Genomic DNA, 72,089 nt, shown 5'->3' with positions numbered 1-72,089 from the left:
CACGGGGGGTTGGGCTCGGTTGAAGTTGTTTTCATACAAAAATCAATTTTCTTTCCGTTTTTAAGTTTTAATGGTGCTACTTAATTTAACTTGAATAAACTTTTTTTATAATTTATTTACTGTTCGCGGTGAGATGGGCACGGTTGAAGTTGTTTTCACGCAAAAAAACGTGAATCATTTTTCTACTCGTAAACCAATTTCTTAAACTAAATAGTTATCCCGTCCTCCTCTCTCAGAAAGTTCAGAAAAAAAACAAAATAACCTTATCTGTAGTGAAGCATTTTTCTACTCGTAAACTAATTTCTTAAACTAAATAGTTACCCTCTCCTCCCTCAGAAAGTTCAGAAAAAAAACACACAGCCTCTACTCTCTGTCCGTTATTAATTTTTGATGTTGCTCCTTACTTTCAGTTGAAGAAACTTTTTTTTATAATTTAATTTCTGATCGCGGGGGGGGTTGGGCACTTTTGAAGTTGTTTTCACGTAAAAATCTATTTTCTGTCCGTTTTTAAGTTTTGATGTTGCTCCTTACTTTCAGTTGAAGAAACTTTTTTATAATTTAATTTCTGATTGCGGGGGGCTGGGCACTGTTGAAGTTGTTTTCACGTAAAAATCTATTTTCTGTCCGTTTTTAAGTTTTGATGTTGCTCCTTACTTTCAGTTGATTTGGGAGCTTGGAGGACCTTTGAGGACCGGTGGCTTCCTTCGGGGTTGGGGTGGGGGGTGGGGTCGGAGCCCTTTGGGGTTGTGGTAGGGGACCTCACAACACTGTTCAAATGGAACTTGTGTATTATAACGACCACCGAGTTTCACCCTCAAATCCTCTTCTAAAATCATCTATTAAATCATCTTTTAAATTGTCTCTAAGTGTTTCACCGAAATAATTCCCTAAAATAATAATTTGTTATGAAAAGCTATAATAAAGCCTTAAAAGGTATTATAACGGGGGCTCAGGAGCCATTGGGGCGCTGGGGGGCCCTTTGGGAGCCCGGAGAACCTTTGAGGACCGGGGGGTTTCCTTCGGGGTTGGGGTGGGGGGATCGGAGCCCTTTGGGGTTGTGCTAGGGGACCTCACAACACTGTTCAAATGGAACTTGTGTATTATAGCGACCACCAAGTTTCATCCTCAAATCCTCTTCTAAAATCAACTATTAAATCATCTTTTAAAATGTCTCTAACTGTTTCACCGAAATAATTCCCTAAAATAATAATTTGTTCTGAAAAGATATAATAAAGCCTTAAAAAGTATTATAATGGGGGACTCAGGAGCCATTGGGGCACCGGGGGTCCTTTGGGAGCCCAGAGAACCTTTGAGGACCGGGGGTGTCCTTGGGGGTGGGGGTGGGGGGATCGGAGCCCTTTAGGGTTGTGCTAGGGGACCTAAAAACACTGTTCAAATGGAACTTGTGCATTATAGTGACCACCGAGTTTCACCCTCAAATCCTCTTCTAGAATCATCTTTTAAATCATCTTTTAAAATGTCTCTAACTGTTTCACCGAAATAATTCCCTAAAATATTAGTTTGTTCTGAAAAGATATAATAAAGCCTTAAAAAGTATTATAATGGGGGCTCAGGAGCCATTGGGGGGGGCGGGGGCCCTTTGGGCGCTCAGAGAACCTTTGCGGACCGGGGGGCTTCCTGCAGGGTTGGGGGGGGGTATCGGAGCCCTTTGGGGTTGTGGTAGGGGACCTCACAACACTGTTCAAATGGAACTTGTGTATTATAACGATCACCGAGTTTCACCCTCAAATCCTCTTGTAAAATCATCTATTAAATCATCTTTCAAAATGTCTCTAACTGTTTCACCGAAATAATTCCCTAAAATAATAATTTGTTCTGAAAAGATATAATAAAGCCTTAAAAGCTATTATAATGGGGGACTCAGGAGCCATTGGGGCACCGGGGGCCCTTTGGGAGCCCAGAGAACCTTTGTGGACCAGGGGTTTCCTTTGGGGCTGGGGTGGGGGGATCGGAGCCCTTTGGGGTTGTGGTAAGGGACCTCACAACACTGTTCAAATGGAACTTGTGTATTATAACGACCACAGAGTTTCACCCTCAAATCCTCTTCTAAAATCATCTTTTAAATCATCTTTTAAAATGTCTCTAACTGTTTCACCGAAATAATTCCCTAAAATAATAATTTGTTCTGAAAAGATATAATAAAGCCTTAAAAAGTATTATAATGGGGGACTCAGGAGCCATTGGGGCGCCGGGGGGCCCTTTGGGAGCCCCAGAGAAACTTTGAGGACCGGGGGCTTCCTTTGGGGTTGGGGGGGGGGGATCGGAACCCTTTGGGGTTGTGGTAAGGGACCTCACAACACTGTTCAAATGGAACTTGTGTATTATAACGACCACAGAGTTTCACCCTCAAGTCCGCTTCTAAAATCATATTTTAAAATGTCTCTAACTGTTTCACCGAAATAATTCCCTAAAATAATAATTTGTTCTGAAAAGATATAATAAAGCCTTAAAATGTATTATAATGGGGGGCTCAGGAGCCATTGGGGCGCCGGGGGCCCTTTGGGAGCCCAGAGACTCTTTGAGGACGTGGGGTTACCTTGGGGGTTGGGGTGGGGGGATCGGAGCCCTTTGGAGTTGTGGTAAGGGACCTCACAACACTGTTCAAATGGAACTTGTGTATTATAACAACCACAGAGTTTCACCCTCAAGTCCTCTTCTAAAATCATCTTTTAAATCATCTTTTAAAATGTCTCTAACTGTTTCATCAAAATAATTCCCTAAAATAATAATTTGTTCTGAAAAGATATAATAAAGCCTTAAAAAGTATTATAATGGAGGCTCAGGAGTCTTTGGGGCGCCGGGTGGTCACACAAAATCAGAAAAAATGTTCAATGTTCCTTTAGTACCTACGCAATTAGATTAAAAATGAAGATATTTATGCAGAGTTTCAACTAGCTATGGCTAAGTTTGCTAAAGACCAGCTATTTTCTTGCGAAAACACAAAATCTTAAAAAATATTCAATGTTCCTTTAGTACCTACGCAATTAGACTAAGTCATCGCCCAGTTAACACTAAGATGTAAATTGAGTAACCCTTCTCGCAATAATGAACCAAACCAGATTATACCCACCTAACCAGATCAAAAAATGGCAGTCACACTAACTTGATTAGTAATTGGATTCAGATATACTACGAACGGACTTTCAGTCCTACATTCACAGGTTTCTGCAAAGTGTTATGGGCTTCATTGAAAAAATACCAGTTTAAAAAAAAATAAAAAATAAACTTGTATCCATGATTTTAACCTCCAAAAAATGAGTGTCATATTAGAAAACCTGTCTGCCAACCCATGTAGGGTTCATAGTAATAGGTCACTGGCCCGTGGTAAGGCATATTACGCAATCACTGGTGAAACCTTTATATGACTTACTACTAGGGTCACCGGTGTGTGCACACATTTCGTGAGTTACAAACCTTCTCCCAGTATTGGGCTACATTCCATACTCACCCAGAACACCACCGTTGGAGGATCCTCTATAGGAAGACAACTGAGGCGGGACGTAAGATCCAAAACTATAGAAAACGGCCTCTGCAAAGGGCTACCTAGACCCTGTCGGTGTACCTGCAAGACTGGGGACCTTGCGGCCAACTCTATTCCCACTTGAGGAGTGGCACCCCTTGAGGAAATTATAGCCTAGTAAATGACACAGCATTCGCACGGGATTCTGATTAATGGATAATTCTTCTGGGCTTGGTCTGTAACAACTGGTTAGGGCTAAATGGAAAGTAGGTCGTCCGTGTTTAAGGTGGGAGTATGTCGTAAAGAAAGATTTAATGGAAATGGGAACTTCCTGAGAGGATATAAAGAGGGAGGCTTTGGCCTCAGGCGGCTTGGTTCTTTGGTGAGTTGTTAATAGTAGCGTCCACTTACAATAAAAATGCAAAAAAGCGGAGTACCAAATGAAAAACAAAAAAAGAAAAACTTATCCAACACTAAAACTTAATCACAAAGTGTGAAATCACACAAACAGTTGAGTCAACTGTTTGTGTAATGTTTGTTTCCTGAAAAACGGCCAAGAAAAGAAAAAAGTAAAATGCACAAAGATTTTTGTTTATTTTGGGTTTTCCACAGAAAGGAGATCCAGCTATTTGGTGTAACTCCTTCCCTACAACGCCTTTGCCGAAAATTAATTCGATTAATGTACACTTTGTAGTCACAAAAATGCCTGTAATTCAAAACATTGACTGATAAGAGAAAATTTTTAAAGCGGGTCCAAGGCAGATATGGCAAAAATTTGGCGTGATGGACAATTGCAGCAAACTTAAGTGGCTGTGCTCCGCAAAAAAATCTTTTTCCGAATAGGTCAAGTTCGGATTTAATTTAGACTAGTTTGCACTAGTTTAAACGAGGTCTGGACTACGATAGTAGGACAATCAAAATCAAATATACTATATTCAATTAATTATCAGTTGTCTACTGATAATGGTCAAGCAATTGTAATAAATATTATTTGATTGTAACTATGTATTTAGAATCTTTTAAATACATATGTGGACAAAAAGGAAGGGGGTTGAGCCAGGCTTACTACCCTCCCTGAAAGACCTGAAATGTACAAAAGTGCAGAATTTGGTTAAATTTAGATAACGTACAATGCTTTACTGCCAAAATGTTTAAAACTTTACCTTCCTCCTGTCCAACGTTTTTGCAGGCTTCCCTCCCCCCCCCCAAATGGACAGGTTCTTATGCAATTCCACGTATTTTCACCATCAGCGAACTTACTTTATACAGTCAAAAATACGACCACCATAAACTGTATAACCTGCTACGAATTCAGACCAAAATAATTTTAAAATCTGTTCTGAATATTTAGACGTAAGTGGTATGTCATATTTTATTCTTTACATGCTACAGCCATTACTTGTAAAAAGTGCACACTAAAAATAGAAACTAAATTAAGTGTCTAATTAGTTTCTTTAATCCAGAATTTGTGAAATTACCATTTTGAGTAATTAACTCTGATCAAACCAGTAGCTCGACCTAGATAGGAAATAACAATTGATTAATAGTAAATAAAGACAGCATGACTGACTGAAGATCAAAGTCAATTAGCTTTAAATTTTCTCGAAAACTTTCGTGCCTGAAAGCTGTATAGTTTAAAAGCCGTAGGGCATAACTACTTTTAAATATATAAACTTTCATCTGTCATGTTCAGTAATAGTTTTAAGTTTTGTCTTGATAGTGAAACAATGGCTTACTTGGTTAGTCTAAACAATTCAATTTTTAACTTTCTTTCTTGTAAAAAACGCCAGCAAAGAATTTGCTTTCACTCCCCTTCAAAAAAAAAATATACGTGCAAATAAATACTCTTACAGAAAAAGATGATAGTTTTTTTCAAAAACCTGCTTTGCCTTGAATTTTTTTTGTTCTTTGCACGCAGATCTAGTAGAAAGAAAAGTTTTTACAATCTTTTATAGCAGTATTTTGACACCCCTGCACGGTGCAGGCTGCACAAGAATCCAAAGATTTTGTAGCACAAAAACACTTTTCTAATATATCAATTCCACCTGAAGAGACACTATCCTGCACCTTCTCCTAAATAACACACCTGAAATTAGAATTAACTGCCCCAGCAGTGTTTTTCTTTGTGATATTTTGCTTTTCTTTATAAAATTTTTGGAAAAGAAAAGCTGACCTTTCTTTTGTTATAGGTTATTCCATAAATAGCTGTAGACACCTTACAATAGCAAAATTTTCTCCTTTTCAGGATACCATTATTCCTATTTTTGGCCGTACCACAAAATATGCACATATTTTTTTTTAATATTGAATTTTAATTTTAGTACCTGTCTTGGTATCGTGTTCTATGTTTTATCAAAGATATTATCAACCAATATTTTTGAGGGTTACTAAATAATTGACTTTAAAAATTGGTTAATTTCTCTTTCAAATCTTCATTTAACTCGAGCAACAAAAATATAAAGATTTAGGTTTAAATATACTGCATTCGATTATACAATGACCATACAAAGATTTCCTTAGTGGCATGTACCCTCGTAAATGGTTTGAATCCCTCTGAAATGAAAATTGGGATTCTGCTTCTCTACACTTACCACTGTAAATGGGTTCCAAAGAATGTGTCAGTTTTGTTTTTGTTTATATTCGGAAGACTTCAGTGCATGTCTGCATAAAAGAACACATGCTTGTGAAGGGGCCTATGGACTTCCCTTAGCAATCTCGAAGTTTTGATGAGCCATAGCCTAATTTTTTGCAATTTTCATAGTGTTTATCATTCATTTCAAGACCAGCCCTTTCTCATTTTAAGACATTTATATAAAGAAAAAAAAGTTAATTACTTAATAAGAGAAGAGGAAACATAAGTAAATGCGTTGGAGTTAAAGAGTATTTTTTATATTCTTATTTTTCTTATTCAATACGATATCTAACTTCGGTACTTGTATGATAAATGCCCTACCGCTCAAGTTGTTCATACATTGACGCATTATAGAACCGCTTTTTTTTTGTCGTTAGTTTCTTTCAGCCTAGCGTGAGATAAGACAAAGAGAAGTGACAGAATAGATGGAAAATATATAATTTAGGCTATATATTTGCACATTAGGGGGGGGGGAGTTGGTACAGAATTTGGACAGTGTTAGTTAGAAAATAATTCTTACTACATAATATGCAGAATAATTGTACCTACCACATTAAGTACCTACCGCTAGAAACCTCATTCAGGAGACTAATAGTTCCTTAGTTATACCATTACTTGATCTTGAGTCACTATACATTCTTTCATGTGCATGTTTTACTTTTGCTCAGCTTCATGGTGATTTCCCCCGGCCCCTAAGTGTTCCACTATCTTTTACTTCGGATCAAAATAATTGTAGTCTTCGCAATATGACAAATCATTTTCAAGTTCCATTTACTCCTTGCATAAGGTCAGATTTTAATCCTCTAATGGCGTGTCATATTGTATGGAATAAGTTGCCTCAATCAGCTCGAGGGTGCCGCTCATTCGGTTTGTTTAAAAAAATTGTTGAAAATTCTTTGGCTTCGTAGAATTTTTTTTGAGTCTTTTTAATCTTATTAATTAATTTAGTTTATTTATTCTATTTTTTTTATAGTTTTCATTTTATCTATATTTTCTTTTCTTCTCCTTCATATGTGAGTAAGTGATCATTTTAAATTTTCTTTTGTTTTTAATCTCTGAGTAAGCAATTCATATGTCTTCCCCCTTTGTACAGGCCAATGAGCCTTTGTGGGAGTAATAACATGTAATATTGTATGTGTACTAATGAAGAATAAAACTTATCTTATCTTAGACCGTTATACTTTACTCCCACCCCAAACCCCTAATGTGCAAATATAGGCTATAGCCCAAATTTGCTTTTAAAGTATCATGTTTTTATCTTACTTTGGTATATTTCCTTAGATTGAGCTTCAGAGAAACATATTAGAAGAACATTAGGCAGGGCGTTTATCACACAAGTACCCTAATTTCTATCATTAATTTATATTTTTGACCGTACCACAAAAGATGCACATACATTTTTTAATATTGAAGGCTGTGAAAATAAACGGCAGACTTTGGTTTGGAAATGCTATCTAACGAAGTAATGAGAAAAAGAAGTATTTCTAATGAGCTTTCTGAAACATTTATAGCAGAAGTTCACTAACATCTTTTCTTGTTGATAAATTTTACTCTTACTAATCTTCAAATTTTCGATAGACACAGGTAGGCATATACAATGGGAGAAGGGGAAATTTCGTGTGGAAGTTGTGTGGTTTGGTGGCACAATTCCTGGTATTTTCCTATGGTGTGTCCCATTATGTACTATTTGTAACATTGTGCAAAAAACTAAGACGGTTAACATTTATCAAAAGTTAGTCAAATATTCTCCTTCGTGTTTCTTGCATCAATAGAATTAGGATTAATCAAATTTTAGCCAAATACTAATTGTTTACTTCTCTTTTAGAAGCTTGTTGCCCTTTGTCTTTTGGGTGCTGTTGCCCTCTCCTCTGCCCGCCCTAGATTTGTTGCTATTCCAATTGAAGATCTTCAATATCTTAGTTTCAATGGTGTGCCGCTTCAGCCATATCCCCAGCTCAATCACCGTGTGAGAAGGGGTAAGTAGTCTTTTATTGTTTCCAAACTGTCCATCATAGGTCATACTGTTAGGGTTCAATAATAATGCGAACTACGGAAATTTACCAAAATATGAGCTTTTAACGCTAAATAGCTATGGTATACTCTATATCACTTAAAAATTTTCTGGCAACACAATACAGTTTCGTATACACTCGTATACAATTATTTACCAAGCTATAAATTGTAATGTTTTGTTTAAGTCACAAAAATAGATTTGTGTCATAGTAAGTCCTACATTTGTGAATACGAACATTGAAATAGTTAAAAAAAAAAAACTAAAAAAAAAAACTATGGGTTAACAGGAACAGGCACTTGCGCAGAGGTGGGGTGAACTGGGTCTTTTTTTCACCCCAAAATATCAAGATTTGTAAAATTTACCTCAAATTTTTTCTAGATTATCTATGTTGGCCAGTTTTTTCCTTTTTTGAATTTTTACTTTCCCCGGAACGTTACCATCTCCCAAAATAAATTCTTTTCTCAGACCAGGAAAGCTTTTAATGAGTAATGGACACTTGAATTAGAGTAACAAAGCTTCTATCGATTATGTTTCTTCTTGGTAATGATGTTAATTTTATTTATCCATTAGCCGCTTTTAGAGTGGTATATAAGCGTAAGCGTAGATAATGGAGGAGGGGGAGGTGAGGCTGGGTAGTTAATCCCTAGAAAACCTTGACCTCTTATAAAAAAATCAAGCGAGCAGAAAGTTCTGATAGAAAATGCCAAACTGTTTCTTATCCTTCCTTAGATGACCATTTGCCCCCTCCTTCCAAAACAATTACCAGATACACTCATTTTTGTTATAGTCGGGTTTAATTTTAATAGGCACAGTATATTTACAGAGTAAATATAAAAGTAAAGATCAAATAAAGTGGATATTATTTACTATTATAAGTTGGAATTATTTACTAATGTAATTTCATTTCCTGGTCAAGAATGACTTAGAACTGCATTAGAAAGGCCTTAGTAATTCTTTCAATTAAATAAAATACAAACTTCAAATACAAATAGTAGCAGAACAATACGGATAGAATCTTATTAAATTCATTGTTAAAAGTGGCTCAAGTACAGTGGCGTGGATAAAGGAGGGGCAAGAGGGCATGTACCTCCTAGATTTTTTTTTGAAAATTTAGAGAAAAAAAAACTTTTTTGGGGTACATGTCGATTAAAAAATGTCTTTTTGTATGTTTATTGAATGATTGGAAACAAATTCCCCCCACCCCTAGATTTTCAAAAACAGACTACCCCCCAAAATCATTTTTTAAAATTGGAGCTGTTGCTCAAGTATCCGGTTTCCTAATTTCACAGATCACGATTAACTCTACCCTTACCACATTTTCTTCTTTTCTGCTTATTCTTTGAAAATCATAAGGCTTTCTTCATCAATTTTAACCTAGATAAATGTCAATTTAACAAAATTGTACAAAATATTTCTTTTCTAGCTGCCTTCCCAGACGATGCTGATGTTCCTATTCGTCCCCGTTCCGCTGGAGACTCTTCTTATGCAGCAAGTGGCTATGGCGGGAACGATTATGTAGACTATGGTGCCTACACTGGTGGCTATGGAGCTTTTGGATGGTATTCAGACCACCCTGTTGGAGGCGGATATGGCGGTTATCATTAAATTCTAGTCGAGCCACATTAATTTATATATTTGCGTGCAACTGAAAAAAATTTCTACATAGCTATTTTTTCAATAAACAAAAGTAAAATCAAGACAAGTATTATTGCTCCTTGATAAAATTAGGAAACATGGGCGATTTGTATTAGCCCGTTAGGGAGTAGAGCAGCATTAACTCACTCAACTACTTAAAGTTAGTAATAGCTTGTGCTTCAAGTAGATACCTAAGAAGTATAGTCAAAACCAAATCGAATTTATACGGTTGGATGCCGAATCAAATTTGGAATACACTAGGAAATAAAAGCTGAAATCTCAGAACTTGTTCAAGGGAATGAGATAATTATATTCTTAATTCTGAAAGTGCAGTGGCGGACCCGGGGGAGGCGAGGGGCGCCCGCCTAACATAGTCTAAATTAGTGTAATTTATTTAATTAACGCAATTTTGCGTTAATTAAACTTTCTCCTAACGCAAGTTTATCGGATCAACCTATTTTGCCCCCCCCCCCCCCCCAAAAAAAATCCTGGATCCGCCCTTGTGCAAGTGTGACTTCAGCTAAACACTTGAAGACTAACAAAATTCAGATGCTGTGGCATCTTTTGGCTCATTTTCCTGCTTGTCAAATAAATTCCAAAGAGAAGAGATACCTATTAGTTTTTTGTATGCATCAGCATAGTTTATTGAGATAAGCCTTGGATAAAATATCGACCGTCTTGGATTTGAGCTTTTAAGCAATAGCGGTTTGTGGGCTGTTTCCAATTCTTTACAATATGTATCAAAACTATCCGTTCATCAAGGGCATCACAAGCAAAAGTATCGGAGGGGGGAGGGGGTCCTGGAATTTTACCAACTCCTTGGTCATTTTTACTGACGGATATTATTCCAAATATAATTAATGTGGTGCCTGTTTTTTTTTCATACCCTATACCTCGGAGGAGGATTGCTTCTTGTGTTGTTTTACCGCAAGAAGCGTTTACACAACTAAATTGTCACTTAAAAGTGTGGATAGTTTTGAGTAGAGTAGAATGAGTAGAATATTTTTATTTATAACACGTACATAAATAAATGTCACAAAACAGCGCACATGCCTGGTGGCATACTTTAGCGCTGAAAATATTGCCAACAAAAATACACAGCCATTTTCTAACTAAATTTTACAACAACGAAAAAGAAAACCCTAATGAACAAAATGCTTAGCATGTCATAAGATATTTCTTCACCAGTCTTAGAAAATGTCGCTTGTTGCTGCATTCTCGAACTGATGCAGGAATTGAGTTCCTGATTTTTGGGCCAATGTGACGGATGCTGAATCCCGCTCTCGATGTCAGGCGAATTTCGCACGAAAAGTCTGAACGATACGTAGTAGGATAATTATGAAATTGAGAATTAGTTGAAAAAATGCCGGAGAAATTTACAGGTAAATTACTATATTAATAATCATGACAAATACTAGAGATAGAAATTAAATGAAGTTGGTCCAAAGAGAAAATTCCTGAAGTCCCATATAGGTGTCTAACTGAAGTTCTGCAATCAACATTAAAAAGAATCCTCATTGCTTTATTCTGAAGTATTTGGAGAGGTTTGAAAACAGACGGAAAGGTAGATGCCCAAACCGAAATGCAATAGAGAAAATATGGGTGGACGAAAGAATAATAAATAGATTTTAGAATAGCTTTAGGAAAAAAGTGACAAAGATGAGTTAGCATGCCAATATTTCGGGAAATTTTTAACGACAGTGTTTTTACATATTTATGAAACGACGAATTTTCATCTAAAATAATCCCAAGATATTTAAACTGATCTACCCGTTGTAATTCACGACCATTCAAAAAAAGAGAGAAGGTATCTGACACTACTGATCCAGTTCGCGAAAATAACATATACTGGCATTTTTTTTCATTAAGAGCTAGTAAATTCCTTGAATACCAATCAGATACAGTTAGTAACGTACTTCCGAGGTTCTGGAAAAGAACTGATAGGTCCCGGCGAGAAGCAAAAATTACTACATCATCAGCAAACATTATAATTTTACAAAGAGGCAAAACTTCTGGCAAATCATTTATAAAAAGAATAAATAGAATAGGCTTCAACGGTACTGGATAATAAACTCTTGGATTGGCTGAGAAAAAATGAGAGAGTTTAACTAGTTGTACCGTTCGTTATCCGAAGATTTTCCTTATTTAACTGAACCAAATCCACTTAAAGAGACCCATATTTTATACCTTATATTAGTCTTTGGTGAGAAAACGGTCTTTGGTGAGCACTCTCGCCCTACGGAATGTATTAATAGATTAAAAGCGTAACAGTGTGTTATATATGCTATGTATATTTATATTATAAAGTTATATATATATATATATATATATATATATATATATATATATATATATATATATATATATATATATATATATACCCCAACCCCATGATTGATACAATGAAAACCCAAAAAGTATTTTTTTGTGATTTTCTTGGTTGCTAGTTTTAGGAGCTGAATCAGTCTTCTCTATGAATTGCCCAATCAAAGGTTTCCTTTAAGGAAATACTAGTTCACAATGGAAAAAACTGTGACCAATTACAACTAATTTCCACACGAAATTAGTATTTATAAACCTTGTGATAACACAGTTTTTAACGCTAGTCAAGGGTCAATTTGAATCTTTCATGTCTTTTGGAGTAAAAAAACAACTCTAAAACTTCTTCGCATGTTGACAATGGTCTGCGCAGCGCAGGTACCGATCTCTTGATTTTCTGTCTTTGGCCGAGAGTGTGATGCGTGGTTAGGGACAAATCATCAAACACTTCCTGTGTTTTCCCCCCAGATGTCTCCAGGTACCCGTTTAGAGCTGGGTCGACTCTGGCTGAGCTTACAGCCACACCCTTGACCCCCGTTCCATCCCTACAATTTAGATCTGGTGTATTTGCCAATTCTTTTTTCACGTTGTCTCATTTTCATAACGAACTACATGCATAAAACTGAATTTTCAATTCGCTACTCTTAGTTTGGACGTAGCATATAACGGAGACAAGTTCTGAAAATAGTAACCACAAGGTAAGGCGTGGCGCAACAGTTATTATAAATAAGGAGTTGCAGTAGAGGCCAAGGCCGTACCAAGGATTTTTTTCGGGGGGGGGGGGGTACAGAGGAAACCTCAAAAAACGTATACAAAATTTGTCTATATCGATTTTTGTTACGTTTTTACGAGTCAGACAAATATTTTGAGGGAGGGGGGGTCCTGGGTACGGCTTTGGTAGAAGCTAGTATTCTAGGGCTAACATGTTCTGAAATTTGCATGTTGTGGCCATCTGTGAGTAAGAAAAAAAGGTTATGAACGCATTTGAGATATCAGAATAAAAAAAAGTCACCAAGATTGTAGGGCAGCTTAGCATAACAATTGTGCACTTGGTGAAGAAAGCATGAAAAGCGCTACTTTGCGCGGTAAAAACACGTTTTTAGAGCGCGTTTCTTCAGTTTGGCGGTAAGTGGGTGAAAGAGGGGTATACTAGATGCGCAAATCTCTGCTGATTCTGAATATCATACTTGTTTTTGTGTAGGTGCAATAATGGGCATGGACTGTCCAAAATGCTTACATAAGTGCTAATGTCGGCAACAATACGTCTGTCCGACAGAGAATTTTTTGCTTGATTTGAAAATGTCATCACGTTTTCTCTAGGTTGAAAAATGGGAGCGCTAGGATGCTAAAAAGTAATCAGAAAGCCCTGAAAATGTTTTTTTTTCATTAATTTTTTTTTTAACTTCTTATTGTTTGTCCAAAATGTCTATACGATAGAATTTTTTTTTGTTGAATCCAAATCCGTCATTGTTTTTTACTAGGTCCAAAAAGGGGCGCCAGGGTGCAAAACAAAATCGTCGAGCGCCGATTTTTTTTTATTCGCCAAGTATGTAGGATGCATTGAACGCGTAAATAATCTGTTTGGGACTTCCTTCTCTAGAGGAGACGACCATTGTTTCAGGTAAAAAAAATAAAGGCAAGACCCTTTGCAATTACACAACTTCAAACATTATAGTTGGTTTGAGCGGCAGGTACACCTCATTTTGCTTATACTTTTGACAACCGCAGCGCAGGAGTTCCCGACAATCAACAGCAGCTTCTGGCAGTGGGGTCCAATAAGGTATCCACCCATTGTTGGACTTCCTCCACTCATAATCAGCCGGGTTACTTTTAGGCAACAGGGTCTGGCTGCTGTTAGCACAAATCTGGCTTTGCAAGAATACCCGTTTGGTATGCTCAACAAGCGATCCACGGGACGGAGGAAGTCTGTCCATGGTTGTTGACCTCTTGGTAAACAGGTGCCTCCGAAGCTGATCGACAGAATCTTTATCACTGGTTTTGTCGTACATTCGGACAACGAACTTGTCGATGATCGATAAATGGTTATCTGTCAACTCAGCATCAGGTATCGAGAGCTTGTTGAATGTCGCTGTTATTGTTGGATAGTCTTTCCATGTCTTCCAGGCGTTCACCTTACCGTGCCATGCGAAAGCTGATGTTGTGTCGCAGTCAGTAAATAAATGCATGACGAGAAGAGCTTTTGATCAATCACAGCCGAGCGCTTGAGCAACTTCATGGACTGGGATGTATCTAAAGCTCTTCCCAGAGCCGAAGGCTACAACCAGCTCATCAACGTCAAGAGCAAAGAAAAATGCTGTGAACAGATTTGGATTCAGCAAAATATTTATATCGCAAAGGCGTATTGGTACCAACAATACGAACTAAAAAAAACATTTTAAATGAAAAAAAAAATTTTCAGGGCTTTCTGATAACTTTTTTGGCATCCTAGTGCCCCCATTTTTCAACCTAGAGGTTGAAAAATTCAATATGATGACATATTCGGATGGAGCAGAAAATTCTCTATCGGACAGATGCATTCTTGCTGACATTGGCAGCATTTTAGATATTTCATGCCCTTATTCTCTGCGCCCCCAGGGGTGCATCAGAGAAGAAAAATGGTTATGCTGCACAGAAATGGGATATCCAAACTGACTGGTTCTATTTGTACCATCTTCTGCAATGCACCCTAAATGCTAGACGAGTCAAAATCCACTTTCAGCTCTCTCTGCTTTCAGTTTTGGCACCCTAGCGCCCACATTATTGCACCTACACAAAAACAAATATGATATTCAGAATCAGCAGAGATTTGCACATCTAGTAGACCCCTCTTTGACCCACTTACCGCCAAACTGTAGAAACGTGCTCTAAAAGCGTGCTTTTAGCGCCTAAAGCGCGCAAAGTAGCACTTTGTTAGAGTGGCACTGGTTCCCATTTGGTTCCCCATAGTTAAAAGCCTATTCCTGGGAATTTTCATGCTTTCTTCACCAAGTGCACAATTATTATGATATTTGTCACTAAGCTGCCCTACTAAGAAAGCATTCAAAAGTTTAAATATGTGAAAATATAGTAAAAAAAAAAAATATTGCTCCTAAAAAAATTCTGATCAGCTATTTGATATCGGTGTTAAAAGTTACTTTAGAAACACAGCAAAATATACAACGATAAGAGCCATTTTAATTCTAAAAAGAATATAACTGCAAGTAAAATACAACAAAATCAATTTAAGCAGTATTTTTGCGAACTGTGGATGCAACGAAGAAAAATACAATTGTATTCCTAAAATAGGCAAAAAAAGTTTAATCCAAGTTAAATGCTGTTTACTCCAACCGCATAAAACTCCAATTTCGCTGCTTAGTGTAATAAAAAGTTACAGATAATTGGAAAATAATTTCATATTCAACCTCGTTAAAATAAATTGAAAGGGATTGTTTTAGCAATATCAGATGTTGATTAACTAACAAAAGCAGGGAAGGGGGCGAGACCAGGGGCAGAACCTGAATTTACAATCCTAAAAAGACCAAAAACATACGAATATTTTTTAAGGGTTTGGATCCAATCATATTTATGTAGAACCTTTTCTATGAATCATTGCCTTTTTTGGAGAGTATTTGCAGATTTTTAGGAAACTGTCACGTGAGTATTTAAGTATTTTTATGCATGGATTCATTGAACCAGATTCAATGATTAAACTAGCAGATTCCACTACCAAAATTCAATAAAGTTAAAACCATTATTCTGAACGACAATTCAATTGAAATTAAAAAATTTTGGTTTTTGGAAGAAATGCGTAATTACACTTAAAAAAAAAAAAAAAAAAAAAAAAAAAAAAAAAAAAAAAAAATTCGCACTTGCATAAGAAATTATAGCCTAAAATCTAGCAAAAGAAAACATTCGTCTTCAGATAGCACACATTTGAAAGCAGCACGAACTGAAATATATATAAAAATATATAGAGAAGTTTTTAATTGAAGTACATCTGAACTTCAAATCGGTGCTTCTATATCCCCAATAGGGTTTCTCCGATTCTCCAAAAAAAAAATGGCTTTTCTAAAAGATCCACGAAAATTAACGTTCGTAAATGTATAACAGTTAACGTAAAAATACAAAAAGTTAATTTCTGTTAACGCTAATTTTCGAGGAACCCAATTTTCTTTCGAGAAAATTTGGGTATAGCGGAAGCACTGCTTCGAAATGCGACACTTAACAAGCCCCATATTCTCAATTCTTTGAACCGTCCATTTAATGTTGCTAATTTTGTCCTTAAGAAATTCCTTTTTCAAAAAAATCCGAAATTCTTCTAAGCAAGTCGTAATTAAGCCAGCGTTCTCGAGAAGAAGACAAAAACGACGAAAACAAATATTCCAGTGAAAATGAGTGGATTATTCCTTGATTGCAAGATTACCCTTTTGTAGTTCTTTTTAAACCATAAGCAACATCCTCTCTGATACAATCTTTTGTGCTTTTTACATAAAGTTAAAAATTAATTCTTTTTTGGCTTATTCTCGACAGTCAAGTTTCTCTACTTCAGAGAAGCTTATTTCTACGTTTTCAAGACTGTGCTAAATAACAAATCCAACCAAAAACATCTTATTTGATATCAATTAGTCCGTTCAAGGTCAAATTGATTATTTTTTCAATCTTAGTGTCAAAGCACTCGATTTTACTTATTCTCTAAAAATTAGACTTAAAATCAAAATAAATTTGACAGTTATTTTATGGTGAAATAAATTTTTCAGAATCCAATTTCACCAAATCTATACTAAATTGTATTGAAGCCCATTCTCTATTCTCAAATACAAACGCTAAATATTTTTGTTTCTACCAAACGACGGGTATTTAAATATTAAAACCTGCGAAATACCCCTTTCACTAATTTTCTCGGAAGCTTCACGAGCTCTTATAGTTTGGGATATGAACAGGTTAATCTATCAAAAAAAAAAAAAAAAAAAAAAAAAAAAAAAAAAAAAAAAAGAGGACCGTTAGTACGTTTTCGACTATAGTCGAATAACTTCTATCGAAAAACGACTATTCGTACGTCCGACATAAGGACGTTGCCACAGCGTCATTAATTCCAAACGGTATCATTCATACTACAAGGCCCAAACAGAAGAAGTTTTCCTCGCACGTTATTTTTGCGCAATCAAGTTTTTGAAAATTTATTCTGTCTAAAAAGAATAGGGTGTCCCCCCCTAAGGCTAAATAATTCAATCATATTTTTGTAATGCAAATTCTAATACTTTGTCCAAAAGCGTAATAAGGTTGCTGCTAGCTCGCAGTTTTTATTTTACCTGAAACACTAGTAATCCCACAATAACCATTTTTGTCAAATCTACAGGTGATAGAAATAATCCAGTCAAAAAGCGGAACTTAAGATACAATTTTTAGATTTAGCGTACAAACATTTATTCAGCAAAAATTCTGGACGAGTTCGGTATAAACATTTTTACTCATTAAAGTTGTTCTTATTATTTCCAGAGCCGAGGGTTTTTATTGTTTGACCGGGTAGATTAGAACGGTTGATGGTTACAGTGCCCTGACAGTCATGCAGTGATCTAAGAGGGCGTCCCCATCAAATAAAGGCATAAAGGCATTAGCCTAGGTTATAGCACAGGAAAATTGACATTACAGTGGATATGTGAACATTATCAACAAAGAGATTCGACACCTTAAAATCATGATTTAAAATCAAAGTCGGCTGACCGTCTCGAAGACAAAGGGCTCATTAACAAATTTTTGCCAGCACCACAGGGAACTCCCAAAGCAATTTTATATTAAAAATTCTATTATAATCACTCTAAGGCCTAAAAAAAGTCAACTTAGTTTCTCTGCATAATTAAGCATGCTAACAGGTCTAGAAGCTCTAGAAGAAAGGACTAGCTAAATCACAAAAAGTTTAAAACGGTTCAGATCTTATAGTACACAAATACTAGCAGAAGAGACAAAGGATCCAAAAACGTAACTCAAAAACACTTTGAAATAATTGCACAAATAGTATCAATATAAACAGGAATTGTATCGAGAAAGACAATTGGTTTGTAAAACCAATGTAAAAAGCTTTACATCTGATATTTGCGACTAACAGAGAGCTACCAAACAAAGATTTACTAGACTTGGAAAACAAATCCATTGCGCTAGTGGAAGGTGTTTCTGGTTAATGATTTTAGCGGCAAATTCAAATTATTTCACTCATGGCTTTAAAGCAATCTACAAATTTCAGTGTTGTTTTTTTTTTATTTTGTACACAATATAATTTTTGAAAACCCTACAGAATCAGCAGAAACCCTATACTAATGCCAGTTTTTTTCAGATAAGTTGATGAGGGCAATGGAAGCGTGGTTAGTTTTCAAATTACTTTTATTAGTCGATTGTCGTGATAATCCCCACTAGTCAGTTTTATAAATTCAGCTTTGCTTTCCATTGAATATTAACGAATGCCAGTTTTTGACGTTAAGACACGGCTTTTCGTGAACAACCCTCTATAATTTCACAAGTCGAAGTTGGAGGGAGGGGGAGGTGCGTAAATGAAGATAAGGAGTAAAGACGGGTAAGGTACATTTTCAAAATCAACTTGTATTGGTGAAATACTTCAATGGAAAGCAAATTTATCATCCCGTAGATAATGAACGTTTTTTGTTTACTCTAAAATAGAACGAACATACAAAATCTGTAACAACACGCGAAACAGCGACTTAAATAAGATAACAAAGCTTGAACGTTTAAGTTTCGCATCTGCAAACCCTTATCGGAAGAAAAAAACAAGAATAAACAACTGAAGCATACAAGAAAACGACATAAAGACGAAAAAAACAAAACAACTAAAGTAAACATTAAAACGTTTACAAATTTTTGCCACAGGCGCTGAACGCTCCTTTAACGACTCGACATAGTATGCCAACACAGCTAAAGATGAATCAAGAGAAAAAAAAACAATCGCAGCGAAAGAATTGAAACAGCTAAAATACATAGCTCCAAAACAAATGTGTTTTTTCCCAATAGGAAATTCTAAGCCCTCCTTGCCTTTCCCACACCTATGCGTCTTTATTGATTCAGCTTGAGTTAGCTTTTTCTAGAATAAAAATATAAATCTCTAACAGCGGGCGAAACATTTAATTAAGGCAGTGAACTAAATAAAATAACAAAGCCTGACTATTTTCGTTTCACATCTGGCTACCTTTGTAAAAGAAAAACAGTAGAACAAACAACTGACACATACAAGAAACAAAAACACAAGAACGAAAAACTATAAAGAAACAATCAAAAAAACATTTCGCCAGAAGTGCTGAACACTCCTTTAGCGACATAGTACGCCAACTCAGCTATACATGAATCAACTGAAAAAGGCTCTCTGTGAAAAAACTAGAACACAGGTCCTACACAAGGAAAATTTTTCCCCCCATACAAAATGATATTCCCAAGTTACCTCTCTCCCACATAGGCATCTTTCTTTATTCAGTCTGACTTACGTAGCATTTTCACATTTTCAGCTGCAGTAGTTTACATCATTGTATCATTAATAGGAGTATTCAGGAATTCTTGTAAACAACCAAAGGCGGATCTAGAGCAAAGTCTTGGGGGGCGGAGAGGGGGGATAACGTGACAAGGACAACAATAATTGACAAGTTTATTTAAAAAAGAGTAAACAACGAAAATAATGGAATGGAGGTCCCAGAGAAATCTTGGGGGGGGGGGGAGCCCTGCCACGGGTCCTTATCGATCCGCTCCTGTAAACAACTATAAAAATTTTCAGATGGGAGTTCTTTGGATCTTTTTTTTATAGTTTTACTGTTTCCTTTGGCTTTTGGCTTTGGCAATATTTTGGCTTTTTGTTGCTATTTCTTTTGGTTGATCAAGGTCTCCAGATGTGAAACACAACTGTCAGATTTTCTTATTCTATTTTGAACTATCTTGATAACATGTTTCTCCTGTTATTACATATTTCTATATTTTCATTTTTTTTATTAATGGAAAGGCAGTGTGAGCCAAGAAATTATTTAATCTTTCTCTGAGTTAAAAAAAAATGACAGACATGGATATGATCCACACAACAGAATTTATACGGACTGCTATACAACGGTGGCGTAATTACGTCAAAATCCCGGGGGGGGGGGCGAGTTGGAGCCAATTTTCCCAAATCAAGTGAAAATTATAGTAAAACTAAAAAATTGGCCATTTGGTACTGTATAGGTACTATTTAGTACTATAAAGGTAAATATGTACTAAAAAATACTGATCTGTTTCTGTTGATGCTTGAATTATGCAGGTTTATCTTAATTTTGACAAGATTTTGGAAAAAAACTAAATTTCAGCTCGGGAGGAGGGGCAGTTGCCCCTCTCCTGTCCCATAGCAAATTACACCCCTGTACAAATGGACATCTACCCATTTCATCAATTCCCATCTATAATTCATATTTACAAGTGGTCCACATGCTTTATAAATAACATCTTTCATATATTTTTTTTTAATTTTTTTTTTTTTTTTATATTTCTGGCATAATTCTAGGGGCTTAATTTGCTCTAGGGCAGGGGGGGGCAACTGACCCTTTTAGACCTCGCCCCCCAGATTCCAGTTTGACCCCCAGCTGAAATTTAGTTTATTTCAAAATCTTGTCAAAACTAAGACAAACCCGCATAATTCAAGCATTAACAGAAACAGATCAGTACTATAGTATTATAAGTTATCTTTATTTAGTACCATAAAGTACATTTATAGTTCTGTTAAAGTACTAAATAGTACTTTTATGGTACCAAACGCTCATGTTTTTTTTAGTTTTTAATGTCATCTTAACTGGATTTGGGAAAATCGGCTCCAACTTTGCCCCCCCCCAGGATTTTGAGGAAATTACGCCCCAGCACAATTTCAAGAATAATTTCTGAAACACAAATGCATATTTGCTAGTTAAAAACACTTCAAGTTAATGATAAAAGCTCAAATGACAAAAAAAAAAACACACAAAAATATCAGTTTTGAATAAGTAAAACATGCATAAGAAAGACGTGTCCCAAAGGCAGGAAAACAAATATTTCAAGCTGTTTAGGGACCCCCCCCCATCAAATCTTTATTCAATGCAATTGCCGGAAATTAATTTTAGAGTTAACCAAAGAGTACGAGAGACCTATAAAAGGATAACTGAAGTTCGTCGCCTAGAAAGGCATATTTTTTGGGGAAGGGACAAAATAGATACATTTGCGTGCGTTCTGCGGACTGACCCAGAATGTGAGCTAGCCAAACTGAAATTTGTATTAGCCTATATTCTGCAGACTAGCCCGGCTCCAACCATTTTATATTCCACATGGAATTTGCAATGATAGAATTTGCCAACCTTCAGCTAGGATCCAATGTAAATTCAACCATTAAATGAATATATAGATATTTAGCAACTTTAGATTAAACTCAATCCTATAAGCTTATTTTGATATTTGTCTCTGGTTTTCAATTAAAAATTCTATATTAAAATTTATTATTTATAAAAAATTTTGGAACGATGTTGGAATGAGTCACCCTACTATCTGTCTTAATTGGTTTCCTTCGATACATTTCCGCGAATTTCGGTGCATGAGTGACAAATGCTTCATCTATTTTACTTTTTTTCTTATTGATCGCGGTCTCTTGGTCCGCAAGGACTTCTTGGTCCTTGCGGAGCTCTGCGGACCAATTTTGTTTCGCGTGATTTTTAAGTCAGTCTATTATTTGCTGTGGCTTGTGAATTAAGTGTGAGTTCTTTTTGATATTACAAGAGTTATTTTACTTAAAGTGAATTGGGTTGGGGGATTTTCCAGAGAGGATTGGTTCGAACCCTGGAGTGTGGTCTCCAGACTTGGTAGCAGTATTCCTAAAGACAGGAAATATCAGAGAATTGGGCTTTCACGCTTTGATATACAAAGGCCTATTATAGGCAATAGGTTAGCTAATATTAGCGGTATTTAGCTATTCTGAACTTGGATGGTGGTGTAGGTTATTTTTACCGGTACCCACTCACATCATTAATTCTACCGGTACCCACTTTACCGGTATCCACTCACATCATTAATTCTATAGGCATATTATTAATAGTCAAGGTTGCCACCCGGTGAAAAGAAATCAGTAGATTTTAGTGATTTTTTTGTTGACTTAGTGATTTTCTTCAATCATCTAGTGATTTATGTGCTGCTTTAGTGATTTTTTTTTTCAGGCAGTATAAAAAATCCCAAGAAATAATGATAAATCACTAGGGGTGGCTACCCTGATAATAGTCATGGATTATTTTCTATTCCGTCTCCCATTAAATTTGAAGTTTATGTTCCTATGATTACAACATATGAAAAGCAAGCATAAAAAAATAATATCATAGGAAGGGAGTGCCAGAAACAAAGAAAGATATAGTGGTCGGTGGTATTTTTAACTCCTATTGTGGCAATACTGAAGTGCCGAAGATTCACTTTTAGCGAGCTTTCTATTTTCTTCGTGTTAACGTTATCATAATTACAAAAGGCAACAAAACAAGTACAGACTAAAATATTATCTTATAAATGGATTGTCAGAAAATAATGCCACAAAAGCGTCAGTGGCACTGATAATTTTAAATTCTGTTGTGCCCATATTAAATTGCCACATATTCCTATTCATTTAACTTTGCATTTTCTTTGAAATTAACGAAATATTATTACGAAACGAAACAAAATATGAATAAATTACAACAAATTTAGTTCAATTTTTATTAAATTTCGCATTTTCTTTGAAATTAACGTAATATCATTTAGAAATATAGCATGATAAACTAAGTGAATATGAATGTGATAGAAATGTAATATGATAAACAAGCGTAAATTAAAATAATATGATAAGAAAAGATCATTATAAAAAAACACAAATGAAACTACCGGTAGCAATGGCAATTTTTAATTCTTATTGTAGCCATATTTAAAGCGCCAAAAATTAACTTCTAGTGAGCTTTCCTCTTTTTGGTAATTAACATTATTATAATTATAGAAATAACAAAACAGGAAAAAAACTAAAATAATAAGATGAGAAAGAATTGTCAGAAAAAATTCCTTAAGTGTCAGTGGGACTGGTAATTTTAATTCCTATTGGGCCCATATTGTGCCATATTGGAGTGCCACAAATTACGTTCCATTAAATTTGTTATCTTCTTTGAAGCTAACGTAAACATAATTACAACATGTAACAAAACAAGCAAAAACTAAAATTACATTATAAGTATCGCCAAGAAAATTAAACACAAAAATTTAGACGGAGTATAAAACCTCAGATTTAGATAAAAGAATATAAAAGGAACTAAAATACAAAGATCACAGAGGAGTTCTATAAGCCTGGTTCTAGACGCTGGCCATAGAAATATACAATTTTACGACGATTACACAACAAAAAGGAGAAATTTCAACGATTAAGTTAGATTCAGGTTGAGCACAACAGGTATTTGGAAAAGAGGAAGCCTTAAACTGGCCAAGCCATTATCACTTTTCGGAAAGGTAGAAACAAACTTCTTCCAGGTTTGCTAGAAATGAAAAACGGAAAACGGATCAATATTTCATATACAATTGGCCAAGATAAAAATGTATTTTCAAAATTAACTAAGAAAAATTATAAAAATGATTGGAAAAAGACGACAAAAAATACGCTGTTTTTCGATTATACATGAACAAAAAGATTTTCAAGAAGTTAGTCCTAATATACGAAATTTTTGAACTACATAACAAATCGAACATGGACAGTATCCGTTTAACTCTTCAACTATTGCCATGCAATTGTACCCATGGCATAGACATAGCTAGGATTTACAAGTAGAGCTGGGAGGGTCAAATAATCTACTTAAAAATAGGTGGGGCGGAAAGAGTACGAGAAGCAGATATGAGTGGAAACTCATATTCACCTCTGAGCAAAAATAAAAAATGATCAACATCATCAAGTATTTCCTAGAAATATCATTAAGCTAATTCAAAAAGCCTAAATAAAAAAATAGTTAAATTTATTTTTAATATTTCTTCTTCTTTTGGATTCACTGGGCTGAAGATAAATATACTGTTTTTGCAAATAGGGCACAAATGATATGTGTTCATTCTCTTTTAATTATCGTATTCCCTGCATACTCACTTAACCCATTTTTTTTTACAATCAATAATAAATAGTTTAAAAACAGAACAAAAACATAGCTTTCGAAAATTCCCGGTTAGACCATATTAACTAAAGCCTATAATCGTTCCGGAAGTGCACAGCAAAGGAGATCGAGAGCACAGTTAAAGGACTGAAGTCCAACTCGGCCGGAATAGATGGGCTTCATCTTTGGGCTGTAAATTCCATCCTAGTTTATATATTACCTTGTCTACTTCATTTGATAAATCTATCACTCCAGACCGGTGAATTCCCTAGTAGTCTTAAACAGGCAAAGGTAATACCATTGTATAAAGGAGGCAACAAACAAGAACTATCGAATTGGCGACCGATTTCGTTATTGCCTATTTTTTTTCTAAAATCTATGAAAAGATAATTCACAAGAGATTTTATGAATATTTGGATGAACTAGGAGTATTGTGTGACGGCCAATTCGGATTCCACAGTAAACATTCTATTAGTCATGCCGTTTACCATATTCTGTGTGTAATCAACGGAGCTCTAGAAAAAGGTCTCATTCCTTTAAAGATCTGTTTTAACATTAAAAACTCCTTTCGACACTGTGGATTTTGAGTTGTTATTGTGTCGCCTGTCTATTCTGGGGATAAAAGATGTTTGCTTCGATTGGTTTAAATTATATTTGTATGGAAGGTCAACTAAAGTAATGTTAGGTGACATCGTTAGTGGAGTCTATCCCGTAAAATGTGGAGTTCCACAGGGCTCAGTCCTGGGACCGTCACTCTTTCTCGTATACGTCGATACACTGAGGCTCTACATACCTGAAGCAACTGTTACAGCATTTGCAGATGATACTGCTTTGACGATTTCTGCACGGTCAGTGGAAGGACTAGTGGATAAAGCAAACCGAACACTGGAAAACCTTTTGGTGTTTACCTCCTTGAGTTACCTTGCTTTTAATACTTCTAAGACAAAATATATGATTTTAGTTGGATAGGAAAAATTGCAAATAGTGCTTCTATATTGTTGGAAAATTTGTCCCTTTCACAGGTTTTTGAAAATATATATTGGAGTTTTATGTTGATAATAATTTTGGTAAGAAACACATAAATATGATTTCTTCTAAACTTGCACGCGGTCTTGGAGTAATGCGGCGTTTGAAATACGCGTTACTTTGAATTGTTTTAAGATATATATATCATACTGATTTTCATTCTTTTATTGTCTATGGCTGCTTTATTTATGCATTTAAATTTTCTTTAAACACTAAAAGATTGCAGATTCTTCAGAATAAGGCACTTCGAGAACTGGGTGAGTTTGTTCAGTACGAGCACACACGTGAATGTTTTATGAGTTTTAGAATTTTAATTGTTCATCAGATTAGGGACCATCAGGCGGGAGTGTTTACTCACCAAGTGCTTAATAGATTATCTCCTGAATATTTTGGATATTTTTTAAGTTTAATTCTGATTATCATCATCATAGGACTAGAGGTCGTGGAAGCTTAGTATCAGAAGTAAGGAGTACGAATCGATCTAGTTTTTAATTAGAAATTATGCAGTTAATTTGTTGAATGGTTTCCCGGAGAGCATTAGGGAGTCAGAAAACCAGTTTCAGTTTAAAATTAGATTAAAAAAGTTTTTGTTCGGTGGGAATTAATTTTTTTTTTTTATTCGGGAGAGTTAAATAGTATTGAAAGGGAAGAAAAGAGTAGGAAGAGTGAATGAGTTTGGTTTATGATGAAAGATTGTGTGACGCTGCTCAAGCCACAATAGTGGCTTAATAAAACGTCATACGTTCTTACCATTTCTACGTTTGTTGCTGATGCTATTTCAAAAATATGGTAAGTGCCAGTTAAATATGATGTAGTTATTAGTTAAAAATAAAACCCATCTCATCTCATCTGCCAATAAAATTCAAATGTTGATAGATTACAATTTGTGATTGTTTTTAATTTTTAATCCCTACCGAGAAGGGGATTCGTAGTTTTTTATTCCTATTAAATCCTTGCTAAAGCCATAAATTTCCCTCTCCAATAAGCCGCGCTATCTCTGAGTTGCCTCTTCAAGCTTCAGGGGATATACACACCTACCCCTTCAGGGTTATGCCTTGACGGTTTCGGTTCCAACTCAAGACACATTTTTTTTTACTCCCGCATTATTAGAAATTATTTCTTTCGGAAATAATCAGAAGTTAAACAATTTCATATAAGCTAGTACAAACAATATTTCAGAAAAGGGCAGCATTTATCACCCTCTCTCTTATCCAAAATCCCTGCAAGAATCACTAATCCAAATAAACTAGCGTAGGAATAAAGAGCCAACGGCGCCTGTTGTTCTGATTCCTTGAGGGGGTATGTATACACTCCTAAAACTTTCTTATTTATGCCTTATCCGTTACAGTTCCGACTCAAACACAATTTTGTAAGCACCCTGTGACTAGAACGATGTTTAAAAAAATTAGATCTTATTTAGCTCAACAAAAATAAAATAACTTCATGCAATTGTGCGAAAATTACTTCACAGTCAGGAGAGCATCTGTCCCCATCCCTCTTAAGCAACAACCAGGTATGGAAAAATTTCCAAAGCTGCCAATAGCAGAATTCAATAGTTCCAAAAGTTGCCGACACTTTAACAGCCCAACTTGTGTTTTGACAGCTTTTCTTTGAGCAAAAAGCATTTTTATATGTAAAAATGGGTTTTTCAGACCAAATCTGCCCACATATTTCACTAGGACATGCAAACTGCCAAGTATCATTGCTACTATGCTACCCCAATTTCTGCACGGCGGACAACAACCTTGCCAGAATTACTAACTTAAAATAATGGAAAAATGAACGGATACACTGTGAATCATGGAAAACAACCAGAACAGCAGGTACACGACAAGTATGTTTCACAGAAAGGCACAACCACTAAGTCTCTGAAAACATATTTTTACTTTTGTTTTTCTTGTAGCACAGAAATTAACCATTTTTCCTGATGTTTGCAGCTCAAAATAAAGCCATTTAAGATATATGAGAATGTATATTAGAATCAGACAGAAATTAGCTTTTCTGTTTCAACTGCCTCGACATAAAATCTTAGTATTGTTATTCATTTATCTACTTGAAGATAAAACAGCTTTTTATTTATTTATCCGCTATTTCCAAGATTAAAAAAAGATGAAGTCAGGCCCGGGGTGACATCTGGTAGGCTTGGTGTTTTTTTCTTCTTATTTTAAGCTTGAGTGATTCTTAGACGAAGATACATTTTCAAGACCTTTTTTTGCATGATAGACTAGTGAAAATGTGGCTGAAAACTGCATCAAAATCAAGATTGACAATTGCCAACCTAAATCGAAAAAATCATAAACATGCACTCTTAGTTTTGCTGTAAAAAAAACAAACAAATTAAAAACAAAACAAAACCAATTAATATTAGATAAAAACTGAAATCAAATATAAAATATTCTTTAAATGTTGCGCACCCGGGAATGTTTCAGGCCAGGCAATTAAGATAGGGGAAATTTTGGATGCCCCAGACCCCACCCCATCTAAAATTTCACGCTTTTCCACATTCTCGTATTATATCTTCTACATAATTTGCCTATAATCAAATCTATGTCCGGCTAAAATGTTACCCACCCCCCTCGAAAAGCCTCCTGCGCTCATATTTGACCAAGCTTGTGCACAGGGGAATTTGAGCCCCTCCTCAGACTTCAAGAATATAATAGTTTTCCTTTATTTTTCATACAACTAGCCTCTTTGTTTACCACTCATACTGATTCTAAATACAAGCCCTCTAAAATCAATTTCTACATATGTGCCTAATACACAAAACGGTTAAATAAATATTTAAAAGCAGCAGCATTGACAAAAGTGACGCAATGATATCCCTTTATACACTAAATGTAATCTAAAAAGGGTGAATAAGATTTATCTTTTTCTGGTCCATGATTTAAAACAAATACTTTAAAGCCTTTTCGAGGTAGTTGTATCTCTTTTCTCATTCATATAGGCACTTCAGTAAACAGGGGCCTTGGTTCCCTCCTAAAATCACAAAGACACAAGGACACAATCACAGTTCTGAATCACAAATCACAGGATTACGTATACAATTTTTCTACACTTCTACGAACAATAATTTTCCGATATAAATCCTTTTAATAAACTTGACAGATTTCTAAATGCGGCACCCTTTTTAGAGCAAACATCACTTTTGTGTTTCATAATAATAATAATAAAAAAAAAAACACCGTAGACACAACAGTGACGTTAGAATCAGCATCCGCAATGATGGTGAATTGTTCAGCCACTGCTAACGAGCTGGATATTCTGAAGAAAGTCGATGGTCACGAGGAGCCCTGATGTCACTTAGATGTGTAAGGAATACAATCACTAATAGAGCTTTTCTTGTTGTTCCCGCGGAGAAAAGGCTAATTAGAAGGCGATTGTCACATTCTGACAAGAAAAGATGAGAAAAATAAAATGATAAATTATAGAGATAAGTTTAATTTACAATTTAGATAGAAGAAAGTCCCCCCCCCCAATCCTCATTTTTACTTCTTGCTACTGTTATAGATCCTCTTAGACTCCTGAAGAATCGTAATGACATTTTCTGGTTTCATGAAATACCAACAGCATACAAGCTTTTTTTCTTCTTTTTTTTTTAGATACTGCGGCCATTCAGAAATTCATTAACTGTAATTATACCCAGGTCATACCTTAAGTCACATCTGGCGACAAAAAAACAAAAACAAAAAAAAAACATTTTATGAATTGTATAGGGCTTTTCTTGATTTTCACACCACATTTGCATTTCAGAAACGGAAAATTAGAATGGCAAAGTTGATTCGAAAAGCTTGTACCAATACTAATTTGTTCCCAAACATTCTCTCCTAACACCCTGTTTTCAAATATTTTGGCAGATTGCTGTTACAAACAGAACAAGTGCTTTCCAAGCTTCCATCATTTCTGCTTTCAAAAAATTATACCTTTAAACAAATAAAAGATGGTTATACTAATATTTTCAATTATACAATGATATTAATATAATCCACTAATTTGTCCCCAAATTATGCTTTTCCAAGTTTACATCTTTTATACTTTCAAAAAATTATACCTTAGCTCTTGACTCTGATTTGCAATCAGTTTTTTTTATGCTTGAAAGTTGAAAATTCAATTTCTCTTCAAAATGTAAACGTCTCTATATTTTTTCGTTTCAATATCAATTTGTAAATTAATTTTAAATATGCTTCTAAAAATTAAAGTCTCTAAATGAAAATGGATGCAGAGATTCTCAAGCCCAATTTAATGTCACAAAAACAGATTTAATCAAGTTTTACGAATATTTAATTGAATCGTCTGAAAAAAAAGGGAAAAAAGAGGCTAAATGACAACCTAGTTAAAATGGAACCCAGTTAACCTGAAACACTGGAGCAATTAGGATTGCCGTCGTAACACTTTAAAAAAAATAAAACGAAGATGTTTGAAACTAGAGAATACCTCTTTTAATTGCTATTTACAAATAATATTTCATGAAACGTGAATTTAACCAGATAAACAATCAGTTAAGCATATACAGTGTATACCCTTGGCACATTGTTGAGAGCATGGCTTGGTGATTGGTAACAGTAGGCTTGGGTGAACTGGCACAACTGGAAAGTTTTCTTGTATTTTTGGACAAAAAATAACAGAAATAATATATTCTATTACAGAAAACATTTGCTTTGTGCTTAAAATATGAAAATGAAAATTGATAATATCCCAGGGCCTGATCACCTCCCTCTTGGTTCAGAAATATTGGCGAAAATTAAAAATTCTGCAGCTAAGAAACTTATAAAAGACTGGTCAAAAAAGAAAGCAGACGAAGTGTTTTCATATAAACCCATTACAAGTGGTATACCCCCCACTGCAAAAAATTTAAACGGGGCCCTTGCGTGTAAATTTCACTCTATGGCTTTTTAGCTTTACTGAATAGGCAAAGGGATATTAATTGTTATTAATATGTCAGTGACAAAAGAACATTTCGACCGCCGTATGGACGAGCTGCTGCAGTTGGTTTCGAAACTCTAGACAGAGAATAATGAGAGCTGAAAATAAACTATTGAAAACTGAACTGATACATGTTAAGACCACTGCTCTACGGTCGGAAATGTATGGCAAACGATATAATATTCTAATACACGGTATTGAGGCTACAGAATGAAATGAAAACCTGCGACATACTGTAGTGGCTTTCCTCCAGTCTAAACTCGGAATTACAGATGACGACCAGCTACGTATGGGTACCATGTATCGTATTTCTAAGAAAATAGTTCCCTCCCAGTCGGGAGCCGGACCAACTCTGCGGCGAACAGTTAGCCTTGATAACATGGATTGCTCAATCATTATGAAGGCTTAAAAAGACAGGTTTTAGTTTTTCAATAGACTTACCAGCTGAACTCGGTAGGAGAAGAAAGGAATTTCTAGCGCTCGGTTACAAGTTGAAAACATCGAAATCACCAGCTGAAAAGGTTGCAGAGACGCGTATAGTCCAGCGAGGAATAAAATTATGGCTAGATGTCAAAACTTCTCGGAATTCGCAGTGGACTAAATTTTCAGATGACTGCTTTGATCCGCCTAAACTGTCAATAACGGCACAATTTGCCGACGCAGATTCTGATTCTTAGTGATTTAAGTTTGTTTTTTTAAATTGTTTTTTTTCTTGTCGATTTTTCTGCTGTTATGGTCGATAAGGCAAATTTAAATTAAGGTGTGAATGTATGATTATTATATGGTAGATTTTACGGCTATAACAGCGGAAATGGGTAAGAACGTCATTAATCGATAAGTTGTTTCCGCTTGCCTAATTGAGTTTTGCGTTTTCCAAAGACATTTTATTTTCCTATTTTTCTTGTGTTTTGCATATATTCATGTTTTTTTGCTCTAGTTTTCTACTACATGTTCATTCGGGTGTGCTCATGTCTTGTGGCTCTTCACTTCACTTCGAGACGCCATCACACTCATCTACAAGATTTAGGTAAGTTTTGAGTTTTTTCTCTTTGCCCCGGGATACAATACTTTGCCAATAACCCAAAATAGGTTAAAACAGTTAGAAAAATCTTTTCTGAATCCTGAAGAAACTTTTGATCGTGTAATAAGTAATGAAGCAGATTATTCTTTGTTTGGTAAAAATAATTTTCCTCAAAGTAAATATATTCAAATATTCAATATGGCCAAAAGATGCTCCAAGTCTCAGCTCAATGTAATTCAGCTTAACTGTCAAGGATTATGTTGGTCACTGACAGATATAATGACCATGTGCCGGCAAATCCAGCCTAATGTTATTGGACTATGCGAAACGTTCCTGACCAGCAGAACCGATAGCCTTTTGGATATCCCTGGATACACTTCGAATTTTATGCATAGAAAAGATACTAGACGAGGAGGATTGGCAATCTATACAAGGAGCGAATATCCAGTTTATGTAAATAGCCAACTGACTAGGAGCGTAGAGGGCGTTTTTGAATCCGTTTTTATCGAAATGTCTCTCCCTTCGCAAAGAAAAGTTATCATTGGAGAAATTTACCGATCCCCATCGGGATCTGTTTCATTTTTATGGATGTATTATCGGCAACACTCCAGAAGCTAGAAAAACAGAATCACGATGTGATCATTATGGGCGATTTTAATATCAACCTGTGCCATCCTCTTACTAATAACGCCAAAGACCTTCTCACACTCATGTCTGGATCTACAATCTATCCGTCAATCATTATTCCAACGAGAGTTATTCAAAATACTCAATCTTTAATAGACAATATTTCCTGTAATTCATCTCCACTCTCAGGTTCAGTCCTCGTCAGTGACATGTCAGATTATTTCCCCCCTCTGCACCGTTTTCCAGATATTAAAGGCAGCAAGGTCATTTTCGAAAGTTATAGACAGTGTGCCGATTCTTAACCTAGGTGAAGAACTGGAGAAAACGAAAGAGGATAGTGTTATGGGAAAAGGAGATGTGAATGAAGGTTTCGAAGAATTCCACAGCATATTTACAACTCTATACAAGAAGCATTGTTTTAAAGAAAAACCAGCTAAGCGTGGAAGAAAAACTGCACCATTAAGCCCGTGATTTACTGAAAGTTTACTGAGATGCATCAACAACAAGCAAAATCTATGGACCCAATACCGTAACGGGCATTTAGTATAGATAGCCTGGAAATCTATGAATCTTACAAGAAGTGCCTACAGTCAATTTTAAGAAAAACCAAAAGAGACTAATTTAATAAAAAACTAGTTGAAAGTGGTAAGGATGGAAGAAAAATGTGGAAGACCACCAATACAGTACTGCGACCCAACGACCAGAAACCGGAACTACCAACAAAAATGACCGTTGATGGGAAAACCCTGACTGAACCAGCGGAAGTTGCAAAAGCACTTTGTACCTTTTTCAGCAGTATTGGAGAGAAACACCGAAGACTGCAACAGTCCCAGCCAGATCCTACAAGGACTTCCTGGGCCCAGCGTGTATCAAGTCAATGGCAATCCTTCCTGTAACTTCCACGGAGGTCTCGATGATAATTATAAATTTGAAAGGTAAATCTGCATCTGGTTTCGACCGCATTCACACAAAAGTGTTGAAAGCAGCGTTCCCAGCCGTGTTGAAACCGTTAACACACTTGATAAATCTCTCTTTACAGACGGGGGTATTTCCATTCCTCCTGAAGAAAGCACGAACTGTCTCACTCCATAAACTTTACTTTACTTAACTTTACTCTTTTCTCGAAGTGAAGGGATTCCAGAATCAACGGCAATTCGGATTCAGACCAGGACCTTTAACAGAAGATGCGCTGACGTCACTGAGCTTATTGAGCTTATGAACAAAGCACTTGACCCGGGACTTGTGCCAGCTGCTATCTTGCTTGACATTAAAAAGCATTGACAGTATGAATCGTCGAATTTTGCTAAGTAAATTAAATTACATCGGAGTTAGAGGAGAGGCACTGGAATGCTTCCAGTCTTACCTTAGCAACCGGCGCATTTACATAGGAGAAGGTCCGTTAAACGATATCGTTCAAAGGATCTAAGTCGCGTCCTAAACACAAATTTCAGAGCTTCAAGGTGCTGCAAACTATGCTGTGGTGAAGGCATTTCCAATGATGATAGTGACTATGATGAACTAGTGGCATTCGCAGATGACACTACAATGGCCTCCTATGATACTAGCATGTCAGCACTCCAGAGTAAACTACAAGTCATCTTGGAGGAAACTTACACGTCAATGGACGCAAATCCACTTGTAATTAATGCTGACAAATCGTGTTTTCTCTTCTTTTCAAGGATCGGAACTCTTCAAACAGAAATAACTGGAATTACGATTTCTCGAGGAAAGATTCGGCAACCAGAAATGGGTTTTGCCAGGTATCTAGGTGTACTTTTGGACGAAAACCTCTCCCTTTTACACCTCATCCAGGATGTGGAACCGAAGCTCTCCCGCAATCTTGGCATTATCAGAAAACTGAGGCACACATTTCCACAAAAAACCCTTCGTCTACTTTACAACGGACTTCTGAAACATCATCTCCAATATTGTGCAACAATTTGGCAGTCAACGTTCAAATCACACTTGAAGAGACGTGATTCAATCCACCGGCGTGCACTGAAAATAATTGGGAGTATAGATAACTGTCTCTCTCTTGGTTTATTCTACCGTCTGTTGTGCTCAGTTTATGTTTTTAGGTTCTTTTCCGGGTCACTTCCATCTCCTTTCCGCTATCCCTTTAGGTTGACATCTGAACAACATAATCAAAACACCCGATCTGCTTTTGACATCCGGGTGAGACGAACACCCGCGGTTCGCTGGGATTTTTCCCCAGATGTGACTTGCGCTATAGAGTGGAACATGATTCCGCAAGAGCTGAGATGTAAGAGCTCACTTGGGTTATTCGAAAATAATCTAACGAAATATTTAGTGAAAGGTCAATTAATTAGAAGTTAATTTGGATTAAAACATGTTTAGTACGGTATTTAAAATTATTTTTATTATTTTATAGTATCTTAGGTGAGGTGATTGTGCTTCCAGGGGGGGGGGGGAGGAACCCAATAGTTAAGGAAATAATGAGTAATTGTGGAGGAGGCGCGTGGTTGTCTTGGGAGTGAAGTGACCGAAGTGAGAGCTGTTTTGCATGAAAGTGATGAATATTTCTATTTATGGGTCTCAACGTCCAATGTGTGACAGAGCAGTATCTTATGTTATTTTATTTCGTTTTCTTTTTAAAATAAACCCCCCCGATTGATTGATTGGAGCTCTTCTGGTAGTTTCTATATCTCCCAAAGTCCCTTATCACTCCCCTTTAAAACATTTTTCACTTACAACTCTTTCAACACGCCGTGATGAATTGTGTTTTAAATTTGGTGTTGGTATTTTGGAAAATCCACGGCTTCGTGAAATCCTCCCCTCTGAGCATCTCCCTTTGCGCCAAAGGCCCCCGCGACACGTAGCTCTACCGGTATCAAAAATTCAGACGGTACCAGCACGGCATATACGGTACGCAAGTAGTTTGCTCCATCATTCGTCAATATTTTTAATTCAGCACCCACTCCTCAATAATTATAAATATTTATTTTTAGTTCATTATTCTTTTTGTTCGTTTGGCTCTGTTTGACTGTTTAGGTTGAATCTGTGATATTTCAAATCAATGTATAATTTTGTATGACGATGGCTAGGGCTGTCATTTTCACATATTTTATATATTTAGTGCTTTTTTATGACAAGAACTGCTGCTGATCGGCATGACCGTGTAAGGCGTTTGAAAATAAAATCGTTTATTATTATTATTATTACATTATATTATTATTATTACATTATATTATTATATATTATTATTATTTATTATTATTACAATTTGTCGCCTTTCTCCCTTGATAACTTGATTTATCTTTGTTTTGATTTTCATGAAATATATGGTTGCTGTATTTTATTTGCTAAGGTTGTTTTGAGAAAAGAATAGCTGTATTTTTATATTTTATTTATCTTAAAACAATTCATAGACCATTTACAACGAAATAACATATGCAAAACTCGGATGTACATATTTTTTTTCTAATAAAAATTGAATTCTGCTTTCCTAATGTTAAAATGAAATAAAAAACTTATATTAAAAAGGCTTTACACTAAATGAAAAAAGTGACTAAACTTCAAACGACTGAACATTAACATCCACAAGTGGGGCTCTACCACATCCATCAACCCCTCCCCTACCACACTGAACATAGTTCAAATATCTGAAATATTTCAATTAATTACGACAGTAGACAACAACTTGGTGTGTTTAATCCAATTATTATCCTCTGCTGGAAATCTCAATTGACTTTACCCAAATTATTCTTTACACACAACAGTAAATTTAGCAGACTTGATAAATCGTTACTAACCAACTAAATATTTGTTTTCCATCATAGAGGCCATCGCCTCCTGGTCCCGCATTCATCAGCTCAATTCCAATTTGAGTATCAGTCACCCCCGGTAATGGGCCAATGTATCTAACCCAACCCGTAAGTACTTGACCACTTGCATGAATCACTTTTACACGGCAGCCTAGTGATAATTCATTATGAGTCCTGGGCATAAACGGTCCCAAGTTATCTGCAACCCAACCTGTAAAATAAAAATATATATATTGCAAAAATCCAGGCTGTCAATTCATAAATTAAAAGTGCCTATAATATTTTGAAGAAAGAGACAAGACGACTATTTAAAATGATACTTCAAAAGAATATATATATGTCGGAACACGAGTTCCGACATTTAGGAACTGTCTAAGTTTTATTGTTATCTATTGAAAAAGGTACGACTTAATTTTCTTGCCAACTTGGCGCCAGTGTCGAGAGAGCAGACTCCATCCTCCTCCAGGACACCCGGTTATTGAGCAGCCATGGGTGCATCTTCAGGTCTTATTCCTGCCTTGCTTAGGAACTGATGTAGATTGTCAGACAATTTGTCCTTGTTTGACCATGTGATCGTTTCCATCTGGCGGCCATCAGGTTGAAATCGTACGCAATACGACAGGGGGTTTCTTCTGGCATTTGGAGGACATGGGCGAACCATTTCAGCGTACATTGCGCAACTTGCAGGGAGAATGGAACCTGTATCGTATGGGACATGAAGTTGGCGTTGCTGATAAAATTGTACCAGGTAAGTCCTTCTATCTTTCGGAGTTCCTTTCTTCGCAGTTAGTCAACTTTCTATCTTAGAAGGTTCCAATAAAATATTTATTTATTTTGCATTATTTAACATTGACCCCGTCAACCTCAATACAAGAATTTAAGGATCTAGAAAACAAAGACAAGAGTAGAAGGAAATGAATAATAGAAGCAAAGTGAAAATTTCTTTTCCGCAAAATAGAGGAACTCGACTGCAGTTATTTAAAATGGGTTCTCTTTTTTGTCAAAGTGAGATTTAAAATTGGTCCAATAAATTCGACAGATAATATACAGTATTGGTTTGCACAACCTAAGATTATATTGTTCTTCGTGCAAAAAGAGACAAAAGAAGAAAAAAAGAATTTAATGTCATAATCTTCTCTATACGTTCCTAAAAATCATAACTCTGTTTGACAAAAGGTCTTATTTTACAATAAAAGCCGCTTCATAATACACATTTTTTTCTTTTTATTAAATTTAAGCGTTATTTGGAACCTTCCTGGTGCAACAATATTCTAGCTATAGAAGATTTTTATGTATGAGAGATAACACTAAATATGGACTAACAGAATGGTAAGTAGAATTTAGCCGCTGCGCAAATAATAATTTGCAATTCAATCTTGGGTTGTCAATCTTCCAACTGAAATTAATATCAATTATCATACTTAACATTGCCCAGAAGTCCTTTTTAGTTTTTATTACCAGAAAATTTGATACCAATTTATTGCGTGCATTTACAGCGATATGGTGTGTCCATTACATAGGACGCCTTTGATGATTCCTGTCCTGTTCAATAGCTGACTGAAGGTTATTTAGGACAATAATATGGATATGTAGTTGCAGACATATATACAAATGGATCAGTGATTGCTCCAGTTAACATGAAAGTGAATGTAGTCATGTCAAATACTATTTTAAAGGGGACAAACAATCTATGTCTGGGGTGAGCCCGTTTCAACAAGAAAACAAAACCCATTTAGCAAACAAAACCAACAAGAACACAATGATTGACAAGTCAACCAAAATGAGTTACTAGATTGACCATTAATTATTAGCATTGGAAAAAAAAGTCAGTAAACCTTTGATGCGAGACCTGCAAAATTCCAAGTAGCAAGTGTTTTTGCATAATAAATGGGAACTTACGATCTAGTTATTAAAAAAAAATTACAGTGAAATTATTATAAGAAGTAAGAAGTCTGGTTAATATTCCTCTCATTAGATACAGACCCAAAATTTTTTTTTTTTTATCTGAAAAACTCAAATAAGTGTTTTTCCCAAATTTTCTTTTTAGGCTAATATTATTACAAATATTGTAAGTATTTCTAAAACTTGTTTTAAGTTGGCACTTTTGGAAAAACAAAAATAAGAAGATGAATTAACAGTCTAAAATACCCTACCCTTTTTTCCAACTGGAAAATGCTTAAGCTTTCCTCTTGACATTACACAAATGTTATTGGACGACTTTGAGGGTGTTAATGTTTCTTCGTTCCAAATCTGTTCTTTTGTACTATTACCATTATTTATACACACAGCACACGGACCAGAATAGGTTCGGACTAAGGCTGGCAGACTACTATGCAAGGAACCTGAAAGAACAATAAACTTACTTTGGCGCATAGAGAGTCTCCCACCAGCATATGACTTTAAAGTAATGGTGTTGTTTAATTTTGACCTTTTGGGTTACATCCATGCCACAGGGAACTGAAAAATTACGGGAAGGGAAAGTAAAAAAATGTGGCCTAAAATTAAACTTTTTCTAATTCTAAGCACCTCCCCCAGGAACAGTGCTCTGGGGTGAACCTTTGTGCACCAATGATAGGCTAATACATCAGATAGCTGTAACTAGATTCACTCACAATATTTTCATTTTCTTGACATTTAATTTGGGTTACGTGCTTGCTTATAGACTATTTAGGAGACAGTTCATCTGGTAGAATCTATTGGTTTTGAGATTTATTTTTAATTTGAAGCTTCAACTTCAATATTAAATACTCTATTTCATAGGATTAGCTTTGAAAAACAGGTGAAATACTGGTTTTAAGTTGGCTTACTTCTGTCTTTAGCTTCACATACTAAACATTTAATCAGTTAGTGAGAGTATTTCTTTCAGATGTAGAACTTGAAAATTGTTAAAACCCACAAAAAGATTTCTTTAGATAAATATTTAGCAGAAAAATTCATGTCATATGCACTAACTTTCCCTACGTCTATATCTTGATGACTTCTCTATTTCTATGTTCCATTCCACATATTTAGAGTTATTTTCTAAATAATTGAAAAAGAAAGTATCTCTACTATCCGGGCTAAGAGGGGTTAGCAGTGTGGTAGATCAGCGGTTGATGCTTGACTTAGCTATACAGGGTCCAGGGTTCGATTCTAGCAGTCAAAAAGCTTAATGCCTGGCCCAGTAAAAAGATCCAGCAACAAAGAAAATGGCAATTCTATTCCCTATGAACCACAAACGGCTCTGAAGACCTTACCCTTTTTAATAGGGGTTAATTATAACCCTTCTAAAGCTTATATAGACGATTTTTTTTTTTAAATGCTTAAATCCCTTGTAAGTTCCCATTCTAATGACCTATTGTGGTGCTAGATCTTTTGGGGTCCTTCATACATTTACTTAAACCTTATTGTCCAGGTCTTTTTGTGGTCCCAAATGTGATTTCAGGGTGTGCTTTCACCATGCAGCATAAGGAATCGTTCTGTTCAGTATTTTCATGCTGCAGAGAGACGGAAGAAAATTCACACAATCTTGCATTATTAGGTTACGTTTACACTGAGATGTGGGGCCCTGTGCAGCCGCATACGTTGCAACGCCACCACCGGTACTGAGACTATTACCCAAGATAAAAAAAAAACTTAAAAGATTAACATTTATTAAAGACACCTCTTTTATTAACTCAAGAGCCAAATTTTGTGAAGCATCTTGAAATTATACGAATGATAAAAATTTTAATGTTGTAAACAATGCAGAAATTTACAAAAATGTCTTTGAAGGAAGCAAGCTTACATATTGGCGAACATAATAAGAATTTGTAAGCATAAATATGTAAAACATACTATAATATATGAAAGCACAATATGTTGCTAGATTCCAATTCAGAACTGTGTATGCAATTGAATCAAGAAATTAGTGAGATGATTATCTAGATGAATGATAGATGAAAGATAACAATGGCAAGTGGGTAGTTGATAATAGCAAACAAGAAGTCTCTGTAATGAAGTCAGACAGTTCTAATGCCTTTCTTCCAAACAAATATGTCTATTTTGTAAAGAACTATAACTCTCCCAAGAGAGGTTCTTGAGTTCAGATTCCAAATGAGTTAGTTGGTAAGAACAGAAAAGCATATAACTTAAATGATTTCCTAATAGCACAAATAATTTTTTGAAACTACCCCTAGCCATTGCACCTTCTATAAAAATGTTGAGGGATTTTGGCTCAACAGTGTAATATTATTATAGCAGAACCAACTTTTTAAGGGTGGGATTTTTAAAATGATTTTACTTCTTAAACCAAATGTTAAGCTGCATCCTAATTTTGTGTCTTTTTCACTTTTTTCTTAACTTCTTGTGAAAAATATAAATCCAATATTAACAACTGTATCCAAACTAAAAGAGTAATTGGGTACTTTTTTGAAAAGGAATAAATACTTTAATAAAAACCAAGCCTATATAGCCCTAAAAGCTCAAGTGAACTTCATTTCTCCAAGTTATAAATAAATATTTTTAGAAACACTTTGCAATACTGCCCAGGAACATACAGTCTTCAAGAAGGATACCTTCCAAAATATCTTCGCTGGTCCTAATTTGAAGTGCATATCTATTCCTAAAAACATCTTTTATGTAGTAGACCCACCTTATATAAAAAAAACTCCTTTCCTACATTTTTAGAAAACAATTTCCAACTTAGAAGCAGAATTGGGGAACAAACAGAATTGAGATATTCTTACTTTTTGATAAAGCACTACTTTCATCTAAATTGCCAATATCTTCAGTGATTTCTACTGAAAAAGAGGAACATGTGACATCATTGTAAGAACATGACAAAGTCCAATCACTAGCATTTTTTCGATTTGCATCACTGACATAAGTGTACCTTTCTTGACTTAGAAATCTCACACCACCCATTTTCTTTTTTTTCTGCTTATTTCGAAGATCATATTCACTCTGACTAAATTCAGGAGCATAATTGCCAAGACCCAAATCAGCAAGAAGTATGTTGTCTGTTTTCCCAGGGCTGTTTCCTAAGAAAATGGATTCATTCACATCCAGATCTGATTTCCATTTTTTACCAATAGGCATTTGTAAACCATAGTTGATAAAGTTGCTTAATGTAGGAGGCAAATCTGCATAGTCAGTTTGATATGAATCCATTATTTCTGAATTGAAGATCATTAATTCCTCCTCAAAAACACCAATTCATTGCGTTCTAGAATAAAGGAGATTTTAAGTATTATAACATCAAACAGTCATAACGATGCAAAACTTTAAAATTAGATCATCGATTCCTCCTCAAAAACACCAATTACTTGTACCCTACAATAAAGGAGATTTTAAGTATTAAAATATTAGTCAGTCATGAATATGCACAACTTTAAAATTAGATGGATCGTTAAAATTTTAGTAAGGTGGGTCCGTTTTTGGGTATCCTAAGGGAATATTCCTGAAGTAAAACTTCCTTGTTCTTTCTATTTCTTTGTGTAAATTTGTGTCGGACACTGATCATTTATGGCTGAAACCTCTTAAATAAAGCTGTTATTTATTGTTTATCAGCAGCAATTTTAAATTTGATAAGAAAAATAATACAAAATAAACACTTATTAAAATAAGAATAATTGGTGTACCACTTAGAAACGACATGCTTCCAAAAAATGTCTGAATACAATTCCAAAGCATAATTACAATTAGATTCTCAGTAAATTTGAGTCTGCTTCAGCTATATAATCCACATAAATTATCTAAAGAATTGTTAATTTAGAAATAATTGTTACAATATTGTTTTCACCTCACAGCCAGCTTCAATAAAACTGATCCCATAGAGCTCTGCTACATTTAGCTTCTCCGACTCCTTAAGTAAAAGTTTTGTACTGCAAAAATAGATTATTATCCTTTCAAATATGCCCTACAGTAAAGATAACTATTGACAAAATTAATTTATTTCTCTACTTTAGCTGCAAGTTTAATTTTTTTGAATTGCTTTAAAACAGACAAAGTTCTTAATTCATGCTTGAATTATTTAAATTCATAAGAAAATTAAAACATCAGACAATAACCTTACCACTATATCAAAATGATGTTGATTACATAAAACTGCTTTTTTTTATCTCAAGCAAAAATATGCTGGGATGCATTAAGTGTACTATAAACTATCATCACCATGTTTAGGAATAAAAAAAAAAAAAAAAAAAAAAAAAAAAAAAAAAAAAAAAAAAAAACAGCTCATGGAGGTATAATATAACTTGTTGCAATAATTTAAAGGTTAGATAAAAAAAAAAAGATGTCGGAATAGGACTTTTTTGCAAAAAAAAGGAGTTATGGATGCCTAGCTTGGGTACAGAACTTTTAGGAGCACTAAAAATTTTGACTCTAACACTTAGTAAAAAAAAGGCAGCCTGAATATTTTAATTGAAACATTAAACTAAAATAACCCCATTTTTTAGTACCTGCAATATTGCATATTAGATGGATGGATGGATGATAGACTATAAATCAACAAGTGAAAATGACATCATTTTTATACATTCCTGAAAAAGGCTTATGTCAGCAGCTGTGACTTTCAGTCAGACTATCTGTCTTGGCTTTTTCTCCAATTAGCCATGGATTGATATGGCAATTTGATTTTAATTCAAAAATCAACGGACTTGGTCTGTTGACATCATTTGTCAGTCATGACATCATTTTTATACATTCAAGAAAAAGGCTTACACTAGCTGTGCCTCTCACTCAGACTATTTGTCTTGGCTTTTTCTCCAATTAGCCATGGATATATGGCAACTTGATTTTTATTCATATTATGTCACACAGTATCATTTTAGTTTAAGAGATTCACCCAGAGAAGAGCCAAAATTGCTTTACTGGAGCTAAAACTACTGTGGTACTTGAATCTTATAAATAAATAAAAATTTAGGAATATATCAGAAACAGATTAAACTGTAAATCAAGACAAAGAAAACCCAATCATTTTGACCTCAAATCAAAATGATCTCCCCCACCTCCAGAAAAATTAAAAATAATGTGTCCTCAAGTTGTTGTGCAGTTTTTTACGGAAAAAAAAAAAAATGTAATTCTTCAAGGTTTGGATTATTTGTTTCCTAAACGATAAAGACAACACTTCTTGTGCCTATTTATATTCTTTCCAAATATGATCTTTCCTAAAATAATGATTGCTACTATTACCATTGCGCCCAAGCTCCACCCAACAGGGTCAGATCAAACAGGTGAGGTGTCTAATTATATATATATATATTTTTTTTTTTTTTTGCAGGTTCCTCTATATATTAAATATTTAAACAAAATACACCTACATATCAGTTTATGTATGAAGTGTAAAATCTCTAATATATGACTATCCCAGTTAAATTGAATAAATTTGACAGGAACATTTACAGGTATCAGTTTTCTATATTATATATAATAATAGACACATTGAAAAATTTTCTCAATGAAAACTTAAAATAAACATATTTCTTAATATCTGAATAATTCAGAATTTATCCCTTATCAGGGCTGGATTGACTAGGTGAGGGCCGGATTGGAATTTTTTGGCAGGGCCCCCTCTAAATATTAAATTTTTGTATGTGATGGGTGTGCTGCTAAATTGATTTTGTAATAAATTTGTCTAGCTATTTTGAAGCTGAAAACATTACAACTATTTTTTGTTCAACCATCGCTTACATTAGGGTCGTTTTTTCACTCACCAATGTGCTAAGATCTTGCATCTTTTGTCAGAAAACGCTTAAAAGTGAAATCTTTGAACTAAGATCTTACATCTCTGATCGTTTTCATGCAAACGTCTTTCATCATTCTGCTCTGACAAGCTGTCTGGGAACAATGATGAGCATATCATCCAAGTTCTCTCATCATTGTTCTATATGGCAGAAAGATGGCGTCTTTCACGTATTTTGCTAACATCAGTGAGCTGTAAGATCTTAGAACAAAGATGAGTTGAATAAACCATAAGCTTTGCGGAAAGATGAAAAATCTTAGGTGTAAGATCTTAGTGCTAAAAAACGGCCCTATTGAATGAAGCTAAAGCAAAACATGGGTTCCAGTTTCGTATTTACTTGTGGAACTCTTTAGAAAGCAAGTGATGTCCTATAACAGGCCAAACAAATTCATTTGGAAATTGTTGATGCAGGAATGCAGTTCGACCAAGCAGGTAGCAGCCCCCAAGTAAATCATCTTTGTTGGCTATATTTATTTTTGGATAATGGAGGACTTCACAGTGAATACATACAGAGTTGAAGGGCCTTAATGGCTTGTAAATAACACTGGCATAGTTTACGGCATCTTTGTAGGTTTTTACTGGGTTTTATGCCACAATTTGTTGGCATTACATATTTTGATGGTCTAGTTCTTCTAACATAATATTTTTTTGGTACTTGTCTACAAAATGGTACAAACTCGAGAAGGGAAGTTAGGTCAATCCTAATAGAATATAACAAAATATGATAAAATATTATACTTTAGAAACATAGTTGGGCTATATATTTGCACATTCGGGGAGGGGGGGGGGGAGGTTAAAGTATAGCAGGTCTGCATGCAAAATGTATTAGCAACATTTATTCTGCATATTATGAAGTAAAAATTGCTTTCTAATTTCTCACTGTCCAAATACTTTACCCCCCTTCCCAATGTGCAAATATACATCCCAAATTATATAAGTCCAATGTATTCTGTCACCCATCACTTGTTTTCCACAGAGCGTAAGCTAATTGTTTCTTAATGGAGACAGATAGAACCAGTTTGTTCTTGAGTGTGTACCATTATGTGCACAAGTACCTTTTTTTCTGCACTTTCCTTTTTAGTCATTCTGATTCTTGCTGTTCTTTAACAGCCCAGTTCTTTGTTCTTCACTGTCATTGTTGACACTCTTAATACTTGCTTTAGCATGTCTGCTAACCCTACAATTCTTTGTTCTTCACTTTCATCTTTGACAAGTTCTGATTACTACTGATGCTTGTAATTCTTGCTACTGATTTTCTTCTCACAGTGTATTTCTTTGTTCTTGCGGTTGTATATCTTCTAACCAAACATTCTCGGTTCTTAAATTTCATTTTGATTCATTCTGATCCTCATTGTCACATGTCTTGTAACTACATATTTTTTTTCGTTCTTCACTTTTGTTTTTTAGTCATTGTGATTCTTACCACCATATTTAACCGCATATTTCTATGTTCTTTAATTCTGTTGTTGACTTGTTCTTATTTTTGGTTTTGCTAAAATTTTAACTACATATTCTCTTTGATCTTTATTTTCGCTTATCATTACTTCAGACATTTTTTCGGTAACTTTAGCCTTAGTTGCTTGGATTAGTCTTTTCACTGTTGATGGTCTAGGTTGTCCATTGTCACACATCATACATTTACATCTCTCAGGTCGTTTCTTGATCTTGTCTCATTTGATGGTCCAGTTTGTACATTTTGAGCTTACGGCTTTGTCCTGTTTTGTTCTTTTTTGTACCCATTTTGGGCTAACGTTAATTTACGTTTGTGTCCCCTAGATGTTACGAAACTGCTGAAAATGCATATCAAAATTTACATTTACATCACCAAGAAAGGGCATATAAATTTACATTTTTTTTTAAATTCTTGTTCTGCATATGTTTCTAAAACAGTTTTAAAATCTATTTTCCTTGTGTCTCCACTTTCAGTCAACATGATTGCTAAACTATTTAGTCTATCCTGATTTATTGTTGATATTACATATATTTTTTTTATTGGTTTTAGCCTGGAAAATGATCTATCTCCAGAAGCAACGCTTACTGGATTTGTTAAGAACATTTCACAATTTCAAAAATCAGTTTTTCATTTTAATGGCAGCACAGGGACTTTTCAAATGTGGGGCCTGATTGGGCCTAATTTTTCCAATCTCCCTTTTTCCAGCCCTGTCCCTTATCATCAAAAACACTGCTTTAAATTTCAAAATATTTTTTTCGTTATGATGATGGTAACATGGGGCCCAATTGGATCCAATTGCCCTTTATCTGGCCCCATGGCCAGAAATAGCCCTTGTCTATATGCAAAAGTTGGCTAATTTAGCAGTTCTGCATTACTTTTAGTGGATATATCTCCATTATTTCATAATAATGGAATAAAATTCAACTAAAAACAAATAAACAAACAAAACAACAGAATCAGCAAACTTTTGTATATAGCTTAGGGCTATATCTGGTCCTATTAAGTGAGTAGAGGTCGTGGTGCAATTGTAACATCAGTGATTATTTAGAGAGAAAATTAAATAGGTAGTCAAATATTATATTTCACTTTTTTCTACCTGGTATCTTAGTTCCATTGACCAAAAAAAAAGAAAAAAAAGGAGTAATTTTAAGGGTTCAAAAACATTATAAACTTTAATCAAACAAATTTTCTGATATCTTCTCACTATGACCTAGGCTTACAAACTTACAAAATAGACAAGGTTACCTGTTTACTTTGATATTCAATAGATGCAATATCAAATTTTGTGGATGCAATAGGCTATATTAAAATCATAGTTCACTTATATTTGCCAAATAACTGTAACATAACTAACACTAGGAATAGACTTAGAAAAAAACTTTTTTGTAGATATTTTTTTAACCTTGAAATGAAATTCTATACCTTGCAATCAGCTAGCCTAACTCAAACAACATTAAAATTGAAGAATAAACTGAAGGATTATATGCAGAATTCTCACAAGGATGTAGATTGGGCAGCTTATACATAATGACTGAAATTTAACTGCACTTTTAGCCACTCTCTAATCTAATAGGTAGAAACTGGTGAAATTCTAGATGAGGAACTTGTTTTGCTCTTGGAAAACAGTTGTGATGGAAGAATACAACTTTCAGGAAAAAATCCAGAACCTTAATTATAACAAAAAAAAGTGTTTTAAGCTCCTATTCCAACTCATTCCCTCAGATTTGGTTTTCAAACTTAAGACACATTTACCAAATTCTTTAAAATTTCATAAATAAGGATACTGCAAACATTTGAGGTTAAACATGCTCTCTTTTTACCTTTTGTGTATTGTAGATTGACTTCTGTGTTTAAATTTCGCAACACAAAGTTTGTCCAAGTTAATCAAAGGTCAATGACCTTTTGAGGGTTAAGAGATGGAGTTAGACACCCAAAGACCTTCATTGGGCATAGTTAGGGCTCTATAAACATTATTAATAGTTTTAAACATTATTGAACATCAAATAGCCCTAATGTCAAATTTTACCACGGTCTCAAGCTCCTCTCTCTACTTATTCCTTTTCCTATGGCTTAAAAGATTCCACAGGTGACAGGTTTTATAGATTCCTCTTTACGAGATTCCTCTCTATGCCTGATTCTCTCTATAGATTCCTCTCTATGCCTGCCAACTGCAGAGCTTCCAGCTACCTGACACACTTTCAACAAAGAGGTGACATGATAGTCACCTACAAACTGCTCATGACAACAAAGACTTGTTCTGGCTTGCCCAGTCATCAAAAACCAGAAGTCAATCCACAAAGCTGTTCCACAAGCATGAAAATACAAGGAAAAGGAATTATTTCTTTTCCAACCATATCATAAGCCTCTGAAATGGTCAGAGCAAGACAACTGAGTTCACTAGCCATTGACAGCTTCCAAGCCAATCTTGACAAGGAGTGGGCAACTAAAAAACAGCTTACACAAAAGGATTCAGCAGATGTCCCATAGAAGTGCCATGTATCATTAATGACTGGTATACAATAACCTTGCCCATACTCCTAGCAAGTGTGATTTAGGGTAATTAAGGTAAATGGTATGAACAAAAGATCTGATGGTGCTACCCTTGTTTGCCCAGCATATCTCCCTTGGCAGATGCCAACCACTAAATATTTACCTTGAATTTCACTGAAAACACCCTTCCCAAGCATATTTTAGGACCCAGATTCATTCCTGATACTCTTATTCACCTAACTAAGTTGCTTTCCAGAATAGTAAGAATCCCTTCTCTAGAAATTCACCTTTTGCCTACTCTAAAATATCACACCACTGCCAAAGAATGAAAACAATTGGATAAATATATTGTGGTGAGGCCTTCTAATTAAGTCAAATTTGGGATTTTAATAAAAACATTAAGATGCAATACAAAGTTGCGAAATACCACTTTTTATTAAGGTAAGGAATACATCCGAGTATGTGTATACTTAATAGGAAATTGAGAAATCACCACTTCCTAGCTATGTGCATCAGTGGGCCCTGATAAGGTGGGGTTGATGAAATGTATAAAAGATATATTTTATGGGAACGGGGTTTGATATACTAAGCTTATGCCGGACTGACCTCTGGTCCATTGATTTTAGAAATAAAAGAAATAAAGGCAACAACAACAACTTCACTCTAATATCGTAAAACCACTTTACCACAGCTGGTGGCGGTTGGAAAAACTGAGTAGAAAAGACTAAAATAAAAATTGTATATTGAAACAGAAATAGCTTTGTCAAAAGGGGAAAGTAAATAGAATTTGCTTTTAGCGGTGCTCGAATTAGCAAAACTTCGAGCAGCTTTGCTCAAACATTGGCTATTAGAAATGATTTGTGCACCCTCAAAGATTTGGGTACAATAGAAAAAATGGAAAAAAGGCTCAATCAAGATTTGTAAAATAGAAAAATATACAGTATCTAGTTTTTAGCAAGTAGAAGTAAGCACATAATTAGTAGTTTTTTTAGTGTTAGTAATAAATGCAATGTAGTGGTGCCATATATCCCTAAATAATAAAGTATTTGTACCGCAAATTAAAAGAATGAAATAAAAGATAACGCGTAAAGAAAAAAAAAATCTAGCTGGACCAATGAAACATTGGTAGAAACAGCAGAATTTGAGGCACAATAGTAGCAAATATCGAACTAAATCAGCCTTACTACAGGTAGAGACTATAGATTTATTGTTCAAGGATAAAACTGCTACAGTTTAGCAAAGGAAACTAATAAATTGTGGTCCGAACAATTATAGGTTAGAAGCTGCCATTTCCGAGTGTTTTAGGAGTAGAGATGCTTCGAAAATATGGTATTTTCCGACGTAATAAGCATTAAAATTATCTTTGTTAAAGCTAACCCGAATACTAGGGTAGTTGTGTAACATCACAAGCAAAGGGAAGATAAATATATATAAATATGTAGATAAAGTACTTGAGGAAAGGGATGGAAGAAAAGAGAAAAGTAATCTTATAAGTAAAAAAAAATGCGGAACCTTAGCAAAAGTCGCTGAAGGAAGCGAAAAAAAAAATGTTACCCAGCTGTGATGGGAAGTCTGCACAAGGCAAGAAATTCGATGAGAGAAACCGATAATCACAGAAAATGGAGGCACGGGGATATGTCTTAAAAGGGCCTTTTTTCCCTACATAGAGCACCTTCATCTGAATAATGGTATTAGAAAAAGTTCAAATTCTGAATTAGCCACACAAAATGCGTCAGAAGAAAGTTCAAATTTAAATTTTAAACCATGGCTGCTTTCAAGCCATGTAGATGCAAAGCTACCAGTGTATGAAAACTGTTATGCTTGTTTACATAGAACATTAGCCCACACTAGGACAAACGGATAAGGCAATGCATCCTTTTGGGATAGCTAATATTGAATAATTCTGGTCCACTCTTACGGCTACTCAATGACGAACCATCCTCAAGTCTAGTCTAATTATAAATCAGTACAGTTTAGTTGAACAGACAAAATAGGACAAATAAGTGGGAAAAAGCTATGATAAAACTTACACAAAAGGATGAAAAGTCATTATATCCTTAAAGAAATAAAAATATCCAAAAATAACTTCATTAATCCACAGACACAAGTTGAAACAAAATAGAGAATTTCACCAACAGGTCAAGACAGCTTCAAACAGGGCAGAGATTAAATTATACTCTACCCCAAGTTCCCACAGCCATCCTCACAAGTCGGGAACTTAGTGGAAAAATCACTTATTTAAGCATAAAATTATAAACTATCACATTGCCACAGAAACAAACAATTTAAAATGAACAGAAGGCTTCTCATTATGTTCCAATTAGTCGCTATCAGAAGAGTATTTCCACTTTAAAGAGATTAGTTTCTTCATGAAATCTGCCAAATATTTTAGAATTTTATAGACATAATAATTAAGATCGAAATTAGAGTTATAAATATTATGGCTTGAAAAAAAAAATACAACCAGATCTTCACCAGAATTGCATTAAAATAGGACAAATTATTGTTTAAAATAAAATTATTAGACTAGAAAGACTTAAATAAGAAATTAAGCTGCTAATTTAATTCAGTATTTTACGATAAGGGTGCACATTAATGGCTGTATGTGTGCAAACTGTTCATGACATGTATTGTTTTTATATGTATTTAAAAGTATGTAGCTTTCATTTGACCATTCCTAATGCTGATGAATTGAAGTAAATCTGGTCACGATTAAGGCAATTATGTCGTGCAAAAACTTAACTAAAAGTGCTCTAAAAATCAACTGGAAAATACAGTGCTGTTAGAATACTAAATAAACACTATTGGACAGAGAACCAAAAAAACAGGTTGTGATAATAAACAACTCCCCACCCCTTAAAACATGGATGAACTTTGGGAACATAAAGGAAACATGTAACATTTTTGCTTTAAAAATCTAATGAATAAAAAGGGAAATATAAATATAGGCTTAGAAAAGACCTATAGTACTGAAAAAGACTTGAAAAAAACCTCTCAGGCCTCATTGAAGTAAATAATTAAAAAAAAAAGAAAAAAAGGGTTCAAGTTGAAAATATAGCCAGACGGAAGTGAATAAAAGAAATTGGCTGAAGACAGCTAGACTTTGATATATGTGCATATTGAGCTGACCAAACGACATTAGTACGAGATTTTTGTACTAAACTAGTACAAAATAAATAGCGTATTATGCTAGAGAGCCACCGTGACAGTTGTGTAACCCTGACCGAGATTAAATAGAAATACTGAAGAAATGCTTCAGGAGGATGTGGAAAATTATCCTCTTTCATGTGGGAGTCGTTTTTTGGAAAAATTACAAGCATGGCCTAAACAATTAAAAAAGACACATTAATAGCCCAAAGAACACAAGTTGAAGTTGAAACTTAAGGCAAGACCACTAAAAGTTGGGAAGTCAAAGTGAAAATAGTCATGTTCGCTTATATGTCTTAAAATAAATTACCATATGCCATGAAGGCAAGGCATATTCCCTGCAGAAGGGCCACTTTGTTTGATAAGAGAATAGCCCAAGAGAACAACTTTGGCCACAAATGAAAAGTGTGGCTATAACTAATTAATTACTGTGTATAGGCTCAATAACAGTCCTTTCAGCATTAGCAGTCAGACAAAAGAACCTGGATATGTTCTATGTAGCTACTGGAAGAAACTTGTGGTAGGCAAACCTTCAGAATGCAGGCACAAGTCAACTGATAATGTCATAACAGGTAAAAAAAAAGCTGAATAGCTAAATTTTGAGCTTATCAAATCTATGCTGTAAGCGGAGCCTTGTCCCAAAAGGTACATTAAAGCTGACAAAAAGAGATTACAGGCGAAAACGTTATAAAGCTCTCTCAAGTACCTGAATTTCAAAAAGAATTAAAAAGCTCATAAGTTTGAATAAACAAACAGACATAGAGTAAGCTAAAAACAGTTAAGGACAAAAGTTTGTTCAAAATAGAACCAAAGTCGTAAAACAAAAATTAAAGAAGCGAAAAATAAATGCATATAATTGTAAGTGGAAAATGTATATAGTGGTAACAAATGTTATTGAGAAAATATATACAGTTATAAAGGTATTTTGAAAGCCTTTAATAAATATGGAATTGTTATCATATAAAATTGTAAATATATAAATTTTAATTTTAAGAGCTGCTGCCAAGCCCTTAAATAGCGGCTAATCCCAGTTCTCAGTTATAGTGTATAAATCTATTTGTTTGAGTTGATTTTTTTTTTATTTTAATTGCAGTTTAAGACTTATCCAAAGGTCTCAATGGACTTATTAAAAAGTTGTACAAAAAAATATTGCAGTCACTAACTAAATTTTAAGGGTACATAATTATTGTTTGTGTTTAAATAATTAAGTTATGTAAAAACATAACTTAAGTCATTTTAATTTATCAATATATATATATTGAATAAATATGTTGAACATTTATTTTTATTTTGCTTTTTGTATCATTCAAGAAGTATTCTGGATTAATACTTTATAAGCAATTAACAAAGCACTAATTGGAATTAATTCCAATGCTAGTCTATACCTTGTTTTATTCTTCGTAAATACTTAAAGTTTTAACTAGTGGTTTAATGTCATATCTAAGCTTTGTAACTTCTAGTCAACGTATAACTATTTTTTTATTGTGTAATAATCCGTTACGTGATTAATAATTCTATATTGTGTTTGAAAAGGATGATGCAACAAATTGCCAGCAAGAAACATAATGTTTCTATTTAAGCAACACATCATGTTTAACTTAAAAAGAGAGAAAAGTAATTAAAAGTTATTAATCTCTCACTTTAAAAAAAGAAAAAGAAAAAAAAGAATGCAGTGATATATACAAAATTGAGTGTTTCTTTTACCATATATGTAAAAATGTATGCTTTATTTGTATTCTAATGTGAATATTTATTTTAGAAACAGCCTTAGTTTTTTTGGAAACCAAATTTTTTGTAACATCCTTTCAGATCCATTTTTCAATCATTTTTGGAAAGTAGCAAGTTTCAAAGCCAGTTCAATTGTATCCTGATACCAACAGCTCACACAATCAGAAACCAAACCATAACTGGTCAACTAATATTTTGGAAACTGTATGCAGTATTACAGAACAATGCTATCAGGTTATCATAAAATGAGATCAAATCAAAACTTAAATTAGGCCTAGAAAATATCAAATAAAGGGCTACGTAGCCTAAATGGCCTTATATTATTGAAAGAATATGTGAAAATGCTTGTGTTGGAAAAATGTGTGAAAGTTTAAAACAAAAAATTTTACATATAATTTATCCAAGGCATTTCTAAACCCGGAAGATAAATGTTAAATCAACCATATCACCCAGATAAAATAAATTATTAATGGGAATTAAATATAAACTCAAGTAATCAAATAATTTCTAATATAACTTTAAATGTAATGTAAGCAAAAACACTAATAAGATTCTTAAGCTAATGTGGGTCAATCTAAAATAGAAGATGCATATAAGGATTAGGGTGAAAAGAGAATTTTATAATCCTAAAGACAAAAAGAAAAAGAGAAAAAAGAGAATAACAAGGATACATTCCAAAAACTGATATCCATGAAAAAAAGGGCATGGCATATGTTGGCCATAAACATGACCCTAAAGAAACCCACTGAGGATGTGAGCACGGAATGACCCAAAAATGTCAGTAAACCATGTAAAAAATTAAGTTATATTAAAAGTAAAATATTGAGAGTTGGGAACAACTCTTCTCAAAATAGGAAGTATTGTGGTGATCCCTTCTAATTAAGTGGGATTTTAATAAAAACACTAAGACACAATACAAACTTTCAAAATACCACTTTTTATTAAGATAAGGAATACATTTCGGTATGTGTATGCTTAATAGGAAATTGATAAATCACCACTTCCTAGCTATGCGTGTCACTGGGCCCCAATAAGGTGTGATTGATGAAATGTATAAAAGATACATTTTATGGGAATGGGGTGCAATGTACTAATTTTATGCTGGACTGACCTCTGGTCTGTTGATTTTAGAAATACCTTGGATATTGTTGGATTATTGAAAGTGTTCATTTATTTTATTGTATTGTACTTTAATGTAGATCTCTTATACTTGTTTGACTCCCTGGGACAACCAGTCCCAGCGGCTTATATGTTATCTGACTTGTGTGGTAAGGTGTATTTTATGGTATTCGGGTGGTGTAGTCGTAGACGCCTTTATTCTCCCTTTACAGGGGAGATAAACTATGGCCCTAAGGTATTTAAACTTTGGTAGCGTGCCTTAGGCTATGACTGGACTAATGAGGCATACCAACTGGATATTTTCGAAGGGCTAAAAGTACATCGTAAAGAGATTGGATGTAACGCAATACTTTTATTCAATTAACATATACTAATTCCATATATAGATATTCTACTGGGACTGGCTGTCCCTAGTAGACTATAAGTCTCGGAAAACTACATTAACATATAATAGGATACTTTGATACTTACACTGATCGGACAAGATTCCAACGTATTTCTAAAAACAACGGACCAGATGTCAGTCAGGCATAAAGTTAGTATCAGTCTAAATCTGCCCCATCCCGTAAAATGTATCTTTTATACATTTTTATCAACCACACCTTCCTTTAACCAACCCACGTAATAGCTAGGAAGTGGTGATTTCTCAATTTCCCGTTAAACAGAAACTTGGCAGGATATGTTCCATATCTTATTAAAAAGTGGTATTTCTAAACTTTGTATTTGCGTCTTAATATATTTTTTCTAAATTCCAAATTGACTAAATTAGAAGCTTTATCACAATACTCCCCATTTAAAGAAGAATTGTCCAAATTCTCAATATTTTACTTTTAGAACAACTTAATTTTGTTTACCGCTATTATGCTGCCATCTTTGGGTCATTATGTGCATATACCCTCAATGGGTTTCCTTAGGATCATGTTTCTGGTCCAATATAGGCTATCTTCTTTTTTTTTGTTGAAGGATTTCAATTTGAAGTTCATCCTTGTTTCTCTTTTTCTCTGTCTCTAGGACTGAAAAATACTCTTTTTACCCTTCTTCATATGTATCTTGTTTTAACTTGACCCCAAGCGGCTTAAACATTATATTATTGGTTTTGCTTAAATTAGATTTCAAGTTATATTAGAAAAGTTTATGAATTATTTGATTTTAAATTTAATTCGCATTAATAATTTAATTTATCTGTGTGATGTGGTTGATATACCGTTTATTTTTCCTTTTAGAAATACCTTGTATAAATTACACATAACATTTTTGGTTTTTAAATTTTCACATATTTTTCCAGCACAAAGCATTTTTACATATTTCAATAATATAAGCCATTAGGGCTATGTAGCACATTCTCTAGGCCTAAATTAGGTTCTGATTTTATCTCACTTTCTGATGAACTTGTAGTAAAGTCTGTAATACTGCTATAGTTTCCAAAATATCAGTTGATCAGGTATGGTTTGGTTTCTGATGGTATGAGATGATAGTATCAGGATACATTTTAAGTGGCTTCAAAATTTGTTACTTTCCAAAAATCTGTCAAGATAAGATTAAAAAAATGGACCCGAAAGGATGCTACGAAAAATTTGATTTCCAAAAAAATAGCAAAGGCTGTATCTAAAATAAATATTCACATTAGAATACATATAAAGCATAATTTGTTACCTATATATAGTAAAAAGAAACACTCAAAATTTGTGTATATCCTGTATTTTTTTTTTAACGAAAGTTAATTACTTTTAATTACTTTCTCCTATTTTTAATTACTCCAAAAATAATATCTCGCTTAAATCGAAACATTATGTTTCTTGCTGGATTATTCTTTCAAACTTAATACTTAACGGATTATTTCACAATAAAAAGTATTTATACATTGACTCGAAGTCAAACCTTTACATATACATTAAATCACTAGTTAAAATTTAAAGACAGAGCATATATATACAAGCAATGTGTAATAACTTACACAAGTATCGTTTTTATTCGCAAAACTAGATAGGATATTTAACTACTGGTTAAAGCTCAAAGCATTTAAAAAAATAAAACACGGTATAGACTTGCATTGGAATTAATTCCAATTAGTGTTTTATGAATTGCTTATGAAGTATTAATGTAGAATACTTCTTGAATGATATAAAAAAACAATAATACTCAATATATTAATTCACTATATTTACATGGATAGTTTAGGTTATATACCTATAAATATATATATATATATATATATATATATATATATATATATATATATATATATATATATATATATATATATATATATATATATACCAAAGTTATGCTGATACATAACTTAATTGTTATAAAAAAATAATAATTATGTACCCTAATAATTTATTTAATCACTGCAACATTTGTTCTTTTTACAACTTTTAAATAACCCCGCCAAGAATTTTATCTGAGAAGTCTTAACTGCAATTTAAAATAAAAATAAATCTTCCCTAACTAATAGATTTATACACAATAATTGAGCACTGTGATTAGTCTCCGTATAAGGGATTGGAAATAGTTCATATAACATGACTTTGCTACTTACATTTCTATAATTTTTTTCCTTACAATAACAATTCCATATTTATAAAAGTTTTCAAAATACATTTATAATTGTACATATTTTCCTAATTACATTAATACAAATTTATATATCTTTTCCGTATACGACTATATACATTTTCTTATCTTTGTTTTACCACTTTGGTTCTATTTCGAACCCACTTCTTTCGTTAGATGTCATTAGCTTACTATATTCCTGTTTGTTTATTCAGACTTTTTAGATTTCTCATTCTTTTCGAATTTTTGGTACTTTAGACAGTTTTGTAATGTTTTTGTCTGCAATCTCTCTTTTTTCAGCTTTAATGTCCTTTTGGGTTAAGGCTTCATTTACAGCATGGATCTGATAAGTTAAAAATTTTAGCTGTTCACCTTATACCTCTTATGCCATTATCAAATGACTCTTGCCTGTACTCTGAAGGTTTACTTACCAGGGCTGCCATCTGGTAGCTCCTTACGACGTTTCCAGGTCCTCTTGTCATGGAATACATCTAAAAGGAATATTATAAACCTGCACACACAATAATTAATTATTTATATTATTGTAACACTTTTTGATTTGTTGCCACAGTTTTCTCTTGGGCTATTCTTTTATCAGAAGAGTTGCCCTTCTGCAGAAAAATGCCATGCCTTCATGGCACACAGTAATTTATTTTTAGACATACAAGAGTGACAATGACTATTTTAACTTTAACTTCCCAACTTTTAGTGGTCTTGTCTTAGGTTCCGACTGCAACTTAGGTCTTTAAGGCTGTTATGTGCCTACTTTTAATTTTCTATGCCATGTTAGTCATTTGTTTTTTTGAACACGACTCCCACATAAAAGAGCAAAATTTTTTCCTGTCTACTAGGAGCATTTCTCCAATATTTCTATTAATCTCGGCCCGCGTTAACCACTGTAACGGTGGATCCGTAGTATTATTGCTAGTTATTTTGCACCTATTTAGTACAATTTTCGTACTAGTCTCTTTCGGTCAATGCAATATTTGCGTATAACAGAGTTCAACTGACTCTATTCAGTTTTTCTCCTTTGATTTTGTCTGGCTATATTTTCAACTTGAACCCTTTTCTTTTTTTGTATTATTTATTTCAATGAAGCCTAAGATTATTTTTTCAAGTTTTTATTCCGTTTTTTTTTCCAGTAAAATAGGTCTTTTCTAAGCCTATATTTATATGTTTCATCTTCTATTCAATAACTTTTACAAGTGTTTTTGCTAATTGTCCTTGTATGGTCAAATTCATTATCTCCTTATTTTTGAGAGGTGGGGGGGGGGTAGTCTAATTTTTGCAACCTGTATTTTTTTGACAGTATTCAAATTTTTCTGTCCAAAACTGTTTGTCTTAGAAAAGTACTGTATTTTTTTTGCTAATTCTTAGAACATTTTTAATTAAGTTTTGCCCCGTATTTGCTAGTTCTCATTTCTTTAGAAAAATTTACGTTTTTACGATATCCTGATTACCACAAAATTGTTTGGTTTTCGTCGCAGACACATAATCCTTGTCTGTGGTATTTCACCAAAAATTAGTGCCTATTTCGTGCCAAAAGTTGTTTAGAGATAAGGGTTATGTGGTTTCCATATAAACTCTTATATTATTCACGTCAGGTATTATCTTCAGTTTACTTTGTACCTTAGTTTTATGTAGTCACTGAGTATAATTTGTCTCTTTAGTTATATTTTGACTATTACTCTATTCTACGAGTTTATGGGTTTAGTGCCCGGGTAAAATTTCCCACATGCTAATTATTTTTTTCCTAGCATGTGGAACTCTACCCGAACATTCAGCTCAAACCTTCTCCAGTTTGACCGATATTTCTAATATCAATTTGGTTATCTTTGCGGATCCCCCCCAATGAAAAGACGCTAAGTAGTCTTTTTTTTAATTTCAACGGGCCCATCTTTGGTGCCTTTCACTTGCCATGTCCTCGCCCGGGTTATTTCTGTTAATGGTGCGTCGTGAATTTATTTAATATGTGAAATTAATTATACCCGAGAAAAATTTGTTTTCCACTGTGCTATACTTTTTAAAGTGTGACCCATTTTATCTACGGCTTCTTGTTTATATATCTCATCCTTATTGGTAAGTGTTTAATTTATTATATGTTTAATAAATTATAATTTATTATATCTTCTACTATTTATAACAAGATTACAGCTAGCTTGTACATGTCGCGATTCATGTAAACTCTCGCTGCCTTTCCCATCATAATTATTTTTAAATTTCTTCAAAACTAAATTTTTTTTTTAATTATCCCCCCCAAAAATATATTTTTTTCAATATACATATCAAAAGAATCGCCTTTTAATGATGATTCTAAATATGTATAATTTAATTAGTTTCACAACACCTATTTAAAAGTTACGTGGCCTTATTAATTTCTTTTATGAAACGAAGCCAATTTCGTTTTGACAAGCCTTGTCATTACACCATTCGTGAAGCCTTATCTCGTACTGGAAACAAAATTTTTGCAGGAAGCTAGGATGTCACTTCAGACCGGAGCTAATTTCTTTTCTCTGGGAACTTACGAGTATTTAGGCTAAAAATTTTTGAATTTTTTTCTATGTGACGGTAATAATTTTTACTGGCGATATATATTTGAATGAAAACTTTGATGTTATTTACATACCGATTAAAAAAAGAAAATATAGATATTTCTTTAGAGGCTTTTTACTCGTTTTATTTTTATTTATTATTTTTTTTCGTTACAATTGTTTTATTCCTATATTAATCTCCTAAGTGATGCGCTCTTTATGTCTTATTTCATTTCCTGGTCCAAAGTTCTGACTCCCAATTTATGCTTGTATTCCGTATAATATTTCCAGGTTTGTTAGTGATCTTTATATTATGTTTTACAAGGCTCTGAATTCGAGCGCAGTTTTTTTGCCTCGTCAAATATCTTTAATCTTTGTTTCTCCTGATGTTTGGCCTTTTTCATAAGTGATTTAGCTACTTGTGCTGCTGACAAAGGAACATGTTGCTGTCCCTCTGGTTTCTTAACTTTTCTCCATAATTTTTCTCTTAAAGAGGGTTTTCTTAACGATGGCCAAGGTTTAGTGATATCGGTTTCTGTAGAAGAATTATCAGTCTCACATTCTGTTAGCTCGCGTCTGGTAGATGGCGTTTGTTCCAAAAGCCATTTTTGCGTTAAGACTGTAGGTGAGTCTAATGTATGAACATCTGATAATTCATTAGTTCCTTCCAATTTTTCTTCTTCTGTGGATTTTACATTTGGTTTATCACGTTTTAAACCCTTATGTTGTGTTTGATGTTCTTTCTCGCTAGTATCCGATGAGCATCGAATATTTTCCCTTTTTTCTCGTTTGTTGTGGAGATTTTGTAGCCAAGACTGGGCTAAACACTCCTTCCACTCCTACCAACCTTTGTGGTCATTGAAAAGGTCATAAAATTTATATGGTCTTCTAATGTGTACTGGTGAAATCGTGTCCTCTATTTCTTCTTCTTAAATAATTGGTTATTTTTTCTATGATTTTTAAAAATATCCATTTTGCATCTATTTGGTTGTACTATTTCTTTCTTTTTACTATCCTGCTGCTGTAAAACATATGTATAGTTATATGATATAATTTTTATAATTCCATACGGCTAATTTTTTTTTGGCATTAACTTTTTGTCCTTTCCACGTTAGTTTTGTATACATAAACCAAGCTTCCTAGAAAGTAATTTGTTTTATTGTTGCTTTTTTGGTCATATTTTTCTTTTTGTTCTGTTTTCGCATCTTCCAGTTGTCTTTAAATTGTTCCATAGCTTTTTTTATTCGCATCACCATCTCTTGCTTATATTGGTCTAGGTTGTAATATATTCTATCATTTTGTATTTCATCTAAACAAATTCTGGGATCTCTTATATGTTGAAAAAAAAATGGTGTTTCTTTTAAGGAACGTGAAAAAGCCGTATTTATTGCAAAGACTACAAATGGTAAATGTTCATCCCAATTTTCATTTTCCTCTCTTGCATGTATTCCCAGCATGTAAGCTCGTTCCCTATGCTTTCGTTCAACCTTTCCATTAGCTGCGGCCATTTACGACAAGGTAAACCATCGTCTTACCCCTAAATATTCTGTAATTTCGTCTAATATTTGGCTGTAAAGCATGGCCCAGTGTTGCTAAGTAAAACTCTAGGAAAAATTCTGTGTTCCAGGAATAGACGATAGATCAAAACTTTCGCAATGGTCTTTGTCTTTTCGTCTTTAATTGGAAAAGCGTATAAGTATGAATTAAAATGGTCGACTACGGTTAGTACGTACCTGTTTCCTTTCCTGGAAACTGGTAAACTTCCTCCTGTTCCCCAAATGCCCATTGACATTTATTCTCCTACCCCTGCAGGGGTGGGGTAGAGACACAATTCGGCCCTAGGGATCTTTGGTGGCTACTTTTGTTTGGCACACTCTTGGCAGCTTTGTATGGAAGATTTTACTTTTGAGTACATTTTTGGAAAATTAAAATGTCCTTTCAGCCTCCCCATAGTTTTTGCTTCTCCCACGTGACAGCCAATCGTTGTATGTACCTTCTGTAAAATTTCTCCTTCCAGTGATTTTGGAATTGATGGAATAATTTTTAAGTCATTTTTTTTATATTCTTACGATGGTCTATGATATCTTACCAAAAGATTTTTACTTTCGTCCAGATCAAAATTATCTAAGTCCTTTAAAAAATGTTTAAAGTGCTCTGGCAGTTCTGTTCCTTTTGATAAAAAGGATTTCATTGCTAAACAAAAATCATCTTTATCTTGATGATTCGAAATATTTTCATTAGATAGTATTTGTAGCCCTTCCAGTACGTTTTGGATGGTTGTTATCAAATTTCCTTCCGTATCTGGATTTCGTGACAAATAGTCAGGTAAAATGTTTGTACGGCCCTTTATATATATTGTGGTATAAGAATATGCTTGTAGACGTAGTATCCACCGTGTCAGCCGGGCTGAAGTATTTTGCATCGTATGTAACCAAATTAATGATTTTTGGTATACGCATAAATTGAATTTTTTTCCAAGTAAAAATTGTCGAAAATATTCTGTAAAAACTACAACTGCCAAACATTCCCTCTCAACTGTCGAATATTTCTTTCTGCCTTTAATAGTGACCTACTGGCACATTGTAATATTCTTTCTACTAGTTCAAAATTTATAATCAACAATATTGATCCACTACCGCACCCTGAAGCATCTTTTAGCAAACAGAAGTATTGTGACAAATTCGGTAATTTCCGTATTGGCGACTGTAATACCTGTTTTTTTATTTCATGTAGTGATGTTTTGGTGGCTGCTGTACCTTTAAAGCTACCTGACTATTTCAAATGATTGGTCACAGATTGTGTGTTTGTTGCGTAATATTTATTATATTGTCTGAAATTTCTTAAGAAACCACAAACTGATCTGCAGCTTTTTTTATCTTTAGGAGGCTGTAAATTCTCTATGACTGTAAATTTTTCTGGATTTGGTGAAATAGTACCTTGGTTTATCAGGTGTCCCAGAAAAACTAATTTTGGTACTACTATTTTTAATTTTAAGCCTGCTTTTTCAAATTTTTCCAGTATTTTTCTAAGTCCAACCAAGTGGTCTTCCAGGTTTTCATTAAACAAAATTACATCATCTAAATAAGCCAAGGCATCTTTTTTCCTTCCTGGTTTGTTATCTTTAAACACCAAATTCATTAGTTGACTAAAACAATTTGGACTAAAAGACAAGCCGAAAGGCATACTTTCAAATGTGAACGTTCTTCCATCGTCTAAAATTACTGTAGCTTTATGCTTTGTTTCTGTATCTAAAGTAATTTGCCAATACCGTGCTATTAAGTCAAAACTAGTGTAGTATTTAGTACCTCCTAGCACATCTAAAATTGTGTCAATTCTTGGTAAGTTCGTCCCGTCTTTTACCGTGACGGCATTTAGTGCTCTAAAATATATACATAATCTCCAGGTGTCCTCTTTTTTCCTGACTATTACCAGTGGAAAACCCCATCCGCTTTGTGTCTTGCAAAAGTCCATTTGAAATCCCAAAGAATATTTTCCACCCTAGTGTTTACGTTTTCCGGTAAATATTTTAAATCAAATTGTTGCAAAAAATCCGTTTTCGACATTCCATACTTTTCTTGTGGTTTCGGTTTTAATGAGGATAATTGTTCGTGGCTAGTGAAATTTATGCTTAATTCTGAACTGTTTAGAGATTTTATTTCTGAATTTGAAATCTTTTCCACTGATCCAAGTTCTATCTGGTTCAGTTTTACTTTATTATTACTTACATTTGATAGTTTCAAGTATGTTATACCATTTTCAATCTTTATAACTTGATTTTCGACGAAAATCATGGGGTATTCTTTTATGGTGTATCCTCCTATCATGGCATCCATTGTTTTAACCTTTCCTTCTTTTGTATTTAATGTCGCTAGAACTTGAGCTGTCGTTCCCCCTTCTATTGTGATTTTCCCGCTTATTTTTAGGTTATAATTCGAATCGTCACTTTCCTTATCTGTTGTTGCGTAAATTTGCCTATTATTTTCATTTGCCTGGTTTATGGTTACTGTATCAGATATGGGTTCCCATACGATCCCATATTTTCTGATGGCATCTACTCCTAGAATACAAGGAAATGGTAGCTGCTTGCATATTATCACTGTTACTGTTATTTCTTTATCTCCTGTGCTAAATTTTAATGGACATTCTCCCAAGATTGTCAGCTCGTGATCTCTCACTGATACTACTGTATTCGGACGTGTCCGTATGAGATGTTATAATATATGAGTGAACTTCTTGTGAACTTCCTATTGAATTAACAGCTTACATGCATCTGTATCAAATACGCTGTATCGATTTTGGAAATAAAGAATTTGAAAACAATGGAGAATTGGTAAATTGTTGTTATTTGCTTCTGTATCGCAACATACTAAACTATATAGGGGTGTTTGTAAGGAAACTGCTCTGTCGACCCTTACAGTCTGGTATCTCCGTTTAAATTCCCCCTTTTTGGCCAAAAGTTTCTGGGATTATCCCAGTTTTCTTCAGCGTTACTACTTTGACCCTGTGTATTGTTAACCGTTTGCCTCCTAGGCCTGAATTCAGGAATATTATAAGGTGTTTGCCCAGCTTTATTTGTTCCCTGCCTTCCTAAATTTCTGCCCCCTGCGATCTGAACTGGTGTTTTGTCTTGTACGTCTGGCGTTCTTTGGGTATTTTATGCCAGCAATCTGCCGCGTAGTGATTTGGTTTGCCACAATAATAGCAATTGAATCTTTTCCTATATTGCTAGGTAATTTGCCCTTCCTCATGGGTTCTATACCTATTTCTATATATTCTTGACCTGCCACCATTTGCTCTATAATTTTCGTCGGGAGGATGAGGTGGGTGTCCATAATACTTGTTATTCCAAGTCATTAAGGATCTAATACCATGGGATTGGTCGTCAAATGGGGAGGGGTCAGTCCATGGTGGGAAGGTTTGGCCTTCCTTGTGCCTTTTTGGTTCACGATTTGGCTCCTCAAAGTTCACCCTTTTCTGTCCACCTTCATATTTTTTACTTTCTGGGGCTCCTATGTTATTTATTGACATCTGATCAAACTTTTTTATAGCCTTGTCAATTTTTACCTCTGTTTCGACTAGTATTATAGCCTGCTCGAAATTTTCAGGTTTCCGTGATAATATTAGTTTTAATAACTTTTTTGGTAACCCTTGGGTAAAAGTATGTAGTTGTACTTTCTGTACTGTCTTGTCATTTCCGCCTTTCTCTAATTGTAAACACACGGTTCTACAAATTTTGTCTGCATATTCCCTGATACTAGTTGTGGTATTGAATGTGACTACCTCTGTTCTTATCCTCTCCGAGATGCTTGTCTCTATGAATCTTGTTTTAAAAGATTCAATTAGAGTACTGATGTCCTTGGGCTCTTTTTCCTTAATTGCCTCAAAATGTTTAAGGGCGCTTCCCTTTAATCTGGCTGAAACGCATTGCTCTTTGACCTTATCATCAAACGCTTCAGTTAGTTCATCGAAAATTTATAATTTTTCGATAAACTCATCTACGTCTGAATTTCCCGCGTATTCTGGTATAATTTTGGCAATTTCAAGTACTGTTCATAGGGAAGTCATTTTTTCCTCTGGTAAATTTTATTTCAATCTACTATTTTTATTTAGTCCTCTCGACCCAGTTTTTCCAACGGCCACCAGTTGTGGTGAGGTGTATTTTATGGTATTCGGGTGGTGTAGCTGTAGATGCCTTTATTCTCCCTTTACAGGGGAGATAAACTATGGCCCTAAGGTATTTAAACTTTGGTAGCGTGCCTTAGGCTATGACCGAACTAATGAGGCGTACCAGCTAAAGGTAGATCGTAGAGAGGTTGGCTATAATGCAATACTTTTATTCAATTAACATATAATAATTCCAGATATAGATATTCTACTGGGACTGCTGTCCCAAGTAGACCACAAGTCTCAGAAAACTACAATAACATATAATAGAATACTTAGACACTTACAATGATCCGACAAGATTCCAAGGTATTTCTAAAAACAACGGACCAGAGGTCAGTCCGGCATAAAGTTAGTATCAGTCTAAATCTGCCCCTTCCCATCAAATGTATCTTTTATACCTTTTTATCAACCACACCTTCCTTTAACCAACCCACGTAATAGCTAGGAAGTGTTGTTTCTCAATTTCCCGTTAAGCAGAAACTTGGCAGAATATGTTCCTTATCTTATTAAAAAGTGGTATTTCTAAACTTTGTATTTGCGTCTTAATATATTTTTACTAAATTCCAAATTGACTAAATTAAAAGCTTTACCACACTTGTACTGGTGTATGTTAGCCAAATAAAAGTACTGTGTTATAGTCAACCTCTCTACAATCTAAATTTAGTCCCTCAAATATTTCCAGCTGGTACACCTCACTAGTCAGGTCAAAGTCTAAGGCACACTACCAAAATTTATTTACCTTAGGGCCATAGTTTATCTCCCCTATGAAGGGAGAAATAAAAGCAACAACCACAACCTCACCTTACAACCATAAAACCACTTTACCACAATATTATTTCTATTCAGAAACAATTGAAAAATGTGATTCAGGACTAAAGTGGTAAAAGCAATGGAAATCTGATTAACATATACTTTTCTGCATATTAAAAAGTAAGGATTGTTATTGGCTTAATAAGGAAACACTATAAAGTTCTGGAAACCCGTTTAAAGCAATTTTCAATAGCACACCTCTTTTCTTCTGGCTGCTTGTTTACTGTTAAATTAATAAGAAGAAAAGTCATGCTATTTGTAATTCAGTGAGTAAATAGGGTAACATAACTAGTAGTAAGACAGCTAATCCCTGCCTGAACAGTTAAATAACTGTAAAATCTCAATTATATCACCTAGAAATGGGAACTTTCACCATCAAATTTGTCCAAATTTCCTTAATAGGAACATAATTAGCTTGAATACTTTGAAAAAAAAAACAAAAAAATTCTGGATATTTCAAATGCACTGACAGTCTATAGTGGAGCCTAATCATGGACCAGACATTTAAAGCTTTAGTCTAATCTTGGGCATGGGATCTTAAAGGTTGAACAAAGAATTTAAACCACAGACCAACTCAATCTTTATTATTCTTAATCCAATACAAGTGTTGTGAAGCAGAATAATTGTAGTTAAATAGGCTAGACTTCAATAGTAATATAGGGGGATAAAGGAAAGGAAGGCCTGTAGATATTATTAAGAACTCACCTAATAATCTTGATCCAAATCTAACTGGATAAGAGGAATAACCAAAGTATCAATCCAGCAACATCTGGACTCTAAGGCAAAATTTAGATGATCTCAAGATATTGATAGACAAACTAACTAAAAAACATATAAATACCCAAAGGCCAACTTGCCTCCTTTGCAAGCCAGAGTGGGCACCAACCAATACAAAAAGAGAAATCCAAAATTCAATTCAGCAGTATTCATAAACTAAAATCAGCAGGAAAAGATTCAGCCAGCTTATATGATGACTCATACATAATAATGCTGAGCCAACATATTTTCAAGGCCATGCTTAAGCTTGAAAAATTATTACACTTGAAGTCTAATCAAAAGTAGTTGATATAAGTTGACTTACAGCATGGGTGAAACTACTTTATATATAAGAGATGCAGGATGTCTATCTGTTGATTAGGGCCAAGAATCTAGCAGGTAGCATTTGTCTAAATGGTAGTACTAAGATTGTAGTCAGTTAATCCAGTAATTATGGAGGAGCCTATATAATTGACCTATGAATAAAGTGAACATATCACTTGATGCCATTTTTTATGCTCTTTCTGGAAATTATAATTGTTTTCCTCACAAATTCAATCTTAGGCCCTTTTAAGACCCTTGAAAGTAATAATTTCTTTCTATAGTTTTTGAATATAAACATAGGTTAAAACATTTGTTTCAAACTTACTATTTCATTATAAATCCATTTTGTAAAAGTTTTATAAATCACAAACATTGATTTTTCATGATTAAGTTGATTAAAAAGAAATCAAAACAGTTCCACCATGTTTTCTTCTTATTCTGTTAGGCCACTTAAAAACTGCGATTCCATCTATATGTCAAGAAATATCAAAGCTGACAGAAGAGACACAGCTAATGGAAAAATGGAGATATTGTTCTGAATTTTTTATCCAACTTAATTGTTAAAGATCAATGCTTGAGCTTTACATAACCTTAACACAATGGATTTTATAATGAAATAATAAGTTTGAAACTAATGTTTTAACCCATTTTATACCCAAAAACTATTAAAAGAAATTATCATTTTCAAGGGTTAAAAAAAGGCTTAAAACTGAATTTGTGAGAAAAGCAATAATTATATTCAGAAAGACCACAAAATGGCAATAAGTGGTATGTTCACTTTATTTGTAGGTTAATATGACCTGCTCTATATTTATTGTTAATTGTAACTATTAGCCAATCTAAACTGTCTAAACTTGTGTCCAAAATTAGGAGCCTGTTGCCCATGTTTAGAAACAATAAATTTTCATCAAGATATTTATCTGAGATTTGACACTGTCTGAGTACTGGGGGCTTTACCATATAATTTGGGCTATATATTTGTCTATTAGGGAAGGGTAGGGAGAACAGCTTGGTAGTCTTCAATTAGCAATAACATAGGAAAAGACCCCTCCAGTTTTTGGACATTGCCTAAATCTTGGACAAATATCTTGATTAAAATTTATTTTTCCTATAAATTGACAGCAGGCTCCTAATCTTGGACATGTTGTATACAGTAGACAGTTGTGATTAGTTGATATAAAGGACTAGGCTAGTTGGGATTTGCTGACTATAACCTTGGAATTAAATTTATTTTTGTTTGTCTTAAAGGTATTAGTTTGCAGTTAGGCCAACTGAAAAGGGAACTCTATAAAATGTTGAAAACAATTTTAAAAATCATCAAATAATTAGTTGTAGGGTACTAAGAACTTTACTTTACCCTCAGTCCCCTCCCCTAATGTTCAAATATATAGCATGAATTATGTATTTCCTATGCATTTTGCTCTAAATTTAAATCCTTTGTCCAAGATTGGACAAAACTTTCAAAATAAGGCTCTAGCTTTAAACAAGTGTCCAAGATTAGGCTTCACTATTGAACCATCAGTACATTTAAAAAATTCTACTGCCATTGCTCATGGCTACAATATTCAAACTAATAAAATTTTTATTAATTAAACTTAAAGAAATTCAATAGACTAGTGAAAAAATGAAATTTCTTGGTAGTATGATAGAGATCTTACAACAATTTAACTATTAAAATAGTGGTTATCTATCCAAGTACATGGCATCTTAACCTGAGTGAGTATTTTTGAATGTTTTAAAGTGATTTTTATAATTTTATGCTTTTTTTATGAAGAGTGGGAGTACTAAACTGATACATGAGAATTTCAATATTACAGTTTCTTTCATCACAAGTCTTGCAAATGGGCTAAAGTTGTAAATTTTTGGCAGTTCATATTATTGACTTACAAATAAAGTGGACATACCTCTTGATGCCCTTTTTTATGCTCTTTATGAAAATAACTGCTTCTATTGGAAATTCAAATTTACCCACCCCCACCCCCCTAATGTGCAAATAAATAACCTGAATTAGAATATACCATGAATTGTTGATGGCAAAGTTTCAAATTGCAAAATTCAGCGCTATTTTTGTTGATGGCTTTTGAAAACTTGAAATGGTAAGAAAACTTTTTATAGTTGAGTTGCCTAATAAAAGAGGTTTGAATTGTTATAAATAGCACCAAGTATTTTTGGAATATGTTACTCTTGAACAGGTTATTTATAAACTAGTTAAATGTTTTTAACTACTTTTCAATAACTTAACTAGCGTTGATAACTTCTTTGTGTGGTTACAATTCAGGGTAGGTCTATATATTTGCACATTAGGGGGTGGGGAAGGAAAAATTATAATTTCCAATAGAAGCAATTAGTATATTTTTAAAGAGCATATAAAAAGGCATTGAGTGGTATGTTCACTTTATTCCTAAGTCAATAATATGAACTGCCAAAAATTTACCACTATAGTTACATCTGCACCATTAACCATTGGGGTGGGGGGGGGGCAACATACTGAGCCAAGTAAATATTTACCAAATCACATTATTGAGTTATGACTAAAGTGAATATACCACTTGATGCCTTTTTTATGCTCTTTATGAATATAATAATCATTTTTGTTGGAAATGAATTTTAGCCCCCACCCCTATATATACAACTTCAGGGTATATATTTGCACATTAGGGGGGTGGGGGTAATTTTATTTCTGATATAAATGAGAGGTAACTTTAAAATTTACCCCCACCCCCCTAATTTTCGTAAAAATAATAGGAAGTTGTATAAAGCCTATATGGGTGGGGGCTGAAATTATTTTCCAACAAAAATTAGCATCATATTTGTATATATAAAGAAAATAGGAATCATGTGGTAGGCTATATTCACTTTAGTCATAACTCAATAATATGATTTGGTAAATATTTACTGAGCCAAACCTAGTGACCATTATATGTATAAAAGTGTTGAATGTGGAATTTAGCACCATATAACTCATTTCTTATTTACATGTTTGGGTAAATATCTACCAAATCATATTATTGAGTTAGGACTAAAGTGAATACACTATTCGATGCCTTTTTTTATGTTGATTACAAATATAATAAGCATTTCTATTAGAAATTAATTTCAGCCCCCCCCCCTTTATCGGTCAATTCAGGGGTTGGTTCGGTATCGCCTATATAGGGGGGGGGGGGGGGCAGAAATAAATTTACAAAAGAAATGCTTATTATATTTTTAATAAGCAAAAAAAAATGCATTGAATATTGTATTCACTTTATTCCTAACTCAATAATATGATTTGGTAGATATTAACCCATGTTTGCTTCAGAGTGTTAGGCCTAATCATCATGAAAAAATAAGCTATCCAAAAAAAATAAAGCAAAAATTTCCAGTTTTTAAATTAAGAAATTAGGCCATCAAGTTCTTCCTGAAAATGACGGTTCTTTGATATTACAACTTTCCATAAGAAGTATTGCACATAGGCTAAAGTTACGGTATTTATTTAGCCTTGTGTCATCTCATAAGGAGACATGTTAAGAAAACAATTCTTACTTTACAATATGTATAATGATCCTAGTTCTTATATTATCCAACGGGAGAACCTTTATCATCAAAGATTGAAACTTGCCCATAACTTAGGTTGTCTTCATAGAATGAAACATGTATTTCCATTTTCCATCCTTAAAATTTTATATCATTCTCTAATTGAATCATATTTTAAATATTGCCCTGTAGTATACCTCAACACATTTATGGTCCATCTCCATCCTCTTCAGATAATTCAAAATAAGGCGGTTAGAATCCTGGGTACTTTTGTTCATTGCCCAGTGAGGCTTCAAAATCTTTCAGAAACCCAAACTTTATATCTTTTTCTCAATATACTTAATCTCAAACAACTGAAAGGCCTGCATAAAGCAATGTGGTATTATGATATCCAATCTTTGGCAAATTATTTCCATGATCTGGGTATAATTGAGACTCCCATTTCTCCTGCCCACCACGTCCGCTCCAAGAAGTATCGCCTTCCCCCAATTAAATCTGAATGAGCTAGATTCTCAATCAGATACCAGATCCCTCATATTGCAAATAAATTTAAATTTAATAGATGTGTCCCCAAGATTCAAGAGCTGATTTTCTTTGAAAAAAGATATTTCAAAAATTGTTCTTTGCCTGGATGTTGGGATTGGTGAATTTGGATTTTAGTATGAAAGTTGTTGTGGTGTTCTCGCGCTGGGGTGGCCTCCTCTGTTATCTCCTACCATGTGTGTCTTTTTTTTTTCATTATTGATATGCTTTATTTGTTATTTCAGAATTTTTTTTTTTTTTTTTTTTTTTTTGGCCGACACATTGAGCCCTGCTCCCCGTCGGCCAGTTTAGAAAATAATTTATTCATGTAATTTGTTTGTTAAATAAAGTTATCTATCAAGTCTGTCCTCTAAAAAGAAAAAGTTTCCAAAAATCACCACATTGAAAATTCAATGCTTAAGTCTTTTGAAATTGCTGCTATAAACTGCTGCCAAATAAGTTGTTTTATAGATAGCGTTTAGCAAGTGTGTCAAAAAATGTGTTTAAAGAAAAAGTAGTTGTAAATTGAAATTATAGAAATTGTGAATTCTGTTTGAAAACCTAACCTAGCGCCAGTGCTCATTAAAAAAAAAACTCACTAAAAAATAATAATATTGCTGTAAATATACATATACATACAGAGTATATACCCCCACCCCTCTGATGTTGCAAATATATACCCTGATTTGGATATATTTAGGGGTTGGGGTATAGTTCATTTGGTTATATTTAGGTTCAGAATGCAATTTTTGATATATATTTGCACATTAGTGGGGTGGGGGTATATGCACTATATGTATATGTATATTGATAGCAACATTTTGATTTTTGCCACTGCTATTAATATTTTGTATTTGCGCCACTGCTATTTGCCCTTTGCCACTGCTCTTTAAAAAAAAAATATTAAAAAGACTGGCATGAATGCTATCTATAAAAGAACTTATTAGGCAGCAATTTAAAAAGACTTAAGCATTGAATTCTCAACCTGGTGATTTTTGGAAACTTTTTCTCTTAAGCTGGAAAAAGAAGGATTTTTATTGGAAAGACTTGATGATAAAGGTTCTGTTAGATAATATAAGAACTAGGATCATGATACATATTTTAAAGTAAGAATTGTTTTCTTAACATGCCTTCTTATGAGATGACGCAAGGCTAAACAAATACCAAAGTTACATCTACACCATTAACCATTAAGGGGGGGGCAACACACTGAGCTAGCCAAGTAACCATTATATGCGTATAAGTATCAAATGTGGAATATGGTACCCTTTAACTCATTTTTATTTTCGTGTTTGCTTCGGAGTGTTAATCGTCATGAAAAAAATTACCAAGAAAAAATTAACAAAGATTTCCTTTCTTTTTCTTCTCGTTCTTCAATTTGACAGCTTTTTCTTCTTCTGTTTAACAGCAGGCGGGCTTTTCAGTAAAACTATTTAGCCCTTTTCCTTCACTCTGTGGGCTACAGAGCTACTGGCTTGATTGCCTTATATTTATTATATATATTAAGATATCTTTCAGCAGATCTTTCGACTCTAGGAGTTCAAATATAAGTTGATAGATGTATATTTACAGCAATTTTTAAATTAAGAATTTAATCGATCTCTTCCTGAAAATGACGATCTTCATGAGTCAGTGTTGAAGCTCGACTGGCATCGAAAGCAGTGCTTCCACTCTCGAAAATTAAAAATCGGGGACAAGTCTTAAAAATTCGAGGTGTTTTAGGGGACAAGACTTCAAGATTCGGGGATTTTTCGGGGAAAAAACAAAATGGAATTTTGTTGCGAAAATTTGGGAGCCAAAATTGGTTTTAGCTTCGTTTTCAGGCTCAAGTAGGGCTTGTATCTGCGTAGTAAATCAAGCTTTTTATAAAATAGGATTTAGAGCCAGAGCCCGGGATTGGAACCCATAGCTGAAAACACTTATCGCTGATATTGCGGCAAAAACTTCAAAATTGTTTAAAAAAAAAACGAAAAATAGTGAACACATGTGAACTGTAAATACCAGTAGCAATTTTTTATTAAGTCATTAATCTCATAAATTCATTACAATATTTAAAAATAAATATTGTTGGCGGTTTCTAGATAAGCAAATTAAATAAACAAATTCAACCTATAAGTACGGAGTAATATTAAAACTTAAAACAAACCAGAACTAAACTAAACAAGTAAATATAAACTTAAATTTAAAAGGGAATTTTGACGACAATTGAGACATTATTG

The 72,089-nt window shown here is 34.1% G+C and overlaps 2 protein-coding genes across 4 annotated transcripts; one reads left to right on the top strand and one right to left on the bottom strand.

Moving 5' to 3' along the window:
* Window positions 1-5,182: 5,182 nt before the first annotated feature.
* LOC148955105 (uncharacterized) lies at window positions 5,183-9,829 on the top strand. Its single transcript, XM_089108060.1, has 3 exons — window positions 5,183-5,220; window positions 7,939-8,089; window positions 9,551-9,829. Exons 1-3 carry the CDS (start codon window positions 5,209-5,211, stop codon window positions 9,730-9,732), a joined length of 345 nt encoding a protein of 114 aa, XP_088964186.1. The 5' UTR covers window positions 5,183-5,208; the 3' UTR covers window positions 9,733-9,829.
* Window positions 9,830-22,780: 12,951 nt separating this feature from the next.
* On the bottom strand, window positions 22,781-71,406 carry LOC148955104 (uncharacterized). 3 transcript variants are annotated; one of them, XM_089108057.1, is made up of 5 exons: window positions 71,199-71,406; window positions 40,259-40,737; window positions 37,706-37,894; window positions 35,541-35,763; window positions 22,781-23,573 (listed from the first exon to the last, which is right to left on the bottom strand). In XM_089108057.1, exons 2-5 carry the CDS (start codon window positions 40,701-40,703, stop codon window positions 23,513-23,515), a joined length of 918 nt encoding a protein of 305 aa, XP_088964183.1. In that variant the 5' UTR covers window positions 40,704-40,737; window positions 71,199-71,406; the 3' UTR covers window positions 22,781-23,512. The 3 variants fall into 3 exon arrangements, with proteins under 3 accessions (XP_088964183.1, XP_088964184.1, XP_088964185.1); XM_089108058.1 differs by having other exon boundaries at window positions 71,137-71,207; XM_089108059.1 differs by lacking the exon at window positions 22,781-23,573 and having other exon boundaries at window positions 35,176-35,763.
* Between the last annotated feature and the right edge of the window lie 683 nt (window positions 71,407-72,089).

The sequence above is a fragment of the Artemia sp. Qi Xiang Cuo genome, chromosome 2 (assembly GCF_049724085.1).
Source record: "Artemia sp. Qi Xiang Cuo chromosome 2, ASM4972408v1, whole genome shotgun sequence".
NCBI lineage: Eukaryota > Metazoa > Arthropoda > Branchiopoda > Anostraca > Artemiidae > Artemia > Artemia sp. Qi Xiang Cuo.
The sequence above is the reverse complement of the archived record's forward strand: the minus strand, read 5'-3'. Positions and strand labels throughout refer to the sequence as shown.

What these genes read in the sequence shown, in the direction of transcription:
- LOC148955105 (XM_089108060.1), top strand. An exon ending in CAATCACCGTGTGAGAAGGG is followed by an intron (nt 8,090 to 9,550) that starts GTAAGTAGTCTT and finishes TTTCTTTTCTAG; the next exon opens with CTGCCTTCCCAGACGATGCT.
- LOC148955104 (XM_089108057.1), bottom strand. Translation starts at nt 40,703, where the DNA reads ATGATCTTCAATTCAGAAATAATGGATTCATATCAAACTGACTATGCA. An exon ending in AAGTAGTGCTTTATCAAAAA is followed by an intron (nt 37,895 to 40,258) that starts GTAAGAATATCT and finishes TTGTTCTTTCAG; the next exon opens with GTTCCTTGCATAGTAGTCTG. An exon ending in TTTTCCAGTTGGAAAAAAGG is followed by an intron (nt 35,764 to 37,705) that starts GTAGGGTATTTT and finishes TTTATTTTACAG; the next exon opens with GTTGGGTTGCAGATAACTTG.